This window comes from Prosopis cineraria, unplaced genomic scaffold (assembly GCF_029017545.1).
Source record: "Prosopis cineraria cultivar Desert tree isolate PC_DT_omini unplaced genomic scaffold, ASM2901754v1 PC332, whole genome shotgun sequence".
Lineage (NCBI taxonomy): Eukaryota > Viridiplantae > Streptophyta > Magnoliopsida > Fabales > Fabaceae > Prosopis > Prosopis cineraria.
In genome coordinates, this window is record NW_026555659.1 from 1 (window position 1) to 54,823 (window position 54,823).

The following is a 54,823-nucleotide window of genomic DNA, read 5'->3' on the forward strand; positions in this document are numbered from 1 at the left end:
TTTAATTCATCTCGATCCAAATGTTGCCACACAAAAATAAAACACATTGCGAACTGGGAAGATTTTGAGCCTACTTTATTTCTGTTTTATCTTCAACGTCTATCATAGTCCATCACCAGATTCACCAAGATTCATCACCAACACCACACCACCACTATCGGCCATTTTTCTAACTCTAATTAATCTTCAAATTAATATAATCAAACATGCTTTTATTTTGTTTAGTTTTGGAAACCAATTTTTTAAAAATTGACTTACAAAAATAGTTTTTTAAAAAAATTAAAAATGCAAACAAAACCAAACAAGCCTTTATTCTATTGGGAGTTAGTTTTCCTCTCCTACAGTAAAAGAAATACTATGAATCTGAACCAGTAAATTAGATTTGATAATTTTTAAAAAATATATTTAATTTGAAACGGTTTACATTTGCAATAAAGAGAAACCCACCACCGTATCCTTATTAGTGCGGCTATAAACTGTTAAAAAGAGAGATTTAGGGCCACACCCATCGTTGAAATGTCATTTGAGTGGGACTCCCAAAACAGATTAGAGTCGAATCACAATAGAAACCATTTATCTCCAAGGCACTCACCACCGACCTCAGTGTCATCAAAGAGAACAGATTTTACATTTTGTGAATTCAGGAAGTGAAGTTGTAGCCTGTCTAGCACTTGTATACCCCAAAAGAAGGACAACACACTTGCATGATAAATAGCATACCCGAACGATTTGCTTCTTGGAGTCTAATGACATCCATAAAATTCAAAAAGCCCTTCCAGACATGAATTGAACAGATTATCATTATCGTCACACATTGCTGTAACTGTTAAATATGCCTTTTGCTTCTTCCAGATAAGAGTTGTTTGAGAAACTTGTCACACTGGCTAAGCTGTGATTGTATATATGAACATGATAACAACCGAACAAAGAATAATCATAACCATCACACAACAGAAGCTACTGAAATCACAGAAGCTCTCGAGCTAGCCGCACCGGTTTTTCCTTTAGAAAGGCCACGTCACCATTAGATGCTGTTAGCAGATGGTGATTTGGCTCCTCCTCTTCACTTTCCATTGATGCAGACAACCCAGATTCTGATCCTTCGTCATCTGCAATATAAAGGCAAGATTCCCTTGTTCTAAGGCCCAACATTACACAACCAGTTTGAATCGATTTAGAACCAGTTTGAATCGTTTACATTTTTACATGAATGAATGCATAAAGTACATCCTCGGAGAAATAAATACTCTGCAAAAAACAAATTGATTTCAGGAGACCATGTAATTAGTAGCTGTTCTAATAAATAGAAATGAAATATGGGCCAACCCGAAAAATTCCATGTTTAAAATATGTGAGTTGAGTTGGTTCAGCCCATGTTTATATGGACTAGAAAATTCCAACTCAACCCAACCCTTGAAAGTTGCAGATTAAATGGGCTAACCTGTCAACCATTTGTTTTACAATTTATTTTTTTTCATGAATTTTAAAAAAATACAACTAAATGATGAGTTTCATTTGATATTCCTTCATAATTCATTCAATATACACGACATATTAATCCATAATATTTGTATAAAATATATGAATTGATCCGACTAAGTCATGCCCAATATGATTTATCCCCCAATTTTTCTCCTTTTTTAAATTTTTAAAAATAATATGGGTTAGATGGGATAACCCTAACACATATGGTTCCTGAATCATAAGGTCCGAGCCAAAAAAATTCGTTTTTATTTGGGCTAATTTTTTTCCCAACCCAACCCGACTCATATGATCAGTTATTCAAGCCAACCCACATAACTCAATGCATAATCCCGACTCAACTAACAAACAAACAAAAAATTATTTTTCAAGGAGCACCAAAAATAAACCTTGAGATTTTTTCAAAAATCAATATACATCTAGTTCAACTATTAACTTGTCAAATGTGCACCAGAGTGTCTTGTATCATTCACAGGGAAAGAAATAAGACCTGTTCCAACTTTGTTTTTTTGTATTTTCACATCGCAAGTGTGCATATAATTTCACATTTTTTTCTAATTAATCCTCATTAAGTTGTGCAAAAATATTGAAAAAGTGCTAGAGATATCACGAGCCATGTGCTATTCCATAATAATGTTTTCTTTATCAGACTGTCAATAAAGCCAGATCCAGGAGAATATTTGCATGACGAGGTTCTCTGCATATCTTACCAGTATATGTTAGGCGTTCAGGAAGATGTCTAACTGCAGCAACCTGAAGGCTTTCTGGCAAAAGACAATTGCAGAAAGAACCTGAAAGTATAGACTACATATGATCACATGCCAAAAACAGTAGCATCTAAAATCACCAGATTCACAGAAAGTCAAAGACACAGCCAAACATGAGCAAGTATGCGGTGATAGGAGCAGAATCTGATTCGAAATGTAAACCAAGGCGCAATGATAGGCAACACATGCATGCCTATTGCAAATGCACAATACGTTGCAGTATCCATCCAAACAGATGAAAGGTCAGCATGCACAGTCCTCACCTACTCGAGCCATTCGATTTACCCATGCAGGGATAGGCTTTCCAGTTAGCCGTTGACAGACTTCATCAGTAAAATGGTTGCAATTCTTGGCAATCAGATGGTAAGTATCTCCATGATAATCAGAAGAAAGGCGCTCAATGAAGGAACGAAACTCTGTGCCAGACAGGTCAGTGCTGCCTAATACAACTGATCGTCTAAAGATAAAGCCAGGGCAGCTTCTAGGTTCAACCTCAAACACTCCACTTGACGGATACTCATGTGCTCCAAAGCCATACTCCATACCATGCACTGCCCATGAAAACATCAAGCTATATGTTTATTAAAATTGGTAATTATAAGTTAAAAAAAAAAAAAAAAAACAGTGCATCTATGCTCCTTGTCACTAATTTGTTCAAGGGACATAGTTCTACTCCTTTTATTAAGATAGCTTTTCTCACTATCATTCGCTCTGCTGTTAGATATAGAAACTTGGATATTCCAAAATTGGTACACTAAAATATAAAGGAAAACTTGAATAGAAACAAAATGTTTAGTGATGAGGTGAGTAAGATACTGGCCAAAACGGAATGTTCCCTTTACTACTTATACTGTAAATGGTCATCTAAGTTTCACTTGCTGATGATATATTGGAATAGACACCAGGTTACTACAATGCTTTATGCATCATTTGGGCTTTTGGTCCAAATCTTTCTTTGACACAGTTTGAAGTCAATGTGAGTAGATGGGATTCTCATTTACGGACTAATATTCTGACAAAAAACCGATGGAGAGATCAAAATTTTAAGGTTCATGAAGTCAATTTAACTTGAATGCTTGCATTAATGTACTGCTAAGTTACTATAGTAATCACAAAGTTATCACTGAATAATATTAAGAATATAAGTAAGTAATCTCAAGATTCGGCAAATCAACAATCATATCATCAAAATCTCTTTCTACCTAGAAGACCATCAAGTGCAATATAAAGATACTGAAAAGATCAGGAGAAAGTTCAATAAAGCAAACAGAGCGAAGTCACAGTCATGCAATTGCTAATTGGAAAACAGAGCCACCATGACTTCTTCCTTGAACAGATAACTCGTATATGTAAATCAGATTCTTTTTTTAAAAAAAAAAAAGTGGATATCAATTTCGACAAACAAAAGCTTAGATCCATTGGCAAAACTCAAAAGAAACAAAGTTCATTCAAATATAAAATCACAAATTTAAAACAATAGAAAGCTATCTCCTGAATTCCCAAGTAACCATAAGGAGTGATACGTTCAATCAAATCCCAGATGAGTATGTCTAAGATAACAGCAAAGCAAGTAGTCATAACTATCATGTACGCTCTTACTGTAACTCGTGATGAAATTCCATTTTTAAAAGGAGGCTTTACACAAATTTAAAACAACGTACACAATGTGACAGGAGTAGCAAAGTGCAAATGGAAAGGTAAAGTTCTCAAGACTATGGTAGAACATCAGAACATGCTAGGAAATCAAAATGGAAGATCATATACCAAATTACCAACCATTTTTATTTTCACCAACCCTCTTTATTTTCAATGTCATCCAGCAACCTATAAGCTAGGTGGGGTGATAGGCATCAAGAGTCACTTCATTTGTGACCAAAAATTACCTACTAAATTTAAAGGGAGGTTTTACCAAACTGTTATAAGATGGTGATGCTAAAGCGTAGTGAATATTGAGAATTCAGTAATGATTGTATATGAAGAAAGGTTGGAGTGGTATCCATCAAAGAAAAAATAGCATATCAATTAAGGTGACTTATACATGTGCAAAATAAGCCACTAGAGGCGCAAATGAAGAAAAGTGGAGCATATGGTCTTTAAATCTCTGAAAAAATGTAGAGACCGAGAAAGACACTCAAAGGAGTTATCCCATAGGACCTAATAATAACTAATATAACTGGAGAGTTAGTTGATATAAAATCATAATTGCATTGTGCGATTCGCGTAAGAAACCTCAAATTGTCATCTGGCCCTGGGTGTCATCATCCGGAACTCTATTATGGTGTACTACTCTCAAAATTCGGTAATAAGATAATATGATAAACCACAAGTGTAAGCAGCTCTACTGTACTAAATAATTTTCATTTTATTTTCTTTTTAACATGCAAATGTCACACCATTATATCTTAGTAATGCTGCGGATGTACAATAATGGCCTGATAATTCACATAATAGCTATGACGAAAAAGAAAATAAGAACTGAATTTTAAATATAAGAAAGTATGCAGATGACACATACCAAGAGAATCATGAAAACGCCATACCTTCTATACCGGAATGAAAGATTCCAAGTCCAAACAAGTAAAGATAATTGTTTATAGGAGTGAGATCATATACATTGAGATAAACCATAGCACGACTCTTTTTCTCATTATTTCGCTCCCTCTCCGACCTCAAACTCGAGTTGGAGCTCGAGCTCAAGGGGAACAACCGCATCGTAAGAAATTTCTTCACCTCCTTCACAATTCTCCAACTATATGCTCAGAATCACAAGCCCATACTCTACGGAAAAGCCCAGCCTGTGCAAAACATTTTACAGAAGTAGGCATATCATTATGAAGCATCGATTTTCAAACATACAGCAAAATCTAAATTCTCCTTTGGTTGGTACCACAGAAATGAAAATAAAAAGAAGGCTGAAATAGCTGCTTAATTGTGAAATTGAAGCAAAGGAAGTGGAAACGAAGTAAGATCAGTTCAGGATGGAAGGCTAAGAAAAAAATTTTCCAAAAATTCTTTGATGGAAACCTGAAAATGAGAATAGTGGGCATATCAAGCAAGATCGAAGAAGAAGCCCAAAATTCAGAGCAGGATCTGGCAGTGCACCATCAACATAAGCAAAAGAATTGAGGAAAGGAGTAGGAAGCTAGGAAGAAGTATAGAACTTCAAAATTGAAGAAGAATTTGGAGCAATCAGCCTTTCGAAGCAAATGCAGAAGGACTTAGACCTTACCCAGAAGCCAGAAGCCAAATCACAAGGATTGTCGATTTTGTACCATTCACCACACCATTTCCAAGCAAGGCAGCTAAATTTTGGGGAGGCAGCCATTATTAGATTTCTTTTTTTCCCCCCCCCAACACATCACAATTCACAAGATTACACAAATTTCATTTTTCTTCGATCATCATGCTCCGCGATTACCCTTTTTTTTTTTAATCTGTATAAGCTGTGATTACTTTATAGACTTTCATGGGAGCTAAGATCACTTTACTGACTTAATTTAGACTTAATTTGAAGTACATGGGTCCGCCACGCGTAAAATAATGAGGTGCACAATTTTTAATAATACCATTTGTTAAAACAAAAATTACTCCCTCCAAATATAAAATATTTTTAAATAAAATCTCACATTTTAATAAATTTTATAATATATAGTCAATAATTTTATTTTTTTAAAATTAAAATATAAATTTTTAAAATATTTTTTATTTAATAACCTAAAATCTATACTTAATTAATATTAAATGAAGAGAGAGGAAATAATATTAAAAAAATAATTTATTTAATAAAATTTTAATTTTTTAAAGTATTTTATATTTTAAAATATAAATTTTTAAAAAATATTTTATAATTTAAAATGGATGGAGTATTATATAAGAAAAGTTTCATTAAAATTCCCTCTAATCCTATAATTTTGAAAAGTAACTTTTTAATCCTAATTTTTAATTAATTTTTATGTTAATCATTGTTGTTTAAAAAATTAAATCTAATATATTAATATTTAAAATTTTTATGTTGATATTTTTTTTTTAATGAAACAACCTCTATTAACATCAGAGATCATAAGAAGAGTCATTAGGTAATAGGTATAGTTTAATCTTAAAAAACTGTAAGAGCAAAAAAATACAAAAATTAGGAATATAGTGCTTTACCCAATTGGTTTTATTATACTCACTTCGTTTAAAAATATAAAGTATTTTTAATTAAGTCTCATCTCCAATAAAATACTTACCTAATTTTAAATTAATCTTATTTTTTTATATTTATTCCTATTAAGCACCCTATAATAAATATAAAATTACTATTAATAGGGACACTTTTAAAAAAAAGACAATGATTACACCTTGAAAAGACTAAAAATACCTTACATTTTTTAATATTCAATTTTTTAAAAAATATCTTAAATTTTTAAACGAGAGAAGTATTCATTTTGAATTTAATGAGTAGTACTATGGCAAGATTGGGAAGGCATAAAAGCCAAGTAAGAAGTACCAACTTGGATTCATTAAATTCCAAAAAAAAAAAATTGAGTACTATGATAAATAACTTTTATTCAAGCAGAAGAGATTTTATTTCCATTAAATATGTTATTCTGTTTGGCCAAAAAAATTTCATGATCTTAAATTCAAGTTTTATGATCATTTGAAGCTTAACTAGATTTGAATTTGGATAGTCTATGGCACTTCAATTGGCTATTATTAAAACAAAACAAAAAAAAAGAGGCACACACACACGCACATTTTCAAGGGTATCTTTGCTCGAAATATTATTCAGCATTATTACAGTTAATTATTTAAACTAAGCATTTGTGTTTAAAAAATTATAAATGTCTTTTTCAATACTTTGACAGTAAAAAGAGCACATTTGAGAGATCTACCAAACATTGATTGCCTTTATTTTTGGGGAAAATAATTGAAATATGTATTAATAAGAAATATAAGACAATACATAAAAAAGAATCAAAAAAAAAGATATGCCTTCAATTTAAAAATATAAAATATTTTTAATATTTTAAAATATAATTATTGCTTTTTTTTAAAAAAAAGTGCTGAATGAATTACTTTATATTTATTTTATAATAAAATATCTTATTAAATATAAATAAATATAAAAATATTTATTAATTTAAAAATAAGTAATGATTTTATTAAGAGTAAGATTTAATTAAAAATACTTTATATTTATAAATTGAGAGTTGTCCTTTAAATGTTGATAACGTTACAGACACGGCAACTTCCTAAATTAAGGACCACCTCAGCACAAGTATTGTGAGTTTAAGAATATAATAATGAACCTGGTCCCCATTCTTAAAATGTACAGAGCCTAATTAAGGGTTTCATATATTATATGAATCATCTAAATTAAATATTTTGAAATTAAAAAAATATTTAAAAAAACCAATGAAACAACATAAACTGTCTAAATTTAATTTAAGCAATCAAAATATGTATTTCATATGAGATGCACATTAGAAAATAATTGGAATGATTGGATTTTGAAAGGGGAATATATAACATCTCACATGGGCTGTCTTGTGTGTGGGAGGAAATAGAAGCAAACCCACTTCCAAATTTCCCTGATTCGAATCTTATAAGTGTGCTAGATAGCTATATTATTTATAATTTAAAAATATTACCACTTGCTATAAACTTTATATTTTATATTAATATTGATAAGTGATATATGGCAAGCTATCTCTTCAGCAATACCATCAATAAAGCCAAGAGGTGCATGTGTGTTTCCTAATGAAGAACACGCCAAAGAAACTTTTAGGTTGTAAATGCAATTACTCACCACCACAATTTTTGTTATAATACTTAATTAGTAACATCATCAATATCAAAATAAAATTTTGATGTTATACTATTTATAAATCCTAAATTTGCCTAATTTATTGGAAAACTTGTTGGTTTAGTCGAGATGATTAGTTCTAATCATCCAGTTAATCAGTGATCCTAAAATATATATAAAGGGTATTGCTTTGTGTTAGACATATGAATGTTTAATCTTACATAAAGAGAAAGGTTAACACAGATACTCACCTTTTGTGTTTCACTTTAAAATATTTTTGCGGTTAGTTATATAATCCTTCAAGTAAAGTATTTTTTTTCTTCGTAATTTTGTATCATATCATAATCATAATAAAATGTTGTTCATTTTCTTTTTGTCTATTTATTCATAAAAAAAAAATAAACAATTAAGGTGTAGTGTCGTGAGGTGTGCTAGAGACACGGGGTCTCAAGAGGATGAAAAAACCTAACTTCTAATCAAACGCAGGAAACTCGAGCTCCCTTATCACAGTTCACTCGGATGTGAGAATGCGAAGTGAAGAACACTAATGAAAATGTAAAAAGCATAGATGCATTAATTAAAGAAATAGGTGGCGGGCTATGCCGACCGTACAATAAAAAGTAAAGACTAAAGCTACATGATAAACAAAAAATAAAGTAACAGATGCAGAGTCTGAGACTGATAGTTTGTTGATGTTGATAATAATCTGATGATCCCATTGTTGAGAGAGAGCTCCTCTATTTATAGATGATTCTGGCTTGTGCTCAAGCCCCATGATTGCCACTTTTCTTGAATTTATAAAACACATCCTCCATCATGTTCACTCATTATGGGTGATAGTTTTGACTTAATAACTAAAACTTCATAAACATTTTTTTATATAATTATTTTAAAGTCAATTAAGTTGAGTTGGGTCAGGGCCTCCATGTTCACAATTTAAGTGCAAACACTATTCAATTTTGATCGTGTTAATAGAATTACAAATAGGTCATCAATTGATTACAGTTAGTCAAACTTAGTCAACAAGACATTTAAGCATTTTTATAACAACCCTAACTGACAACCAACTTTAGTGGAATTTTTATTAAACTTACAAGACTTGCAGCCTGGCTGGAATGACATTATAATGAATTTTGAAAAAAAAATTATTCAAATAGTTAAAGAAGTTCATAATTAATTATTGAATCATAATCACATTTTAAAATAAGTTTTGAGAGGTTACTTATATATTTAATTTTTATTGTTAAATAATATATTTTACTTCTTAAATAAAGTTTAAAAAAATTAATAATATTAAATACAACTTTATCAATAATTTAATTTTAATTTATGATAATTTGTACAGCTAAAATTAATTTCAATATCCAAATAAATTGCGTTATAACATAATCAATTATAATTATAATAAATCATATTAATCAATTATTTTTATAATTAATTATACTTAACTGAAATTCAAACAAACTATTACAATTTAGGGATAATTACACACAATCCCATTCAAGATAATTAATTACTCTCAAGTTCATTGACAACTAATCTTCAAAACTGAGAATAATTAATTATCTTGAATGGGGATCTTAAAGTAATTCTTCTTTTTATTTAAGATCTATACATAATTTTTCCTAATTATATATAAAACTCCATATAATCTATGGAACCCCCCCGCCCTTAGCTCTAGATTGTAAAAATCACTCCGTATGTAGTATAAAGAGAGTTTAAGTAGTCACCAAATATGTTTTCTCTTTGATCCAAAATTAAAATAAGTATATAAGCCCATTAATATATTAATATATAATATAAAATGAACAATGATATTTCTTTCTCAGAAAACGCAAGTCAGCTCAAGAACTCCTCGATACGATGAAGGGCTAATACTTTGAGTTATAAACTATTGGGCCTAATCTGGGCTTCTGATAAACACAGTTTAGGCCCAAAGCATGACATGCCAGGCTCAAGTCTCACTTATTTATGCCAACATTTTCAAACAAAGAAAAGGATTTCAACAAATTCAAACAAAACATGGTCATAGAGAATCAAACGGATTTCAAGTGTAAAGTTCTGGTTTAGCTGATGATAATGATTGAGGAATGATTTAAATTTTATTTACGACTTGTGAATAATGCTAATTAGGTTTATAATGCTAGATTTTATAATCAAGAGAATGAACATTGTCTGTCACATTGGTCCCCATGTGCATCAGTAAATTCCCACTGTGGAAACAAATATTAATTTTTTTATTTTCGGTATAATATAACCCAATTTTAATTTGTAGCTATATGCACTTCAAATAATTTAATTTAAACCGAACTAGGCGTTAAATAGGGGAAAGCTTTTAGACGAAAATGTTTTCTGTATTTTTTTTTTTTGTTGCTAGGAAATAATGGCTTCATTTTTTTTTTAGAATGTCTTATTAATATTGTTGCTTCAATTCACTTATTTTCATGAAATAATGCATTTTGTATATCTTTCTCTTCATATTTATCAATTAAAATATACCAAGTATGTGAATTTTATTATAGCTCAAGATTAAATTATTAAATTTCCTTAGATTTTTTTTTTTATTATCAAAATCCTGTGGTGCTGAGTCTCCTCCATAATCACAAGTGCATGCTTTCTATACCAGTAAAGAAATGGAACCCGCATTATTGTCATATAAAAAAATTAAAATATTTTATTTTTCGGAGTCACCAACACATTATTGTCGTATAAAAAATATCATAACTTTGTTTGATCATGCTTGGCATAAAAAATAGCTGTCCTGTCTCTACAAGTTTGAAGAAATTATATTTTTTTTATAATTTTATGATATCTAAACGGTTGTGATATATATATATATATATATATATATATAAAGGAACACACACACGTTTGATATTATGGAAGTTTATTTCATTATATTCATTCATATATTTTTAATTGTAATTCATAACGAATGAATAATAATTAGTTAATTACAGTATATGATATATTAAGTCTAAGTCTAACTTTTAGGCTGACATCATGTTAAAACTGATGAGAAGATTGTGGGCTTTTACTTTATAGTAACATCATACGGAAGAAAGAAATACAATAACCTAACTTCAGCCAATCTTGGTTTTTATGAGTATAACCGATTAGTTTGGCCGTTTAACAGGCGAAATTTCAAAATATAAAATACGTTACTGGTATAAAATTTTATTAATGATATTTTTTAAATATTAACTTTTTATATATTTTTTAATATTTTTTATAAATAAAGTATTAAATGAAGGACATTTTTAAAATTTAAATTTCTATTTTAAAACAATAAAATCATAAAATGTACTCCTTCCATCTCAAATTAAGACACTTTTAAGAAAGATTCAGTATCTCAAAATATAAGATACTTTGATAAAAATAAAATTTTATTAATAATTTTTTTTTAATATTACCTTTCTCATATATTCTCTCTCTTCAATATCATTTTTTCAATGGAGTATTAAATAAAGAATATTTTTGAAAGTTTATATTTTTATTTTGAAAAAGTAAAATTGTAAAGTATATTTAATAAGCTTTATTGATATGTGAGATTTTATTTAAAAAGTGTCTTATAATTTAGGATGAAGGAAGTGTATTTAAGCTTTGTTTTGTTGGTATGTGGGACTTAAATAATATATTTTCCTATAGATTTTGTGCATACATTTTATTTTACTATTTATTAATCATGCATATGGAGCTTATTTCTAGCATAATTTATAAGAGACCCATGCATGTCTGATAATGGAAGAATCATTCAAGGTCATACTTAACTTAATTAATTGCTCTCAAATTTATTAACAATTGAGCTGTCCTGCTGTCATTCTCCTAAATTTAATTTTAAATAAATTCAGAATAATTAATTGTTTTGAATAGAATCTGAATACAATTCTCCCTCTAATAATTGAATATGGAGGGGGGAAGTCAACGCAACATGGGGGCAGCAACATTAGTGCGGGCTTTAGCTTCTGAAAACGTCTTCGCTGTATTGTGTTCGTGTCGGTTTACTGGATAATCAAGCACGTGAAAGGCCAGCGCAGCAAACTATGACTTTGACTTCTCACCCTCTGAATTTTATTTCTCTCCTTCAAATTCAAATTCAAATTACTTTGACCTGTAATTTCTGGTGATACAGATAACAGATCAATAAATACGGATGTGATTAACATGTGTGGATGTGATACAGTGATAGGGATACTGCTCCCTCTAAAGTGTACAGTAATTTTAGAGATATTCATTTGGATATTTCACTCTGAAAACATACGTTTATTAAAAATGATAATTATATCCTTCATATTATTTAAAATTATGTATGAAAATTTTTAAATTTTTCATTCTTTATAATTAACTAAATTTAAATTACATTACGCAAACCAAGAACAAAATAAGAAAAGAAATAATTACTCTAATTTTTTATATTAACCTTATCTTTTCATATTTATAAATTTATCTCAAATTACACCCTAAAAAAGTATAAAGTGATGCACTCCTTCAGTCTTAAATTATAAAGCACTTTTAAAAAAAATTATTTTAAAATATAAAATACTTTGGATAGATTAAGATTTTATTAAATATAACAATTTCAATATTATCTTTTATCTCGCTATAATTAATTTTTATTTATTTTTTAATATATTAAATAATGGATATTTTTTAAAATTTTTATTTTTATTTTAAAAAGATAAGGTTGTTAAGTGTATTTAATAAAATTTATTAGTATGTGAGATCTTATTTAAAATGTCTTATAATTTAAAATGAAGAGAATATTTAATAGGAACATCTGAAAAAATATTACATTTCAAAAGACTAAAAATATTTTATATTTTTTAATATCAAATTCTTAAAAAAAGCTTTATATATTTAAACTAAAGGAGTATTACAAGATATTCTTAACTATTTCATTAAAACTAATGGGAAGTAGTTAACATTAATTATGTTGTAGCGTTGGGGGTGCCGGGAATTGTGGACCACATTTTTTAGCAGACAAGCCATCTATAATCATACCATGAATCAAGAAGAAGATGCGGCAATAATTGCAAATGGCTTAAGCTAATTAATATGGATTAGCAACGAAGGAAGCGTCATTAGTTAGCAAATGAATATGCAAAGAAGATTGGATTGAGTGATCAAAGTGAGCAAGCAAACATGCCTTTTGACGAAGAGGAAGGGCGATACAAATACAATCTTGTAGTCATATTAAATTTGGATAAATAAATATATACGTTACGTGACGGAATGATTGATAGGAACAGCGCTGCAACTTGCAAATTAAGAAAAGTCAATATTTCAAAGCCACGTGCTCGCTTTTTGACATTTCTACATTTCTCTCTCTGACCAACTTCATTCAACTTTACTTCCCTCTTGTCTCTCGCTCTCACAACCCCCCCCCCCAAAAAAAAACCCCCTTTTTTAATTTTTCTTCATTTATTTTTTTCTCAGAAGAATGAAGATTCAACTTCACCATTACTTCACAGTTCACTGTCACTGCGAATGAAAGCGACTGTACCGTGAAAATGCCTCTGATGGGGAAAAAAAGAAAAAAGGACTATCAGAAGGAGGATGACATATAAATCGATTGGAAATAAATAGACAAAACGATAAAAGAATGCAACGGGATAATTATTTATGAAAAAATATAAATTTAAATTCTTACTTATTATTATATTATTTTAATATTTTAAATTCTTATATTTTTATTTTTTATTATTTTATATCCCTCTATAAATAAAGTGTAAAAATTTTAGAGGGACTTAAAATAATAAAAAATAAAAATAAAAAATTTAAAATATTAAAAAATGTATAAGAATGTATAGAAAAATGCAAGTAAAGCGTAGGATTTAAAGTTATGTTTTTTATTGTTTATTTATTTTAAAGTCCTTAAAGATTTAAAAAAACATAATTTTTTTTTCCCAAGTCACTTTTCTAACTCTACATGATTATAGAAAGCGTAGCAGTTAAAATCTGAACCATAATTATTAATATAGGAAGTACATTAGTTATTATATATAACTAAACTAAAATTGTTTACGAAGTGAACTTACTGTTACATTATTAAACTAACAAATACGCTTCCTATATTAATAATTTCAACTTTTTTATTGGCAACTTTAGTTTAAATTTTAATAACTACATATGTCTTATATTATTCTATTAGTGTTAAAAATGTGATTTTACAAAAAAAAAAAATAGATAAGTCCTTAATGAATTTAGAGTAATTTGTCCATTTTATGTTATCATTTTATCATTTGTCTATTTTGTTGAGAAATATTTATCATTTTTCTTACTTGCACATTTTGTACCCCCATCATGTCTTGAATAAAATTATCTCTAATAAAAAGATATTTATGAACAATGAAAAAAAAGCTTATTCAATCTCAATCTTTCTTTATAAATACTCCCTTCATTTTTTATTATCAAAAAAAATATTACTTTTAACTTATATTTTTTTATAAGCAAAATCATCCATTTCAATAAGCATTTATTACACGTTTTTTAAATTATTCCTCGTAATTTATATTAATAAAAAATAATTAATATATGCTTATATCAATTAACACAGGATATTTTAGTCCACATATTTTATTTTTAGATATAATTATTATAATTAATTAATTTTTTTAAACTATGTGATACATTTTTTCTCTCTTTTATAGAGGAATGGAGGAAGTATCTACTAAATGTTGTGTTTTTATAGGTATCCATTAGTTTTTATTTTATTTTCATCTCATTTATCAGACAAACCTAAATTTTTAACTTAACCCACACAGAACCTGTCTCTTTGCGTTACGTTCAAACTAAGCTATGACCATAAAATAAAAATTGTGAAGCTTTCATGGAAATTATATTTTATTGCCGGTCATCCATTCATAATCACGGTTATTAGCTTTGAAAATGAAATTCACATTTCAATTATTTAAAGGTTTTGGTAAATCATATTTTATTTGTAACACACCAATTTTTTTTTTTATAATTTAACTCAACCATAGTTGGGTTACAGCCACCCAATATATTTTTATATCAATAATTTCGATATAAAATATTTTATAATTGGCTTCAACTCACACACTATAACATTTCAAATAAATTTTTACCTCCCACATGCCATTAGGCTAAATCACATTTGTCCATCCTTATACTCCCAACAAGTAAACTAAATCACATTTGTCCATCCTTATACTCCCAACAAGTAAACTAAATCACATTTGTCCATCCTTATACTCCCAACAAGCAAAATAAGCAATTTAGTCAATTTTCAACACAAGCTAGTTATTTGGTCTTATAATCATGTCATTTTAACCAATCCAAAGTAAACCAAATATTAAAATTACAGTCATCCAAATTGTACCAAAAATAGAAATAGTTTGAAAGGCATGATTACATTTATATATTCATATAATTGACAATAAACAAAAAGCCCTAATATTGGCAATATAACACATTATAAATCATAAATTAAATACCCAAAAGAGACAGTGGATCTATACCACTAAGCCTCTGGGACTCCTCCACGTGTCACTCGTGGCTCTTCTCCTAAAAATTGTTGACCACATAATGAGACTCAAAAGTCCCAGTAACCAAAGCCAATTTATGATAGTGTATACAAACAATTAAGTGTGTGCTTACTAAGTGAGAATTAAAAATAATATAATTCCAACAAATATAAGAAATATTATAATAAACACAAACAACCATCCTTATATCCTTCCATTAACCTCGAGCCGTAGCCCTCACTCGGTGCTAAATTACCCGACTAAAGGTAGATTAGCCCGAGCCCTTACAAACCACCTATTGAGCTCCAATAGGGGCGTACCACGTGGCACATAAATACAACAATAATAGCAAGTCTCCCAACACCTCCCACAATAATTAAACAAATTCATAATAATATTGCACAATTATACAATATTATAAAAATTCATAATTTTCTCAATAATCATCCAATTAACATGAAGTAACACTAATCACAAATTAAAAGCATGGTTACCTCGTGGCTTTTTCAATAAATTATTCCTTAAAATTTCTCCCTCACCACAATCTTCACCAGTAATACAATCTACAAAATAACATATTATTTATAAATATTAGTTTCAATTTTTGAAACTAATAAAATAATTCTAATAATGGAATTAAAAATATAACATAATTCCTAATTTCAATCTTAATACAAATCTATAGTTAATACTATTAAGTAAAATTTTTAACTCCTCTTTTAATTATCAATAAACATTAATAATCTAAAAATTAACTTTTAAACTAATTTCTATTATCAAAATTTTCTTTTTATTTCATAAATTCGTACCTAAAATACCCAAAAATTAAAAATTGAGTTTCTAGTTTAGAATCATAATCCTATAACCATAATAATTCATTTCTCGTCCCAAATAATTATCTAAACCTCAATAAATCAACATATATTTTCAGATCTAGTTTAAGAATTTGATCCATAAGCCACAAATTCAAAGATCACCAATAAATTTATACTCTAGAATATTTATTATACTACTAACAACCTCAAAAATCATATTTATTCAACATAAATTCATCCCTCTTCCAGATCTTAAATTTTCTACCACTACAAAATCAGAAATCAAAGAAGAAGGATGACTAAGAAAAATTTTTAGAACACTTACCTAGTCTTAAAAAGCTTAAAATCACACCCTAAATATCATATTAAAAACTCTTACCTTAAAAATTTAGATATTTTGCACCGGCGACTCGCTTCTCTCCGCCTCAGCTCGCGCGCAGGAAAAGAATTGCAGAAATGAAAGGAAACGGGTGAGTTTTATAAAAATTCAGTGGGTCCCACACATTTTTTTATTCTTTTCTCTCTCTTCTTTCTTCTTCTATTTTTTTTATTATTTTTCTTTACTATTGTTACTATTGAGGCGGCAGCACGTTTTCTTTCTTTCTTTTTTTTTGCAAACCTTTTCCTTTTTTTTATTATAATAATAATTTAATAATATATTTTTTTAATTATTTTTTTTAAAATTTTTTTTATTTAATTAATTTTTTTTAGAATTATATCCTAAGTTAGATTTAATAATCATCTCTTACTAATTTTCTTACCTCTAAATATTATTTTTTTATTTCTATTAATCTAAATTAACTATTAAAATTTAAATTGAGATGTTACATTATTATCTCAGGCGCACACAAAATACGTTATCATCATGATAAATAATTCTTTGGATTATATAGAGACATTTTGAATGAGAAAAAAACAGAATTACGATTTAGCCAGTGCAATTTTTTTTTTTTTGACCTAGCTAGTGCGAGTTAAAATTTTGTGCACTTCAACATTTTTAATATATAAATTTTTTTCACAAATTCTTCTTATCTTTACTTGTTTTCCATCTCATCTTCATCATTAGAGTCAGCATATTGGGTAACCCTTAATGGTATTTTGCGTCAGTACTTTTCAGCTCGAGTCATGAAGACCAATAAAATTAAGATTTAAAACTCCTAATTGAAGCAATTGCATATAATTTATTTCATTTTTAAAAATTTAAAGTTGACTCCATTAACTTTTTTTTTAACTACAAACTTTTCAATTATCATATTTTAGTTATCTCACTAATAAAAATCTTCATGCCATATTAAAAAAATCAGGTAGCAACTTAGGCAATATCCAATGTAAGTTGATAATAACAGAAAATTATGAATAAAATTTTTATAAATTTATTATTAATTTATATTAGATGTCATATGAGCTGCTATATGTATTTTTAAATATGTCATGGCTACTCTCCTAATAAGGTAATTAAAAAATAATAACAGAGTCCATGATAAAAAATAAAAAATTAAGAAAATTAATTTTAACTTTTAAAGATGAGAAGAGTTCCATACAACTATTTTAATTTAAGAGAATTTTATATATTTTAAATTTTTTTTAATGAACAAAGAAAACTTAATCATATTACGCTTGCGTGGTTGAAATATTTATACATCGAATTAGCTTGAAAAACTTGATTGTAAGATAAAGTTTTTTCTTAAGCCTGACGTTAGATTTTTTTCAAAACTTTGTTCAGGTTGGAGAGTTCAACTTGACCTAAATGATTGGCTATAATACATTAAAAATAAAAGTTTTGTTAAAAATTTATTTCAATTAAATTGAATTCAACGTAATGTGAAATGAGAATTAAAAGATAATTCCATCCTTAAATTATAGATTCAAAACATAAACTCATAAATTCATTTTTAGTTTAATGTTACTTTTTAACTTCAAAAAATAGCACAATATAATTTTTACTATTAATGAATATTAACTTTAATTATTAATTGATAAAAAAATAATAAAAAAACCTCTAAAATTTCACAAAAAACCAATAAAATTTAATGGGTTATTTTCTATAATTTTGTAGATATTTTATTATTATTTTCTGATCAATTAATCATAAAGTTATTTTTTGACTTGCATTATTTTTAAAAATTAAAAAAATATGTTTAATGTCCAGATGTTCTAGGATTTATTGTTTATAATTTAAAAATTAAATTAATTATTTAATACTCTCTGTGTCTTAAATTATAAAATGCTTTTAAAAAAATTTCATTTCAAAATATAAAAATTTTAAATAGATTAAATTTTTATTAAATATGTCAATTTTAATATTATTATTTTTTTAAATAATTTTCACCCTTTTATTTTTAATATATTAAATTATTAATATTTAAAAGCATATATTTTTATTTTGGAATGATAAATTTATTAAATTTATTTAATAAAATTTATTAATATATAAAATTTTATTTAAAAATATCTTACAATTTAAGATAGAAAAAATATTAGATATCAAATGATTTAAAGAGAAGAAATACTAACACAACATTTAAATTAAAAATTTCTCTTGGCAGCGAGTATGATGGATAGTGGCAGTTCAAAAAATCAAATAAATTGAATCATTTAGCATGGGTCACTAACAAGATCAAATTGTACAATGGTTCTCCTTTTAATTTTTTTTTTAAATGCTCTTTATTTCATAATTCATACAACCATGAGTTGTGGATAACCCAAAGTGGGGTGAGGAGATAACGGCGATAACGGCGGGACTGCGAAGATGTCCTTCAAATCACTATCCCAGAAGCCTGTCCACATTGACGGCGTTAGCGGTGTATCCCTTATTCTTCCCACGTCAGATTCCGCCGTTCTCTCTTTCTTCACTACTGGTTTAACTTCCATTTCAGCCTCCACCGCATCATCTTGCCGCCGGCGTTTTTTTCTCCTCCGTGCCGTCCGTCGAACCGGAGGTTCCTGCTTCCAGAGGGAAATTGAGTATGGCTTTGGATCCGCGAAGCTTAAACGCGGCTCGATCGTAGGCTTTTGCGGCTTCGATCGCCGTATCGAACGTTCCGAGCCACACCCTAGATCCACGTTTGTTCGGGTCCCGAATTTCTGCTGCGAACTTGCCCCATGGTCTCTGTCGGACTCCTCTGTAGTGCCTTTTTACTTCAAGGTCTGACTTATTCTGCACGAACACCTCTGAAACCTCCTGTTGTTGATCCGGGTTTCCAAATTGGATCCACTCGGTTTTTTTCGGTGGCGTAATTTTCAGCGATGGTTTCCGATTTAAGTGAGATTTCTTCTCGACGATTTGGGGTGTAGTTTGAAACTCGAACATACAACTGCTGGTCTGTGAGCTAGAGCTTGAAGTTGCCTGTGAGTTTGCATTTGATTCGGAAAAATGGGAGTTAAATTGTGAAGCTTCGGTTTCGAATTTGGGCGTTGAGAGGTCAATGACTTGATTTTTGAACTCGAACTCAAATAGGTTTGATGGGAAGTCGAATAGTTCAGGGAGGTAATCAGACACAGTGATAGAAGAGTCAGAACTTGATGATTGGGAACAAAGAGAGTCAGAATCAGAGCTGGTAATTGCTCCGTTCGGTTCACCAAACGAGAGCTGTAGGTGTTGGATAGCGTCGCTTGCTGAACTGCCAACAGGAGACAGTTCACCTAGAAGATGCAATTTTATACGATTGAGGGCTGAAAGTTCAACAGGATTTGCCATGAGTATGACTTCAACAAAACCAAACTAGATTGCAAAATCGATTCTCTGAAGGAGAGGAAGAAGTAGAAGAAGAAGCAGAAGAGCTTATGAAACTCTTGAGAAGATTCAGAGGAGATAGGATTGCGTCCGGGTTGAGTGAATCTGCGAGTGGAAAAACTGATATATATAGACGATAGAGGCGAATTTTTCAATGGATGCGACGATGGAAGGAGGAAGCTTCGCATTGCCTTCTCAATCATTCTCATCTTTGCATTATCCTACGGGATGGGACACCGAGTAAAGCTGTTCTATAGCTTTTGTGCCGTTAGATTGGCAGTCAGAAAAAGACATGTTCTGCATCGACGACAGAGCGTTCGAGGTAAGTCTTCGTTCGTTTTGTTAATTTGGCCACTAACTATTTCACTTTCTTTGCTCTGCCTTTTGGTTCTTTTGTCGTTTGGGCTCCCTTTCGCCGAGCCTTCCCGAAAAGGAAAAGGCGAGGAGAGTGGGACTATAGGAGTGAGGGAGTGAACTGAAATAAAATTATTGATATTTTATATTCCCTCCCTTAAAAAATTAAAATTATTTTTTGGAGGGTTGTATTCATAAATATAAAATATTTTTAATTATTATTTTTTTAAAATATTTAATAAATCACTTTATATTTATTTTAAAATGAAACGCTTTATTAAATAGAGATAAATATAAAAAGATAAAATTAGTTTAAAAATAAGTAATTACTTTATTAAGTAATGAAATTCGGTTAAAAATGTCTTACATTTTTTACCAAAAAAGTATACAATAAACTATTATTATTATTATTATTATTATTATTGAATTGATTTCTTTACAAAACTGTCGCATTATTAAAACAAATTTCTTTATTGAAAAAAAATCAATTACTGTTTCATTGAAGAAACATCTATTGATAATGAAGAGCTGTTGGCCAAAAAAAAAAAGAAGAAGATAATGAATTGTTGAGTGCTTTAACAATTTTCTAGTGATTATAAAAAACAAAAGGCGTGAAGGTTAAATCTTTTTGATATGATATAGAATGATGGTTAATGTCCTTGAGATAATCGTTGAGTTAATTTTTTCTTTTTTAAAAAAGGAACCCTGAAGATTTGGTCTCTGTCTCCCTGATGAACAAGAAATAACTTTTTGTACTTGGAGCTTCGTATATAAAACTAATCTTTGGCTCTAACGTGCAACTTCAAGTTGAAAATTTCATAACATTTTATGTATTTTTGTTTTGCTGAATTTCCGGCGACATCAATGTTTTATTGTGTGAAATGTTCGTAGCTCATGACTTTCATAGGCCTGCAAGACTTCTACCTTTTAAAAATTTAAATACATTACGTCAGTGTGTCATCATAAGCATGGACATTATTCTTCTATGTACTTGGCTATATTCTGTGGTTAGACACATTGACGCAAAGAAGGGCTAAAAGAAACAAAAATAAGAATCATAAGTTCCTTTTATTTTCTATTCATTTTTTCTTTCCTCCTTAGGACCTCCTGACTCCTAATCATCCAACTTTGATCTAGACATCTAGTGCCCATCCTTGATTCATGAATTATAAACTTAGAAAACGATGTTCACATGGTTTATCATCAGGAAGTATTCTAGTTTTATGGCTCTTGAGGAATCATTCATGAATTACAAAATTTATACTTGAAACATTTCAAGGAAAGAATATTGTATAGCTTTCCTTGACCCAGCTCCTGTCTTTAAATTTCTGCCGAATTTGTTGCCGATACCTTTGATTGAGTTCTCATGAAACTGAGTCTAACAAATTTTGAATAAATGAGAAGATGTGAAGCAGTCAATGGTTGCAGGTTTCTTAATGATCAAACTGTTTTTGTCCCCATGCCTGTTTCCAGTTTCAACCACTTCATATTTTATAGTAAATAGATAATATAGTGTGGGACCACTAGAGGCTGAGGGAATCCCCTCCCGGATTTTTTGTTATTGAAATCATCTTCCTCGCAGAAGTTAGTGAAATGTAACAAAGGACTAAGTCTAATTTCTTACCAAGTCTTAGACCCGATGAAGAAGCTGTTAAAAGCAATATCAAATTAATCTTTGATGCTGCCGGACCATAACATCGGCTTCATCACATAAAATTTGATGTCAACATTGTCTCTCGAGACATGTTGCTTAAGACGTTTCTGCAGTGGATATTGCTTGCCTTGAGCCTTTTACTGGGAAAGTAATGACAACTTCAATGACTGAAAGTATGAAGTCATCACTAAATTTCTATTTGTTTATATTCGTTAATCCTCACGCATGCTTTTGAGTGAACATTTATTTATATAGCTTTTCCGGAAAACGTTCAGTATGTCAATCAGATATACTTAAGTATGAATGGTTTTACAAGTGCTAGGAAATGACTATAACAGCAGCAAGAAGCCTAATTCCACTATGATTGGCTACATGGAGTGCATGATACCATTATGCTTTATCATCAACCAAATCTTTGGGAATATTGTTAATAAAGAGATTTCATTCAATAACTTCCATAATTTTTTTTTTCTTTTTTTCTGCTTTGTATTCCACTCTCCTCACTAGTGCCTCCCATGGCCTTCTCTATATATGTTTAAACTATTTTAAATGATTTTCTACAATCTTCTCCACAGTAGATGCCATGCCCATCTTTTCTTATATATGCTCATTATAGATTTTATCTTTTTATGTATACTTGCACATCTATCTTAATATTCTTATCTTTGCTATTTTAACTTTATGCACTTGCTATCCTTTTAAAGTCCAACATTCACTACCATATAACATGACTAATCTTATAGCAGTCTAATAAAACTTTCCTTTAAGCTTATTAGGTACATCCCGATCACAAATAACTCATTTAAGCCTTTGTGCTAGGAAATGACTAAGTCCAATAATTTTGAATTATGAATTAAATATCTGAAAATGCTGACAAGATTTCTCAGTTTACTTGTTCTTGATGTGATTGGAGCAGCGTGTCTTTACCATGACAGCTTCTAGAAGTTTTAATTAAACAAATGACCATTTGGAATGAGGTCATGCATGGCATACCACTTTTCTATTTTGCTTGTGGCGAAGAGAATGAGATGATGAGGAAAAATGAGAAGCAAGAGAAAAGAAATCTTAACTCAGTACATGACATCTTCAGAATGATGTTTTTTTCTTTTTCTTTTTCTTTTTCTTTTTTTTGTGTGAGCTCCGATATCTCAGGTTTTTGACCCAAACTAATGTGGTTGATAATTGAGGGCACCTCTTTGGAGGGCATACCTCCCACCAAGAATTTAATCACTACTACATACCTAGGGCTTGAACTTGAGACCACTGATTAAGCTAAACCAATCCTCTTGCTAGTTGATCCTAGTAGTTGGTGGTTAGAATGATTTTCCATGAGCTAATGTTTGATGTTTCCCTTAATACTTTCAAGCTCAAACTAAGTTCTCTCATTCTTTGTAAAGTTTATATAGGAGGTAAATAAAATGCCAAATGCGTTATTCTCAGAGCTGTATGCTATACCATAATACAAAGATTACTGTATATATCTATAAATTACAATGAAATAAAAGCCTAAATTTATTTTATACTTTGTTTGTGAAAAAAAAAAAGAAAGATCAAATGGGCTTCCCTTACCATATTTATGACTCTAGCAAATTCTTTCTTTGTCTTATGATGGAATGCCAATTTTTTAAATGTCAGTTACTTTTTCAAGATTTGGTTGTTGATGAAGTACAATGATATTGTACAGCTCGTGTAACCAATTTCACCTAATTAGATAAGGTTGCTTCTTCTTCTTGTTGTCATTGTTGATTCCTTTTTCAACAACAACAACAACAACAAGCCTTTATCCCACTAGGTGGGGTCGGCTACATGGATTGCAAGACGCCATTGTGCTCTATCATTTATTAAGCTTTTAGAAATATTATTAATTAAGAGATCACGTTCAACAACTTCCAAGAGTGTTCTCTTAGGCCTTCCTCTACCTCTCTTAATCGGACTCAAAGTTATATGTTCCACTCTTCTCACTGGTGCCTCCCTTGGTCTTCTTTGTACATGCCCAAACCATCTCAACCGATTTTCTACCATTTTTTCCTCAATAGGTGCCACCCTCACTTTTTCGCGTATGTGCTCATTTCGAATTTTATCTTTACGTGTATGTCCGCACATCCATCGTAACATTCTCATCTCTGCTACTCCAACATTCTCATCGTAACATTGTTGATTCCTTTTTCAAATTTCTAAATTATGTTTGCAAAAACAAATGATCAAACAGGCTCCCCTTTATCATTCTGATTTGTCATTTGATTCTAAAATGGCATATACATGATCTCATGCTTTCATTCATTATAGAATTTTACCTTATCAAGTTGAGTTCTACAGTGACCTCAATATACATGTGCGGAAGAAATTGGTAAATGAAACCAAATTCTCAATTTATCTTCTTAAAGTGTCTCTTGGATTTATCATTTCAGCCTTGGACTTCACATCTAGATCAATGACATTGTTGTTGTTCCCTCATGGACTGTGCACAATGTATGAGAGGGAGAGACTGTTTCTACAGATAGAGAGATTTTAAAATGAGAATGATTGTGACTGCTAGCCTTTTTTAAATTGAATATGTAGAATAGATCATAAATAGAAATGAAAATGTAGATAAAACGATAAACTCCTTTTAATTGGTCAAATATTACTACTGCCCTCCATCTTTACAAGTTGCATTAACTGTTTGGTCCATCATGATGTGATCATGTTTCGTGCTTAGATTTGTTTGATCATGGGGTCCTCCATGCCAGTTAAGGTATAGTTAAGTTTAAAGGGTTCTTTCAGATTAATGCAACCATTTGCTTATTGCTCTCGTGTCCCTCGTTTGGTGAAAGCAAAAAATTCTACTAAGCCATGCTGGATATATTGTAAGACAGCCAGTCTATTAAGTTTATTTGTTGGGTTACAGTGACAGTTGTCCATTGGCTGTTTGTCATTGCACTCGTGAACTCTTTGGACCCGTTTGGTTGCTAGAAAGGAAAAGAATAGAATGGATTAAAGAAATAAAGATAAAAATAGAATAATCAATATGAGGAGGGAAGATAAATCAATCACATATTCATAAGGAGGGAAAAGTAATTTAACTCATGAGGTTGAATGTCATGATTTATAAAATTTGTGGAGGGTGTAGTAGTATTGAATTTTACTGTGCTTACTATGAGTGGAAAAGGTAACATACTTTATTTTTGTTTTTGTTTTTTTTTTTTTTTTAATTCATTCCATTCCCTTTCCAACAACCAAACAGCTCCTTTTTTAGTTATTTATTTTGTACCTAGCCATTGAGATGAGCGGTAAATTTTGATTACATCTTGAATTTGTTTGATACCACTGTAATGGGAAAAGTCTAAATTAGTCTCTATGGGAAAGCTTCAGCCAGCATAAATTGCTTGGTTTGGTCTGTACTACTGTTATTACCTCATTTTGTCACGTGCAGGAGTAAAACATTACAGAGAAATTAGAAATAGTTATTATGATGAGAGAAATATGATTTTATATATAGAATTATGGTGGAGTCACATTACCAATTTACCATAACTACTTCCATTCTCGTTTTAGAAGAAATGTGTTTGATTCAAGAGAAGAGAGTGAAAACAATAGCTGAACATCATAATGACTGACTTTGGTACTTGCCCCTGTTCGCTCTCCCAACGATTTTGTAGATTCGCTGTTGATGATATTTAGCCAACTAGCTGAGGAATGAAGTCAGCTTTCCCATCCTTCCGCAGTTCCACTCAACTAGGCTTCTCTTACCTTCTGTTTGGAGCGAGAAGAAAATAGAGGGAAATAAAATTAGGAGAAAAAAGTAGCATAAAGTTTTTCCTCTGATATTCTCCTTCTGTAGGGGAAAATTAGGGAAAAACAAGGATGGAAAATGTTTTTCTTCTCTAATTTTCTGTCTTCCTTATTTTCTTCTCGTTCCTGACAAGGGGCAAAGAGAATCTTTGATGTGAGCCCACTTCCTTCTTGCATAACCAAGAGAGGGTGCTGAATAATTTGAAATTTAAAGTAAGGACAAGCAATTCTCTCCTCCCTTTTCTTGATCCTGGAAAACACGTGGGTGTCAAAAACCAAATCTTACTATGAGGCCAAAGAAATTCTCAAGCTTCCATTTCTCTGCTGCAAGAAGGGTAAGAAAATTGAGGAATGAATAATGATGAAATGAGGGGTAATATTAGCAATGCTATCTACACATTCTATTATCATAAGTAGTACAGATTTGGTGATGTGGCCTAAAGCTAGTAATTTGGGCGGGCTAGACTCATTTGAGTCAAGTCTAAAGTATCATATCTTTTTAAAAAAGAAACTCATATAATCAAGTCCGGTCTTGACTTTTTTCGGCTGGGTTGAAACTAGTTTGTCGAGCTTGATCAAAATTGCCTACTCTACCTACACACAGAGCCAAAAAATTTTAAGAGTCAGGTTCAATTTGGGTCGGGCTTAAAGTATCTTATCCTTATAAAAAAAATTCATATAGCTAAGTTTAGCCCTAACTTTTTCAGGCCGGTTTGGACTGACCCATCGTACTTGGCCTAAATTGTTGACTCTAATGTGACTATTCATAAACTACTCCCTCTGATCTTGTTTATAAAACATTTGTAAAAAGTAATTTTTGGTTCAAAATATAGAATATTTTATAATAATTAAACTACTTTTTTCAATTTTATTCATTTTTAATTAGTTTAAAAGTATTTAATGTAGTTGTATTATTATTTAAAATCAAGGGTAAAATTAAAAATATATCTCACTTTTTATGATATAAAAAAATTAAATTTTTTTAAAATGCTTGAAACAATTAAAAGTATCCTATAATAAGCATTGGAAGAAGTATATCCAAGTTCAATTTTTATATTTTAAAGGGTAAATGACAATAAATTTTTTTAAAATATATAAATAATAATTTGGTATTTTGAAATGTCACAATAATGCAACAACAAAGAAGAATTTAATTTGTTGTTGTATTATTGTGAATATAAAAAAAAGTTATGAATATTTAAATAAAACTTGTCAATTATTTATTTTTAATAAAAGTAATTTAATAATTTATATAAATTTATTAATAACAGAAAAGTCTCAAGAAACATCACGAAAATTATGACATTTTAAAGGATTAAATTATCATTTATATATTTTTAAAAAATTTTATTATCATTTTTGCCATTTTAAATTTTATACTTATCAGCCTGAATCAGGCACGTAAGTAGTTACACACGCGTACATAAGTAGTTACGCGCGCACACACGATCAAACATGACTGCCTTTTAATGGAAAAGCTAAAGTGGAGTCCAACCTCTGTCAGTATTATTTGGTCATTCACGGATTCCTTAAATGTTCCTATTGAAGAAACATGAGGAATGCTTATCTCACCATGGAATTTTAGGGCTTGTTTGGTTCTGTTTTTATTTTTTGTTCTTAAAATTTATTTGTTTTGTAATACAGTTTTTAAAATTATTTTTTAAAAACAAAATGAAATGAAAATCTGTTTAGTCATATTAAGTAAAAAAAAGTTGTAGAATTAAAAATTAAATTGATAACGATGGTTGCTTATGGTCAATGGTATTAGTTCATGATAAAGATTGATTAAGCTAATTATATTTTTTTAATAATAAAATGTAGTGTGTTTTGTAAACAAGAAAAATAAAATAAAAATTTAAATTTTTTTTCATTTTTAAAAGACAAAAAAATGAGAATAGTTTTGAAAATAATTAAATCCAACACACTTAAACAATTTTTTAATTTTTTGTTTTTAATAATTAAAAAATAGTTTTTGAAAACAGAAACTACACAGGCCCTTAAGATTCCATTTAAAAACAAGCAAAATTATGGTGGAAATGAACAGGATGAGCCAATGGTCTTATAATCTTATTGGCATGCTTGTAATCCTAAACCGTTATTTGCCCTTCTAATTTCGAAAAAAGAAATGAACATGATGAGACATAATTTGGGCCAAACAAGCCTAACAGCCTAGCCAACCATGCCAGATAATTGTCTGCAACATGATCATTGTATCTTTCAAACATGCAAACTGGTGTTGAATTGTCTGGCCCAATATCAACTTTGTTGTTCCTCTTTTGGTATCAAAGGCGTCTGTCTCCCAAGCGACAGTCAAGGATTAGTTCCTTTTAAAACATTGAAATCACATAAGTGAACTTTGTCTTTGCTAACAGGATATTTTTTTTTCATAAAAATTATTGTTTAAACCCCTAAGGCCCTAACATATTTAAATTATTATTTTTTAATCTTAAAGTTGAAGGCCAACAACTTATTTTTGAAATGATACTTAAATTATTTGAATTTCAGTTAAAACTATAATTATTATTATTTTTGGAACTTGTTAATTGTAAGATTTTTTTTATTGTACATTTTATTTGTTTAAATAAAAATATATTAAAATCATAAAATAACAATGAAGTAAAGTTGAATTTGTGTCGGTCTAATTTCAATGCTTTAAACTTTTGCTTAAATGACTTTCCCCTGTTTTGTCATCGGATGCTTGCTGATTTATCCTTTCATATAAAGGCTCGTTCACTTTGTTGACTTATTTTCTGTTCTTGTCAATATCTTATGAGATTATATACGGTGATTTGGAATCAGACACGTCGACAAACAGGTAAAGTAAACCCTTTGGCCTTTTTTCCATAATCATTCATTGTTCTATTCTGAAAAATAGAAACAAACAAACAGACTCAGACGGATCCAGGGTAGATTTGATTGCGTTGCTCTTTTTGTTTTTAACTACTGTTTTAAAATATAGTTTTTATTTTTTTTTCCAAAACAAAAAAAAAAGGAAAAGAAAATGTGGCTGATATTAGAGTCAGTAATTCGAATAGGCTCAATTAGAACCAATTTATTCGAATCAAACTCAAAATATCTTATCATCTTAAAAAAGCTTATATAATGACACTCGATTCTACCTTTTTTGACCAGATTCGTTAGGTTTGGCTAAAATTACCTATTCTATATACACATAGAAACGGAAATTTCAAGGGTTGGATTTATTTGGTTTGGATTTCAACATCCTATCCCCTTAAAAAAGTTCATATAGTTAAGTTTGGTCATAATTTTTTTCGGACGGGTTCAGGCTTAATTGAAATTACTGGCTTTGGCTGATACTGTTGATTTAAAAATAATTTTTGAATAAAAAAATTGACCGATAGTAATAGCTTACAATAATAATTAGTTAAGATAATTGTAGTTTTTAATAATGAAGCATAATGCATTTTGAAAATTAAAAAATTAAAGTGAAAACAGTTTTAGCATTTTGAAATACTTAAATTCAAGTCATTTATCCTAATGATTTTTTTAATTTTTTATTTTTAAAAACAAAAAAACTGATTTTTGAAGACAGAAATCAATCTGTCAGGCCAAAAACAATTCAAACTTGAGTTCTTATTATTATTATTATTATTTTTTTTTGAAATTGCTCTGCCAATCAAATCAAATACAAACTGTTTCAGGATTAAGAAACGTCGACAACAACAGCGTAAAAGCAGACAGATCCAGGAAAAAAGGTATCACCAGTATTATTGTTATTGTTATTATTATTATTATTCCATGAATGTGGTTGAAACTTTCCATGTCGGAAAAATCAAACTTTGATTTTCACTTTCACCTTTCAGTGATAAACCAGAAAAGTATGCTATAAAAGAAGAATTCCACATACCTAACCTAAAAGCATCTCTTTCAAGTGCACACCTACAGTGGCGATTCTTCGCATATTAATCAAAATGTTTATTAGGAGTTGAATGTTTGAACGTGGAGCTACTTAAGAATAAAGGCCATCTTTCATCAAACTATTCAACCCATCCAATAGTATATTGTAAAGCAGGCTGTTTTATAATACTTGTGTCCTTGTCAACTTCTGCGTGCTATTATTAATTATTAAACTAAGTTATAAAATATTTATTTATTTACTGTTAAACAAATAAACAGATAAGTGGGCCTTTTTATTTTCAAACTGAATATCCGGAAATATTTCTTGCCGTCTTCGCAATCTACTTGCGAACCTATCTGTTTGGCCAACTTAAACCTATGCCCTTTTTTCAAACCCTACATATATATATATATATATATATATATATATAATATTGGATTTTTTATTTATTTTAGAGTATTAGAATCCTGGATTCCTGGTCAATTTTATGATTTTATCATTTGAACCCAAGGATGGACCTGCGTTGGTCCTTGAGGGTATATATAGTGGGTTGTGTGGTGTGTAATTAGGTTTTGTAATTTTTCATTTGTGTGTGTAACAAGCATATACTACATCTTTTTTATTTGTATTTTTCATACCCTCTTGTTTTTATTACAAGGTACTTTTCAAGAGAAAATCGGTGTTTCTCAATATTATAAAGTATTTGATGGGGTATTATATTTTTTTCAATGTTATCCTTATTTTAACTCGTTAACCGTATGTGAAATAATTTGATGTAAATTTGATAATTTTTATTTAAATTTGGATTAAATTAAAAGTTTATTCTTTTTAAAGACAAAATTGATAACTTAATTACCTTTCTTTAATTCCAATTAAATGATTAGGAACGCCTTATAATAAAGACTAGAGGGAGTAAATGAAAATAAAACACTACGACTAGATGGTGTTGATTATATGAATTGTATGACGTTAAAAAAAGTATATTATTTATATTCATATGAGATTCAACTAATTTTTATATTAGTTATTGAGGTTTTAACACAACTCTCTTCTTTTAATTTAGGTTTGGGATCGGCTATAAGCATACATGAAATTTTAAAATAATTATAATAAATATTTAAAAATTAAATATTCATTTACTTTTAAAAATCTCCCTCCTCACATTCTATAAGCTGGTTCCACCTCTGATTAAACTAGTAAATTATTGAATTAATATTTTAATTGATTTAATAAAATATTTTATTTATAACCATAATAAGTCTAATCATGGTTTAACTTATCATAGTTTTGATTATTAATCTTTAAATCAGTACTTGATTTAATGATCGTTTAACTTTCACTTCTTTTAATGATGTGTTTGTTTATGAAGATATCACGATCTAATTGAAACAAATGCAGGGCTGTAGCCGCAAATTATAGATTTGGGATATCGTTATGAGTAATTATTCTAATTAAAATATACCATCTGATTGATCAATGTATTTAGACTTGTGTGTGTGTGAGAGAGAGAGAGAGTCTAACTTGTATTTGAAATGCTAGCATTGAATTGAATATAATATGTTTCTGGAAGAAACACGTGGGTTTTGCTCAATCATTCAGCCTTTTGAGTACAGTTTGTGATGTTAAAAAAATGCACAACTTGCGAATAGATTATAATTTTTATATTGAAAAGAATATCAACTTGTTTGAAATAAATTATTCACGTAACCGTACAGAGATAAAGCCAAATTTGCTTGGTTGGAATTTTCGTCCACAACAATTACTTTAATAGCCAGGACACAAGCCAGATATTTCTTTTAGGCAGATGAGATAGTGATACGCACACATTATTAAAAAAGATTCTCATATTCAAATTAAATAAATTAATAGCAACCACATGCATAAAACTTATTTTACTGACTAATTTTTTAATTAATTATTAATTAATTTTAATTAAAAAATATATATGAATAATTTTTTTTTTGTTCCATCTGTTAGTATCCTGAAAATATATGGATAATTAATTTTATGATGTGATCAAATTATGAAAATAATTTTTTTTAAAGTAATTAAATAAACATATGATATTTTGTCGTTCAAAGCATGACATTGGCTCGTCTAGCAACCTTCTTATACTAAACGTTATTGAAAAAATTTCACACAGTATGCATTCTGATCTCTCCCTATATTCCCTATGATTCTTTCAAAGATCCTATGCCTCGTTTGTCATAGAAAAATGCATGTCATATATTTATTATAAAATTCAAAGCAATCGAATAAGGGGGAAAAAAATGAACCATAACATTAAGAAATAGACGCATACGTAGAATCGAAAAGAGAAGATACAACCAAGTGGTTGTGGCACTGATAGTGGTCTAAGTGTTTTAGCGTAATTGGATTTCTAAAAGTGTATGTGAAAAAATATCTCTTAAAAGAAGGCAAGTTCTCAAGTGACTCTCATTCCTCAAAAGATTAGTATCACAATTGCTGATTGTGGATATATTTTGGGTAAAAAAATGAGGAGAAGATATGCATATCATCCTTTATTGTTGGGAGAATGATAGATAAATCCTTTCAAAAATAGAAAAATGACGATTTAGCCTTGTAAAATGTGATAATTACAATGAGATTTCAAGGAATTTTTTTGAGATTAAATTTTTATGTGAAATTACTTTAATATCCCTCTACAATTAATTTTATATGGTTTACAAGTTTGATATAAGCATTTGCAAGTTTAATTTCACCAATGACTAAAATAATTTAGAAAATCATAACTTTTGATTAGTAATTTTTTTAATTAGCAAATTCTAACTAACTTTGTATGGTTTACAAGTTTAGTTTTATCAATGACTAAAATAATTTAAAAAATTATAACTTTTTAAATCATAGAAGGAAACTAAAATAATTTTACACAAAAATTTGCTCTGAAATAAGTCCCTTGAGACCTCAATATGATTATCATATTTTGCATGATTAAATTATCATTATTCTATTTCAGCATGATTTATTGTCATTTGCGGCTCAATTATTTATACATTCATCTCACAGCTGTTCTTTTTCTATCTATATTTCCTGAATTTTATATTTAATTTGGAGTTTGAAAGTTCAAAAGGTAAATAGCATAGAATAGCGACCAAGTGATGATGTTAGAGAGGGAAAGGAAGGCTAAAAAATTGCGGTGAAGTGCACGTGTTGGTGATTGGCACGTAGCTATTAATTAGTGCTACGTTTCTACATGGTTGATTTATAATACAAATCAAAATTATTCAAGTCAAAAGTCAAAGGTCGTAACTTCTTTTGTTTTGTGGTCTTTGGTCAGCTTCATGCCCTCTTCAATTATTCATGTAGATAAAGACGTACTATATTATTTACTAATAAAACAGTGTATCGCCTATCTCTAGTCATTAAAATATTGTTTATTTCATATATTTTTAGTTTTATGATTATTTAATGTACTAAGAATTCAGTTTTATAGAAATCTAAATCTCTATAATTTTAATTAGGCAAGTATTGTGTGACTCGCACTTGGTCCTGTGTTGCTTATAATTTTTATTGAACTTAGCCCGGTATATATATGCATTTTAAGTGTTGCAACAATTTAAATTTTCTGATTTTTCTTAACTTGTGACTAGAGCTACACATGGATAGGATCGGGTATGGGTATCACCCATACCCGTGCATGGCCTGATATGTGTGTTGGGCCGGGTTTGAAACAATATAATCATTATCATTTAAGTATATTTTTATAAAATTAATATTAAAATAAAAAGTAATTATTTTTAAAATTACGCGTGATCAACAATTGTCACTTATTTTTGCATAACATTCAGTTTAAAAAAATTTTAAATTTTTTATAGAGATTAAAAATATTATAATCACAAAAAATGTCTAAAAAGATAATAAAAATAATAAGTGCACGATAACTCTTGACCAAAATTAATATTATAAAATAAATATTTTCATAAAAAAATAAAAAAATTGCATGTGTTCAATTCGGTTAGGGTATGGTTTTACCCTATCTGATGTCGGGCATGATGAGCTTGAACGACTCGGGCATGGTCGGGCTTTTGGGTAATGTGAATAGCTCTCTAGTGACAGTTTGTTTCCACTTTAATGCAATTACCAAAAATGATAATTATAGATTAATTATTTATCATATAGAGTGAGACAGCAAAAAATATACTATTTTTAGGCCACGATATACTTCCTCCAGTTTCACATATAAGAGAAATTATCATGTGTTTCTTTTTTTATTCAGGCTAAATTATATATTACTCCCAAACTTTAAATCATGTATGTATAACTTTTTTAATTTTTGAAACTTTATAATAAACCTTCCTCAACTCTTATATTTATATAGATAAATTTATATGCTTAATTTATACATTAATTATCTACACATAACTTAAAATTTAAGAAAGTTATCTATATATCAATTAAAATTTGAGTGCTTAAATGCACACAAAAATAAAATTTAATAGGGTATATAATTAATGAAAAAAGGTTATTTGCATGAGCCTAAAAGTTCAAGGAAGTTCATTATTAAGTTTTAAATGTTAAAGAGGTTGTCTATACATGGGTCAAATTATAAGAGAGTTTTGCATAATTTAGCCTTTTATTTATAAGCAAAATTATAAATTTCAAAAAGCATTTATAGCATTCTTTCCAATCGTCTCCTATGAAGTTAATGTTTATTTCCACTTGACAAAGTTGTTTCATTAATTGCAAGGACAATTCAGTCTAAAATTTTTAATTTTAAACATAATTTTTATACTCAACTAACTTTTTTAAACTACGTGAATTAGTTATTTTTTATATTTAAAAATGGAAAGAGTGAGTCATTGTTAATTAACGTACATTCCTGAAAAAAGTTTATTAATATCTTAATTTCCTAAAAATATTTATATCTTTCTATTGATGCTATATTGAGTGGAATATTTAAACTAGTCTCATTAATGATAATATATAAATATAGAGCATTTAAATACAATGAATTAAAAAAGAGATAAACATTTTTAGGAGAGTTTTACATAATTTAACCTTTTATTTATAAGTAAAATTACAAATTTTAAGAAACATTTATGGCATTCTTTCCAAATTATCTCTCATGAAGTCAATGTTTATTTTCACTTGCCAAATTTGTTTCATCAATTGCAAGGATAATTTAGTCTAAAATTTTTAATTTCAAACATAATTTTTATATTTAACCAACTTTCTTAAACCATATAAATTAATAATTTTTTCCTATGTTTAAAAATGAAAAGAGTAAGTAATTGTTAATTAACATATACTCCTAAAATTTTTTTCTTAATATCTTAATTTCCTAAAAATGTTTGTATCTTTCTATTTATAGTATTGAGTGGAATATTTAAACTAGCCTCATTAATGATAATAGTTAAATATAGAGCATTTAAATACAATGAATTAAAAAAAAATAAAACAAGGGTATAAATGTAAAAAATGTAAAAATTATTCAATATTTTATATTTTAAATTAAGAGATGTTTTTACAAAATAATTTATATTGTATAATGGAGAAAATATTCCATAAACTATAGAAATTCAACAAGCGATCTAAGCGTGGCCGCCGGATCCCCTTCGACATTTTGTTGGATCAATTCTGTGGTTGCCCATCGTACACGTTAGCGGCGGCCGCCGCAATAACAGCGGGAATAGTAGGAGTGTGGCCGTGGTAGTAGTAATATTCTCAGCGACTCACGTTACAAAATAATATTTTTTAAAAAATTATACTCTTTTATTATAAAATATAAAATATTTTTAATTAAATCTCACCTTTAATAAAATAATTATTTATTTTTTTAAATTAACTTTATTTTTTATATTTATTTTTATTAAACACTATAAAATAAATATAAAGTTAATATCAATAGGGATATTTTTTTAAAAAAATAATGATTACATTTTAAAAATTAAAAATGCTTTACATTTTTGAATATTCAACTCCTTAAAAAATATCTTATATTTTTAAATGGAGGGAGTATATAGTAATAAATATTTATTAAATATATCCTATAACTTTGTTTTGTTAAATAAAAATAAAAATTTTAAAAAGATCATTTATTTAATACTTATTTATAAAATAATATTAAATAAAAATAATATAATGTGAAGGATATTATTAAAAGAATATAATTAATAACATTTTATTTTTATAAAAGTATTTTATATTTTAAAATGTAAAATTTTTTTAAGAGTGTTTTACGGTTTAAGATGGAGACAGTAATAATTGTAATAAAATAAATATGTCCTGTCCTATCTATGGGATTAGATTAGAGTTAAAAGAAAAGTTGGACAAAAACTATAAATAAAAATCACGTTTCAAAAATTATATTGGGCTACAACTAGAGCAAATTAAGTTAGGTGGGACCATATAAATATAAAGTTTTGCTAATTTTTTTTAACTTCACAGTTGAAGCACAAACCAATACATACAAGTACATATTTAAACTTTTGACTTTTCTTATACAGATTAAAAAAAAAATTCTGTGTCACTTGACTTAAGTGTCTGGGAAAAATATCAGCTAGCTATGCATGTATGATAAGATGTGACAATGACAGATAAAGTTTAAGGAGATTAGTTAATTGAAGGTAAGGCCAGTTATTTTCAGAGTGTTAATAACATCCTTGATTATTTAATAATAATAAGTCTAACAATAAAATTTATAAATTTAACTATTAATTTTATAATTTTATTATAATATATTTATAATTTATTTTTTAAATTTTAATGAGAAGCACAAATATTTATTTTTAATGTTCAAAGATATACACAATATTGAGAAAATAAGGTATCTCTCTATTTAAAAATATAAGGTATTTTTTGAGAAGTTAGACATTTAAAAATATAAGACATTTTTAATCTTTTAAGGTGTAAACATTATCTTTTTTTTAAAAGTACCTCTATTGATAATGACTTTATATTTATTGTAGGGTGTTTAATAGAGATAAATATAAAAGATAGGGTTATTTAAAAAGTTGGTAACTATTTTATTGGGGTAAAATTCAATTAAAAATACCTTATATTTTTTATTGGGGGAGTATTTTGTAAATCCTTGGAGCTATTGGACATAATATTTTTTAACATTAAAAATGAACATTTATATTCCCTATTAAAATTTGAAAACAAATTGCAAATGATCACAATAAAATTATAAAATTGAGAGTTAAATTTATAAATTTTTGAAATTGTTAGACTTAATATTTTTGAACATTAAAAATAACGCTTGTGTTCTATGTTAAAATTTAAAAAATAAATTATAAATATATCATAAAAAAATTATAAAATTGGGAATGGACTTGAAAATTTATGGAGCTATTAGACTTAATACTTCTAAACATTAAAGATAAAAATTTATATTCTCTATTAAAATTTAAAAAATAAATCACAAATATATCATAAATGATGTTGTAAAATTAAGACTTGAACTTACAAATCTCAATCTTATACTTATTATCAATGGAGGACTAAAAAACTTTATTGACACCCTAAAGTTAATTAAAATTTAATTTAAATTAATTAATTTTTTTGAGACTTAAGTGTCATTCTTCTTGTAAGATTTGAATTTTAGGACTATCCTTCACAGAGACAATGCTAAACTACTTAAACTAATTGGCGATTGTCATTCTTCCTTATTGACTTAACATTTTAGGACTATATTTCTGTTTCTTCCATGAAGTCAATGTTTTTTTTTCACTTGACAAATTTGTTTTATTAATTGTCGGGATAATTTAGTCTAAATTTTTTAATTTCAAACATAATTTTTATACTTAATTAACTTTCTTAAACCGACATGAATTAATCATTTTCTCTTATATTTAAAAATAAAAAGAATAAGTCATTATTAATTAATGCACACTCCTAAAAAAAGTTTGTTAATATTTTAATTTCATAAAAATGTTTGAATCTTTCTATTTATAGTATTGAGTGGAATATTTAAACAAGCCTCATTAATGATAATTGTTAAATGTAGAGCATTTAAATATAATTAATTAAAAAAATAAAATAAAGCAAGGGTATAAAAGTTATTCAATATATTATATTTTGCTAAAAAAATAATTTATATTGTATAATGAAGAAAATATTCCATAAACTATAGAAATTCAATAAGCGACCTTCGCATGCCCGCTGGATCCCCTTCAACATTTTTTGGATCAATTTTGTGTTTGCCCATCGCACACAATGGTGGCGGCGGCCGCAATAGCAGCTGGAATATTAGGAATGTGGACGTGGCAGTAGTAATATTCTCACCGACTCCTCTCACAAAATATTTTAGATAAAATTATATATATATATATATATATATCTCAATAAATACTTATTAAATATATCTTATAACTTATTTTTTAAAATAAAACAAAAATTTAAAAAATATCATTTATTTAATACTTTATTTATAAAATAATATTAAAAAAAGAAAATATAATGTAAAAAGTATTATTAAAAAAGTAGAACTAATGAAATTTTATTTTTATTAAAGTAATTTCTATTTTAAGATTTAAATTTTTTTAAAATTTTTTTTATAATTTAAAATGAAAAAAGTAATAATTATAATGAAATAGATACGTGGTGTCCTATCTGTAGGATTAGATAGAGTTTAAAGAAAAGTTTGACAAAAGGTAAAAATAAAAATCAGGTTTCAAAAACAATGTTTGGCTCCAACTAAAAGTTGGGTGGGACCATATAAATATAAAGTTTTACTAATTTTTGTAACTTCACAATTTAAACACACACTTATATACATATAAGAACTTTTTTTTTTTGACCCGGAAATACAAATACATATATGAACCTTTGACTTTTCTTATGCAGATAAAAAAAAAAAAATCTGTGTCACCAGACTCAAGTGTCTGGCAAAAAATAGCAGTTGTCTATCCATGCATGATAAGATGTGAGAATGACAGGTAAAGTTTAAGGAGATCAATTAATTGAAGCTAAGGACCAGTTAATTTCAAAGTGCTAATAACGTTCTTTAGTTATTTAGTAGTTATAAGTCTAACAGTGAGATTTGTAAATTCAATTTTTAATTTTATAACTTTATTATAATATATTTATATTTTATTTTTTAAATTTTAAGAGAGAGTATAAATATTCATCTTTAATGTTCAAGATATACACAATATTAAAAAAAAAAGGTCTTTTGTAAATCTTTGAAGCTATTAGATTTAATATTTTTTAACATTAAAAACGCACATTCATATTTTCTATTAAAATTTGAAAACAAGTTGTAAATGATCACAACAAACTTATAAAATTAAAAGTTAAATTTATAAATTTTTAGAATTGTTAGACTTAATACTTTTCAACATTAAAAATAAAAGCTTGTATTCCTTATTAAAATTTAAAAATACATTACAAATTTATCACAACAAAATCATAAAATTGAGAGCAAACTTAAAAATTTGTGAAGCTATTAGACTTAATAATTTTGAATATTAAAGAAAAAAATTTGTGTTTTCTATTAAATTTTAAAAAACAAATCACAAATATATCACAATGATATTATAAAATTGAGACTCGAACTTACAAATCTTACTCTTATACTTTTTTTAATGGAGAATTAAGAAACTTTGTTGGCACTTTAAAATTAATTAAAACTTAATTTAAATTAATTAATCTCTTTAAGACTTAAGTGTCATTCTTTTTTTAAGATTTGAATTTTAGGACAGACTATCTTTTAGAGAAACAATGCTAAACTACTAAAACTAATTGGCGATTGGTGTGTTTGAATTTCTAATGTGGGTCAGATTTTTATTGTTGGATTCTAGAACACAAGGTTTTCACCTTTTCCTTTATTTTACTTTTAATTTTGATGAAATTTTGCTGGGCGTTTCTACAAATTTAACAAACGGAAAATATGGGAAAAAACAGTTAAAAATCTAAATTGAAATGACTTGGTGATTAACTTGGACACTTCAACCTTCAGCAATAACAAAATATCTCCCCGGTACCTTCATGTCGGCCATCATTTATGTGAGTTTTGTGGTCGAAAATGTAAGTTACTTTACAAAAATTTATAAAATACTCCTTTTATTAAAAAATATAAAAAATTTTTAATTAAATCTTACTTTTAATAAAATAATTATTTATTTTTAAATTAATTTTATTTTTTTATATTTACTCCTATAAATACTCTAAAATAAATATAAAGTAAGTTATTTAATAAATATATTTTTTAAAAAAATAATAATTATATTTTAAAAGATTAAAAATATTTTATATTTTTTAATATTAAATTTTTTAAAAAATATTTTATATTTTTAAATAAAGAGAATATATATATACATATTTATATTTTTTGGGAATTGAAAGGAGGATAAACTAACCGACTGGGGGGGGAATTGAGCCCACCTTCCACCTGTAGAGAGCGATCACTTTGCCATTGGGCAATGTGTCAATTGCATGATTGCTTTATTTCAAGATTACCCTTCTTATTTTTTTTAAACAAATTATAGTATTTATAGAGGCAAAAAAAGAAAACAAATCAATTTCTAAATAATTTTAATATATAAATAATTTTTTTTATTTTGGTAAAGTAATTAAAAGTGACTTGTATTAATAAATGGATAAAATATGTTAAGAGTTTTACACTAATCACAAATCACAGCTTGTTACTTACTTCCTCTGTTTTTTATTGTAAAAAAAAAAAATACTATGACCCGTTTCATTGTTTTTTACTAGCAAGATTAGAAATTTCAAGAAATATTATTACATTTAATTTTTCTAAATTTCCCCTCTTAAAAGGATAGTATCATTAAATAAAAAAAAGTAAACATTAATTACAAGGACATTTTAGTCAAAACAATTTAATTTTATATGTAATTTTTATGATTAATTAATTTTCTTAAACTGTATAAGCTGGTTAAAATTTGCTTATATTAAAAAACAGAAAGAGTACATCAAAGTAGTTTAAGCTGCTTTGGAAAGATTCACTACCCATTTGTATAGTTGTGATATATCAATTCTCTAATTCCTTGATATAGGGTTATCATATACTCTCTTTGTTTTAAATTATAAGATACTTTTAAAAAAAATTTAACGTCCTAAAATATCATAAACTTTAAGAAGATTAAGGTCTTATTAAGAGACTTATTCCAATAATATTCTCTCTCTCTCTCTCTCTATATATATAGATAATAATTAAGTGTAAAGTTATTAAATGAAAGGTGTTTATGAAATTTTATGTCTTTATTTTTAAAAAATAAAGTTAAGTGTAAAGTTATTAAATGAAAGGTGTTTTTGAAATTTTATGTCTTTATTTTTAAAAAATAAAGTTATTAAGTATATTTAATGTGATTTATTGACATGTGATATTTTATTCAAAAATATTTTATAATTTGAAACGGTCTCTCATTTAGTGTTAGATACACTTTTTTTTAAGTATCATGTTTAAAAATATACCACATTTTGAAGATGTATTTAATAAGATTTTTTTTCCAAAAGTACTCTTAATTAAGGATGTAATTAATAATTAATAAGGTTTTTAATTGCAACAACAGTATTAAATAAAGATAAATATAAAAAAAATATATAATTCTAAATGTCATCAATTCACTTATTAAAAAATGTAAATTAATTAAAAGCATCTACTAATTCTAAACTGTTGGAGTATTAGACCCATAAGTATTGCAAGTGCAATATAAAGGTGATGTTACAAGGAAATCCAATAAGAAGAAGAGAAATCCAATAAGAAGACTCCAACTCATACCCATAAAAATTGATAAGCAGCCAAGATCAAGAATTTGCTAATTAGTGGCACTCCTATTTTACTGACATATCATCAATTCAATTAAAGAAGAAAATGATGTGAATAGTAATGTGAATGAGAGATTGAGCTCTTAAGCAAGAGATACCTTCCAGGAAGCTATGGAGGATGCACGCGCTCTCTCCCCCTTAAAAAAGCCAAAGTTACTGTGAAAAGCGGGACCCTCACAGACAAACTTAATGGACGGGAAGAGCCACATTGACTGACTTTGCAACAAACTTATCCACAATGCAGCTTCTTCTCGTGTCCACAATCGTTGTATCCACATTGTTGTTTGTCAAGTTGCCTCCTCTCTTTCATCGCCTCTCAATTCCTCGTCCCGATTTCCTCTCTCCTCTTTTTTTGTCGTTTTCTGTTTTTTCCCCGCTCCCGTCAGTCCGTCACCGTCGCTCCGCCAAAAACTCGGCGATTCCCCCCAACAACGGCCAGCAAGTTGGGTGCCCTTGTAATGCCCTTGACGTCAGGCATGTCTTTTTTACTTAATTATTGAAAATTCGAATACAAATATAAAGCACGTGATGAATATTTATCCCCATTCCCATAATCACTTCGCATTTTGCACATTGAAACTTCCGGGAAGCTAAGCCCACGACCTTCAGCTATTAAATAAATTAATAAATTAATGATTTTGGGTTAAGATAAATATCTCTCTCTCTCTATTTTTTTTTTTTTTCTTCTAGCGTTAGGTTCATGAACCGAAACCCCTATAAATACCCCTCCCTTTTAATGCCTCTGATTTCCAACTTCGAATATTCAATTTCTTCTTAATCATCCTCTCTCCCCCGCGTCAATCCTTCCTTTCTCTGTGTGTTTCTCACTCTGGACCGGAACTGCTCGCCGGAGACACAGATTGCCGTGACGATATGTACGGAGAGGCTACCTATGAGTCGGATTCAGCCTGGTTGGAGTCAATTCGACTCCACTTGCTCGGTGACTTCGAGACTGCTTTTCCTGCTGATTCGGATACTTCTTCGGGTTCCGATCCGGTTTATACTCGGAGCTCCAGTTTCAGCAGCTTGTACCCGTGCTTGACGGACAACTGGGGCGAATTGCCGCTCAAGGAAGACGATTCTGAAGACATGGTGCTCTACGGCGTCCTCCGCGATGCAGTTCACGTCGGGTGGGTTCCCTCCCTCGATGTCGGGTCGCCCGAAAGCATTTCTTCTGGTTTCACCGCGTCTGTTACAGTGAAATCGGAACCCGATGTCTTGCCGGTGTTGGATTCCCCCGCGGGCCCTCCAGTGGTAAAGCAAGAGGAGGTGGCCGAAGCAGTCGCACCGGCCGCAGTTCCGTCGAAGGGAAAGCATTACAGAGGAGTAAGACAACGGCCGTGGGGGAAATTCGCGGCGGAGATCCGTGATCCGGCGAAGAACGGTGCTAGGGTTTGGCTTGGAACATTCGAGACGGCCGAAGACGCGGCTCTCGCCTACGATCGAGCCGCGTACAGGATGCGAGGCTCCCGGGCTCTGCTGAATTTCCCACTGAGAGTGAACTCGGGTGAACCTGACCCAGTGAGAGTGACGTCGAAGAGGTCATCGCCGGACAGATCGTGGTCGACATCGTCATCGTCGTCGGAGAGCGGCGCATCGCCGAAGAGAAGGAAGAAGGTGGTGGTGGTGGGGACAGGCCCAAAGGCTACCGGGCAAGTGGGAAGCCAAGTGGGTCTTGGAACGACGTCGTGCGTACGTGGAGGAGCGTTACTAGTTACTAATGCGTAATGCTGACGAGGGAAAGCAAGTTGCCGCTGAAATCCCCTTTTTGTTGCTTGTAATTATGTAAGGGAGAGATACGTGTGCCACTCGCTCTCTGGCACATCGGAATTTTGGAACCGAAAAAAAAAAAAGGAAAAATGAAGCCCAAAAATGGAAAAATAAAAATAGGAATGGAGTTGAAAATTGGAAAGGGGGAAAAAAAAAGAACCAAATAAGTGAGTGAGATGGAGAGGGGTTTTTGGTTTGGCTTACTCTGTGAATACAAAATTTATTTGTTTGTTCAATATTATAATTACCTAAGTGGAGTACTTCAAATTGAACTTAAACTCTTGTTCTCTTTTGTGGGGGCAAAAAATAAATAAATTAAAGTAAGACAATGCCAAAGCTTCCCCACTCAAAGTTTGGAAATCTCTATAATTTCAATTTAGGTGTGAAAAACTAAGCATTCATGTTTTGAGTAAGCCTTTTATTGATATCTCCATTCATTTTTTAAAATGCCGTAATCTCTCAATAATAGTTTTTTTTCTTTTTATCATTAAATTTTATATGAAATGAGAAATGTTTTGATATTTTACAATGATGAAGCGGGGCAATTATGAATTTTTAACACTTTTTCAAAACATAAAAAAGAAACACAATCATTGGGCATTTTATGTAAAATCAAATGATTAAAAGAAGAAGAAAATGGCAAGTTCTTAGGCGTTCTTACGCATTATATTCGTTTGTCTATGAAAAAAATGGAAAAAGAAAAAATCAATAGAAAAGAGAGCCTGATCCTCTTTCTACAGCCCTACACGAAATCTAATTAAGCGAATCATAACATTGATTTATAAATAATAATCAATGTATCGATATTGATGGATTGTATTGCTCTTACTAAGTTTCTTTGATTCACCAAATCCAATTTCAAAATTTGGTTAAACTTTGAAAATAAGTTGGGTTCATTTTCTATGTACTGACTTATTTCCTCACGAGATTAAAATAATACAAGTTGGTTCATATCGTGTTTTGAATTGAGTTAAACTTTATCAAAAATTTAATTAACACTCCTAGCAGCTATCTTAGACAGTCTAAACCAAGACATATTTACTGATATGACAAACATATGGCGTCCACACGCCTGAATTCAAAATTCTAAACAAGTTGAAAAATTGTAAAAATTACGAAATTAAATTTGTAATCGGTGGGCGCACATGGTATTGTTTGTGGGGAGGTTTTTCTTTTCTTCTTTTCATAGAATAGGAATAAGGGCACGAGTATTATAAATCGAACAACATATTTTTGTATATAATCTAAGTTGGTTTTATTTATTTATTTATTTTTGGTATGGTGTTTTATTTATTTATTTAATTAAAACTCATATATTCAGTTAGGACATTCAACTATTTAGGTATAATTTGTGGGGGTTTTTTTTATTTCATTATTTGATGTTGGTAAAGAAAAGAACTATTTTAATACTAAGCGACAATGACTCAATTAGAGACGTGTCATGTGAACAAATTTATTATTATTTTATTTTTATTTATAAGAGAAATTATAATTTTTCACTTATATTTTTATATAAGTAAAATCATATATTTTAATAGCATTTATTATACATTTTTTAAATTACTCCTCATAATTTACATTAACGAGAAATAATTAATGCTTGTTTATGTTAATTAACATAAGATATTTTAATTTAATTTTTTTATTTTTAAATATAATTATTATAGTTAATCAATATTTTTAAATTATGTGACATAATTTTTTTTTCTTATATAAAGAAAAGAAAGGAGTAACTTGGTACAAGCCTAAATAATTTATTAATTGAGTCATCGTATAGTCTTTCATTACAAAAATTATGAAATTTCTACCACCCTAGACTTCGCAAGTGTAAGACATTTGAAACTATGTTTTAATAAAAATACACATGAAGTCTTTTAATTTGATATAAAATTTTAATTTTTTATTTTTATTCGATTATCTTGAATGAAATTTTTTTATATCAACTATTATTATTTTTTAAAAAAATTAAACTTATAACTTATCAATATTTAAGTATGTTTTATTAATTTTGATATTTAAAACTTTAGTGTCTATCTCCTTTTAATAAAATAAAAAATATTAATTTTAAAAGCTTAAAAAATTATATAAAAGTAAAGAACCAAAATATAAAATGTTGTTAAAAATTAAAAGCACAAATTTATATATTTTATATTTTTTTTCAAAAAAAATTATTAAAAAAGAAGGAGCACGCATGCCCTGCGTGGGGTCGACCTGTCATTGTTGTTTACTGTCAGGTAGCTTTCCGAATTTGTCTGTAACTTTCATACAAACGATACAACCAACTGTCTATTCCGCATATCGGCAATCAAAAGAAAATGAAAATTCAATCCAAAGAAAATACCAAGGAAACAGAAAACTATATACTTTTCTTCATGCTCATCCCTTTCAATTTTATTAGATCCAAACAAAATATCTTTTTCTTTTGAATTAATAAAAATTTGATTAAGATTTAAATTTGAACAAAATCTTTATTTTAATATACAAAAATTTATAAATTTAAATTATTTATTTCTTATTAAATTTTTTATAATTTTAAATTACATTTAAGCTTTAATCATTCAAAATTTTAATTACTTCAAATTTTTTGTTCTCTTTGCAATTTTTATTATTAATGGTTCTATAATTCTTGTATCTTTTCTTATTTCTTATTATCATCTCTTATTTATTGAAAAATAGAAGTAATTTTGAACTCCCAAACTTCCCTTTTTGCTTCAAATTTCAATTTATCTTTTTTTATCTGACATTTTTTTAACATATCTAAATAAAAAATTTTAAATACATGAATTTTAAATTTAAAATTCAAATCCATCTATCTAAATACAAATTAAGATTAATTAGTTAGGCTATTGAAATTAACATAGATAAAATTTGCCACAGATTTTTACTTGTTATATTAAATACTCCTTCTCTCTCAAATTATAGGACATTTTTGAAGGAGTTTTTATCTTAAAATATAAAACACTTTGAATGAATTAAAATTTTATTAAATATATCAATTTTAATATTATCTTTTTTCTCTTCATAATACACACACTCATGTCATTTACTACTTGCCAAAACCTTGTCTGATTCGAACTCTCAACTTGTTACCCTATCAATGACTTAATTCCACCTAGTACAAGAGAGAGGCGTACTTTGGTGTCATTAGGCCAATAAACCATTTGCGCATATATAATGTCTCTTATTTTTATATTTATAATTTTCACGGCTCACATAAAAAATATTACACATTTTATATTCATTATTTTATTTTATTTTTTGTAGTATTATGATATATTTTTTATATTACAAGTGTATCTTTATATCTGTCAATGCATAATGCTTCACAGTTGAAATTTTGAGTCGGCATGGTTAAGTTAAGCCTGTGCAAAGAACTTGAGGACTTGATCTATCCGGTCCTGCCTAGTGACATTGGATCAGGGTTCAACCCAGTGAAATTCAATCCAAAGACTAAATGGGAGACTGAGTTCGGGTTATACATTGGGTTAGACCGGGTATCGGGTTGAAGGTCCTGACTGTTTGGCCTAGTCTGACCCAGGGTGTATTTATTTTTTCTAAAAAAAAATTAATCTTAGGTGCTACTTTTGGGAGAAAATGAAACTTCCTGAAGCCCTAATATTAGATGAGGTACTTCACTATCTCTTAACTATTTCTGCTTTCGATTTGATCTACAACTTTTGCTTCGTTTTGTGTGTGTTTAATATATCATTAACAATGGGGACCTTGGGGTTTGAGCTTCTTTTTAATGGCTGATAAACTATAAAAAGATTAAATAAAGTATATAAGAAATGGCTATTAGACTCTATTTCAATTATGAGCTCATGTGATATGTTAGGTTTTATTTTTTTTGGATATTAGGCTATATTATTTTTGAAAATTAGTTTGATTCCTTTATGATCCAATAGGTTTCATTTTTGAGACAGGGAAGTCTTGTAACCCAATTTTAGTCTTGTGACCAAATTTAATCTTGTCTTGCTCTAGGGTCAATCAGGGTAGGATCAGTCTTCAGTCTTCGAGCCAAAAATTAGTAACCTGGCCTCATTAAGACTGGGCATCATGTTGACTACAACCCAGTCATGCCCGATCTTTGAACACTTGCAATTAAAGTATATTTTTAGTCTTCTAACTTTATATAAGGTTTCAATTTAGTCTCTTAATTTAATAAAGTATCTTTTCAATTCCTTAATCTTAATACTGTCAGTTTTATCACAAAAATTTTTACATTAAATTTTTAAATATTAATAAAGAATTATCAAATGTTGACATATTAAGTTTAATTTTTTAAAATAATATGATTGTCATAAAAAAATAACCATATGAATTTAACATTGTTAAAATTAAGGGATTAAAAAGATATTTTATAAAATTAAGAGATCAAATCAAAACTTCATATAGAATTAGATGATCCAATTTATATTTTATCCCTATAGCATATGTAAGACATCTGGAATGGCTCCTTTTGTGTTCTTTGTTTTTTTTTTTTTGGCCTGTGTCCGCTGCCATATCCTATGTAGACATCCAAAGAATGTTTTTTTAGAGACATTAAACATATTTTTATAAAAAGAATTCGTTTTCTTTCTTTCTTTCTTTTTCTTTAACAAAAAGAATTCCTTTTATTTATTTTACTCTATTCCTCCCTTTCCATTTTATGCACCACACATGCCTATGATCTTTATATATTTAAAATGGAATAGAAACTAATTTAACTTGAAATAAAAACAAATTTAAAAAAAATTAACAAGAATTACATATATTTTAATTTAAAATTTATTTAAAAATTTACATTGGGACTATGTTTCTAAAAAAAATCAATTATTTAATTTAAAATTTAAATTAAAAAAATAATCATTTGATCTCTATAATATTGATTCAGTTTAAAAAAAAGTTTGTAAACTTTAAATAAGTGCAACTCCCTCTAATTTGAATCAATTGTAACTTGGTTTTTAAATATTAATGTGGTGCAATTTAGTTCATATAATTTTAGCTATTTAAAATAGAGTTAAGGGTTATTTTTTACTTTTCAACTTCACCTGAAGGGTTATTGGACGTTCTAAACTCAACTATTAATCAATAATGTCCCTTAACATTGAAGATTCTCCTTGTCACTCTAACATTAACTTGTCGTTACTTCACTGTTAGTGAATCTCACGTTACTTTTTTAATATTTTTTTTTGATAAGAAACAGGGCTCACGCCCAAACTTTATTTAACATTAAAATAAATTGGAGTCCATCAAATCCCTTACATCTCATTGGATCTACTCATTGACCCTTCCTGGGAGTTCCCTTAAGACTTCACCCCTAAAATCTTGGTCAAAACCACATTTGGCCAACCAATCAGCGCACAAGTTTCTTTCTCTAAAAACATTTTTCACTTTCACTTGTCACTCTTCAGTGACAATTTGCATGGCATGATGCATTTGCCAATGTTGAGGTTCTCTACCTTTTGCAACCAACTTGTAGTCGTTCACCACTGAACGTGAATCACTTTCAATGATGAGTTTGGTGAGATTTGGTTGGCATGCCACCTTTATTCCATAAAAGAAGCTCTAAAATTCTGCATCCTTAGCTAAGCATATTCCTGTATTACACTCGAACCCAGCCATCCAAACTCCTTTCTAGTTACAAAAGATTCCCCCAAAACTCGTGGGGCCTGGATTCCTTTTAGAAACACCATCAATATTCATCTTGATCCATCTAGTCAAGGGGTTCTTCCTGGCATTTGTGAGGGGATCTATATTTGATCGTATTTCTAATATCCTGTTGAAAGCTAGATGTCATTGAGTTAGCAAGGCTATAAATTCTTGCTAGAAGACTCCCTATAGTGATATCTTTTCCATTGAAGATTCAATCATTCCTAGCATTCCACAAGCTCTATAGTGTAATTGCAAAGATCACATCCTAGGTAGAATTTTTGTGCATTTTAGTGTTTTGCAAATTCCCTCTAAACTAATCTTGTTTGTTAAGTTTAAAGAACTGATGCATAAAACCTGGCTTGAGGATCTCATTCCAAACTTCCTTTGCCTTAATGTAATCATGACTCACATGGAGAATATCCTCTATAGCATTTGGACAATAATCACAACAGTTTGAGACACCAAAGATCTGTTGGATATTATAGAATATCTTTTGTATTTTAAAAGGAGTTACTATGAATTAAATTAATATTAATTACCATAACCCCTTACTTAAATATATTTATTTAACTTTTTTATTTTTTGTAACTGTTTTTCAATTATGATTAAGATGATTTTATTGCCCAATATTATGAGATATGCCTATAAAAGGTAGTACTTGTCACAGGTTCAAAGAGAGCCTTGATACTCTCGGCCTTTCTCTCCTTTTCTATCATATTAATTCATTGTTTTGTGTCCCTACTTTTAGTAGGAAGAGTTTGTTTAATCATGGGAAACTGTCGCGTGATCAACCCAGTGTGGTGAAATAGCTCTTAAAAACAGTATCTTTAAGCACCACTTAGATTATATTTTACCTAATAGTACCAACAATCTTAAGAGCTATTGCCTGCAATTTAATCTTGTTTGGTTATACTAAACTTGATGGTTTTGGACTGGGTGGAGGCATATGATGAGGTAGCGAGATTCGATGATGTTGATGAACAAAATTGAGTGTTGGGACACATGTGAGTAAGCATTGGTTGAAATGGGCAATGGTGGATCAAAACACCAATAATCTCAAATTCACCCCAAAATTTAGACTCGCTTAAAACCTCAAAGGAACCACATTTTGAGTGGAAAGTCCCAGCATATGAAGATTGATGGATATTGGAATCAGACAAAGCATGGCTATGTTGGAGTCTTTAAAATTAAATAGCAGTTCTCTCTTCGAGAAGTAATCTACATGGATACTGGGGATCACAATTAACTGATTCGGATGGGTCCTACGAAGGTAATATTTCCTTTCAACCTCAATTATGTGCTAGAGTAGCTATATATATCTATATATATATAGCACTATATAAAAATAAAATGAGATTCATAAAGCTATAGAAACAAGACAATGAAGCTTTCTGGCTGTGAACTGAATGATAAATAGGACCCACACATTTCAATGATTGATAGAGCATTCATTCATACCAGGCCCCTTTGTTTGAGCGTTCTTGCTCTGCTGTGTTGACAATGCTGTGTAGAATAGTCTTCAAATCTATAATTTTGTTCCACGGAGGCAAAGTGTTTAGTCAAGTGTTTGAATTAGTCTTATTTTGTAGTTTTAGGCTATTTGTCATTAATCTGTAATAAAGTATTGTAATGACAAAAGTAGCATTTATATCTAATTAAAACCGTTATCATTTATTGTAGTAAATTTTTTTTGGGGGTTTCATAAAACTATTATTCTGTTAAATGCATTGATAGTTTAGTGTTCATTACAATTTTAAATGGGGGTAGATATAGAATGGTTAATGTTTTTTTTTTAGTTTTTTTTTTGGGAATCTTGAGTACTAGTAAATGAATGAATATTATGGAGTCTCTTTTCTTCTGATGAATTGTTTAGAAATATAAATAAAAATATATCAAGTCATGGATATACATTTTATTTCGTGAATACAATCTAGTTTCGTATTAGTAGTATTATTATTATTACAGCAATTGTTGCTTTGCTGGCTAAGTTAAGGACGCAGCAGTCCAAATATGGAAGAGTTCCTCTCTTGAAAAACATTAAGTCGGGGACGTTATCTTCTCTTTATATTCAATTTTCATTATTTTCAATGGGGTATTTAGGTTCAATAAAGGCCATATATTGATTCGTCAAACAGGACCTTGAGCACGTTTATAATATATATTAGCATTATATATGGTACATTTATAACTAGATTGCATTCATTTTAAATAATAATTGTAATAGACATAAGAAAGGTATTCAATTACCATATATTATGGACTCTTTATGATAAAATATAATGAGCATTCAATTTTTATAAATATTATTAAGAATGGAACATAATGTTGGAGACTACGGGGAAAAAAATGTTACCGTTGGTTTCTTAAAGAAGTTTAACTGTCATTTATGTTGACATTGAAGTATTGGTTTAGTTTGTATTAATTTATCTACTCACAATTTTTTTTTCAATTTGTGAGTTATAAATTCAATCACATGAGGTGTGATTAATTGTGTTGATAATATTGTTGTCCTATGTGGTTGTGAAATGCAAAAAGGTTTGGAACGTAATGCACGGTTGATTGCATATTGTGTAATGTACTTAGAGTATAACAAATATGATGATAAGAAAAATGAAATGACATGATGTGATTCTAATTAATTGATATGGTAAGGAAATATTTTTCATATATTTCAAATATTTGAAAGTGTGAGGGGTGCCTAGCAAAGATATTTTGCTTTACTTTGGAAAATTAATTATATGTTGTATCATATTATTAACTTTATTTTTTAAATGCCAAGATGGTTCTATGTTATGATTTAGAGAAAACATTATATGGAGGCTTTATTATTTGCATAAATGCCAAAAATTGTGATTTATTATTTTGTGTGGCTTGCAACAAGCATTGTGATGGTGGCACAAAAGTTAATCATTTGTCTAGTATAGATAAATGAATTTTGAAATAGGTGCATGATCTATTTAATAATATCTCTTTAGAGGAGTATTCATTGTTGTAAATAATTTTGTGTTATGATCCTATGAGATAACAAATTTTTTAAATTATGGAATGTGAATAGTAGGTTCCCTAATGTATAAAATACATGGATGTTAATGTGAGAAGAGCCACTAGTGATTATTTACCCTTAGTGGTAATGAAACAAATATAAGAATAGGATCATAGAGTTTATTACTATAAAAAATCTGACATTTAGTGTCAACGAGTATTCCCATAATGCTAACATGGTTAAAAATGAAAATGGGATGTTTTATTGCTCAATCTATATATGCACGTACAAACTTTAGAGAGTTTATTGCATTGATTAATGTTAATCCCATGATATAGTTATAGTGCATGGAGATTAAGCATATCAAATAGTCTCATAAGAGGATGAGTTAATTCCTTTGAGAGACACCATAAATATTGGCATCATGAATAATGGATTTTCATGTATTAAAATAATATCATGATATTAACTAATTTTATATTCAAATGAGAAAAATTCATTAGTATCCAAATAAAATGTTATTTGAGCCAGAGTTTATTACTCTGAAGTTAGCTAATAATGAGGTTGAGTAGTCTCAATGAATATTCTACTATAAATAAAACCGATACAAGCCATGTCAATGATTTGTAATTGCCAAATGGCAATATTCATTGCAAAGAGAATAATATAGGTAAATATCGATTGAGATACAATTAAGTATACTAAAAAAGAGAGTTATCTCAATCAATTATGTGAGATCAGATGAAAATCTGATGGATCTATTAATTAGCCCCTGGGGAAAAGATTAATTATTAAAATATCAAGGGGAAAGGAATCAAGCTAATTTGAAATTAACGGTAATGGCAATCCAACTTTGTGATTGGAGATTCCATGAAAAAGGTTCAATGGGTAAGAACAAGTCACTTGTTAGTTCTACTAGCACTAAATTTTTGTCCCTTCCTATAGCTTGAGAAAGTGCTAGAATGCATTGATTGGAGGCGAGCGAAAGCTATAATTTTCATAATTCTTTTGGATAGTGTATTTATTGCAAATACACTTGATAAAATCACCTATACGAATATGGAGTGGGGCTGCTCCTATGAGATCGTGGCAAATCTCTAGAGCATTTGTTAAACTAGGTGTGCGCATGGCCAATAATGCAAAACCGCGTTAACAATGAAAATTGTAGGTGTTAATCTGACTAATAAGACCTTTAGTATATGACCAATCTGTTGGTTCAATAACAAAATTATACCAACTTTTTTGTATCCTAAGTTTATGGTCTAGGTTTGGTTTAAGTCGAAAGACACTAAATTTAAAGTGATTATCTTCCATGTGAATAACTCAGATGATAGTGATCTTTATGACACGTGGGAGATTGTTACAATTGTATCGAAAGGAAAGTCTCATATTGCTCAAATGAATGGAGGCCTTAATACATGTATACTAAGGTATGAGCTTAGGCAAGTAAATGAGTTTAGAGGAGAAGTGGGCTCATGCAAATGCAATTACTCACATGTGAGCTAAATGTGGTATCAAACAACTGGGCATTTTTTTTTTAAGTTTTAAAAACTATTATGTGGAGTTACAAATTATTTGTATAAAATAGTTTTCAAGAAATTTTCCCTCCTTTTGAAATATGTGGGGGATTGTTGAATATTATAAAAATATCTTTAGTATTTCAAAAGGAGTTACTATGAATTAAATTAATATTAATTGTCATAATCCCTTACTTAAATATATTTATTTAACCTTTTATTTTTTGTAACCGTTTTTTAAATTGTTATTAAGGTGGTTTTATTACCCAGCATTATGAGATATGCCTAAAAAGGCAGTGCTTGCCACCAGGTTCAAAGAAAGCCTTGATACTCTTAGCCTTTCTCTCCTCTTCTATCATACTGATTCATTATGTAGTTGCTTGAGTATATTCTGTGAATTTCTATTATTCTGTGTCCCTACTTTTAGTAAGAAGAGTCTGTTTATTCCTGGAGAGCTGTCGCGCGATCAACCTAGTGTAGCAGAAGAGCTCTTAAAGATAGTGTTATTAGGCACGACTCAGACTATATTTTATCTAATAGTACCAACAAAATCTTGCTTCTTCATTGAGCAATCATGAGTCTCTCATGTATAACAAGCCACGTAAAAACCTGAATACGTTGTGAGCATTTCCATTTCCATATCAGATCCCAAATTGTGTCACAAACTCCCTTGGGTTCCTCACTAAGCACTTCAAACATTGAGCAAACAGTGAAGCTCTTATTTGAAGTCAAGCTCCATCCTAATTTGTTGGCCAGCAATCTCACTTGGGGGATGATGTCCAATAATAAGTTTGATGGCATGATCATCCAAGAATCTAGATAATAAAGTTACGTTTCATTCCCCTTTACTATTCAGAGCACTTTACTTTCATATTCATCACGTTTTGCGGGATAGGTTCAATACAATGATCAAGCTAGTGTCTTTATTATCCACGGCACTTTTCTTGCCAAAATTGAACAACATACCATTATTGATGTCCCATTTTTAATATTTTTATTATAAAATGTTTCAATTCAAGGTATCTATACTAGGTAAAAATTGAAGGGTAAAAAATGACCTTTCATCTAATATTTTATAATAAAAAAATATAGGAACAAAGGAATAAATACCATCTAAGAGCAAACTTTTATCGATACGCCTTAATTTGATTAAAAAGATTTTATATATCAAGACAGAAGAAATAAGTTATCATCAATCAAAGTTATCATAAGTAAATGATTAATTTTTTTTTAAATTAATACAAAAAATTTTATTCAAGTTTTTTTAGTTTTTTTTTTTGAAAAATATGAAAGAACAACGACGGATAGGATTTCGAATAGGTGGCAAATTGGCAATTGCCAATGAAGTCGCGAAAGCTGTCTTTCCATGACGTCCAAGGAGAGAATACCTTCAATTCTCTTTGAGAGAATGCTAGTTATATTTTAAGATATTGAATTAATGACAATTAAACTTTTTAA

General features: G+C 28.9%; 3 protein-coding genes and 1 long non-coding RNA gene across 6 annotated transcripts; 2 read left to right on the forward strand and 2 right to left on the reverse strand.

The window, feature by feature from the left end:
• Window positions 1-861: 861 nt before the first annotated feature.
• Window positions 862-5,644, reverse strand: LOC129296445 (deSI-like protein At4g17486). 3 transcript variants are annotated; one of them, XM_054935047.1, is made up of 6 exons: window positions 5,479-5,644; window positions 4,790-5,044; window positions 2,513-2,800; window positions 2,193-2,273; window positions 1,199-1,248; window positions 906-1,109 (listed from the first exon to the last, which is right to left on the reverse strand). In XM_054935047.1, exons 2-6 carry the CDS (start codon window positions 4,959-4,961, stop codon window positions 1,035-1,037), a joined length of 666 nt encoding a protein of 221 aa, XP_054791022.1. In that variant the 5' UTR covers window positions 4,962-5,044; window positions 5,479-5,644; the 3' UTR covers window positions 906-1,034. The 3 variants fall into 3 exon arrangements, with proteins under 3 accessions (XP_054791020.1, XP_054791021.1, XP_054791022.1); XM_054935045.1 differs by lacking the exon at window positions 1,199-1,248 and having other exon boundaries at window positions 862-1,109; window positions 5,479-5,634; XM_054935046.1 differs by lacking the exons at window positions 1,199-1,248; window positions 5,479-5,644 and adding an exon at window positions 5,274-5,472 and having other exon boundaries at window positions 862-1,109.
• Window positions 5,645-18,907: 13,263 nt separating this feature from the next.
• Window positions 18,908-20,176, reverse strand: LOC129296444 (ethylene-responsive transcription factor 5-like). The gene is given in 2 exon segments (XM_054935044.1): window positions 18,908-19,249; window positions 19,251-20,176. Coding segments are annotated over 2 exon segments (1,020 nt in total). The 5' UTR covers window positions 20,037-20,176; the 3' UTR covers window positions 18,908-19,015.
• Window positions 20,177-27,571: 7,395 nt separating this feature from the next.
• LOC129296443 (uncharacterized) lies at window positions 27,572-31,181 on the forward strand. Its single transcript, XR_008589795.1, has 3 exons — window positions 27,572-28,666; window positions 29,514-29,567; window positions 31,109-31,181. It is a non-coding gene; the product is annotated as an uncharacterized LOC129296443 (long non-coding RNA).
• Window positions 31,182-42,213: 11,032 nt separating this feature from the next.
• On the forward strand, window positions 42,214-43,467 carry LOC129296446 (ethylene-responsive transcription factor 1A-like). Its single transcript, XM_054935048.1, has one exon. It carries the CDS (start codon window positions 42,335-42,337, stop codon window positions 43,187-43,189), a length of 855 nt encoding a protein of 284 aa, XP_054791023.1. The 5' UTR covers window positions 42,214-42,334; the 3' UTR covers window positions 43,190-43,467.
• The last annotated feature ends 11,356 nt before the right edge of the window (window positions 43,468-54,823 follow it).

Bases quoted from the DNA above. Each gene is read 5' to 3' on its own strand.
- LOC129296445 (XM_054935045.1), bottom strand. From the start codon at position 4,961: ATGCGGTTGTTCCCCTTGAGCTCGAGCTCCAACTCGAGTTTGAGGTCG. The intron at 2,801-4,789 runs GTATGGCGTTTT...TTTCATGGGCAG, and splicing joins CTTTCATTCCGGTATAGAAG to TGCATGGTATGGAGTATGGC. The intron at 1,110-2,192 runs GTAAGATATGCA...TTTATATTGCAG, and splicing joins TGAACGCCTAACATATACTG to ATGACGAAGGATCAGAATCT.
- LOC129296446 (XM_054935048.1), top strand. From the start codon at position 42,335: ATGTACGGAGAGGCTACCTATGAGTCGGATTCAGCCTGGTTGGAGTCA.